General features: G+C 45.9%; 1 protein-coding gene and 1 long non-coding RNA gene across 2 annotated transcripts; both read right to left on the bottom strand.

The window, feature by feature from the left end:
- Positions 1–44208: 44208 nt before the first annotated feature.
- On the bottom strand, positions 44209–45644 carry LOC140722101 (uncharacterized). Its single transcript, XR_012097529.1, has 3 exons — positions 45514–45644; positions 45193–45360; positions 44209–45030 (listed from the first exon to the last, which is right to left on the bottom strand). It is a non-coding gene; the product is annotated as an uncharacterized lncRNA (long non-coding RNA).
- A 212-nt stretch (positions 45645–45856) lies between these two features.
- LOC140722094 (NACHT, LRR and PYD domains-containing protein 3-like) lies at positions 45857–71878 on the bottom strand. Its single transcript, XM_073036886.1, has 8 exons — positions 71856–71878; positions 67576–67667; positions 64327–64493; positions 59207–59378; positions 59043–59108; positions 47319–49086; positions 46157–46243; positions 45857–46010 (listed from the first exon to the last, which is right to left on the bottom strand). The coding sequence occupies exons 2-8, from the start codon at positions 67583–67585 to the stop codon at positions 45857–45859; spliced, it is 2424 nt and encodes an 807-aa protein (XP_072892987.1). The 5' UTR covers positions 67586–67667; positions 71856–71878.
- Between the last annotated feature and the right edge of the window lie 211 nt (positions 71879–72089).

Below are 72089 nucleotides of genomic sequence, written 5' to 3'. Positions count from 1 at the left end.
CGTTCTACGTTCAGAGCTCAACACAACACTCCAAGTTTGGTGTAAAAACATTTTGCAGACCTGTAACATTACGTCACGGAAAATATACTGGCGTTGGGGATGGTGAGGAGGAATTGATTGTGGAGAGGACGGGGTTAAGCCTATGAATCTCCTGGGAGTAAACTGACTGTGCTTCAGAAGAGAAGGGGTCATGGAAACAGATCAAACAATGATAGAGAGATGGGTGAAACAGGGGCAGGAAAATCATTACTGGGAGGTGAGACTAGACTTTGGGAACATAGCCTCAAGATTTGGGAAACAGCTTTAAGACAGAGATGAGGAGGACGTGCTTTACTCATAAGAAATCCTCTGCCCAGGGAAGCTGCAAAGGGTCCGTCAGTAAATAGACCCTCAGTGTCACTTCATTAGGTATATGACTGAGACCTGGTGTGGTCCTCTGCTACTGCAGACCTTCTGCTACAAGTTTCGAAGTCTCAAAGAGGCGGGACGAAATTAAGCTAGCGTTAAACAGCAAGCACCGTGACACGACCTGACTTTCAACCATCACCTTTCACTTCCATGCGGGGCAGAAATCTGCCCGTGTCTCAAATACACGCAGCCGCCGCCTGTACACTTGCTCGCTAATACAAATATAGAATACAGCGCGATATGGATCAGGGGCAGATTTGGGCAGAGAAATGGCAGTTGTAGTTTAACCCAGATAAGTGTGAGGTGCTGCACCTGTATGGGGTAAATCCAAGCAGACTGTATACTTTTAAAGGCAAGGTCCGCGTTGCCGGGAAGAGGGAACTTGAAATCCAATTTCTTAGCTCCCAGAAAGTGGGTGCAGATGTCGATAAATAAATTAAGAAGGCTTATTTAATGGTTGTTTATATTAGTCGGGGCATTCAGTTCAATAGTCAGGAGGCTATGTTGCAACTTTATAAAATCCTGCTCAGCCCAATCCCTCAGACTGCTGAGTTTGCTGGCCAGGCATTAGGTTTAGTGGTGGGTCCTGAAGGAGTCTCCAGGGATTCTGACTGTGAGGGACTCAGAAGACAGTCATCCCTACAATTGCCAAGATCCTTTCCCATAGAAGACTGAGTAGGCCTAGAGGTGGCAGCAGTGTCTCCAGTCCGGGCCCCTGGTCCTCAAATTCACCGCCTGATCCCTCATGTGTTATTTCTATGAGGATTGTCAGGAGAATCCCAAGGCTTTTCATTGGTACATCAAGACCAAGAGGATAACTCGGGAGAGGGTGGGTTCACTCAGGGTTAAAGGGGTAACATTTGTTTGTCTGCGGAGAATGTGCGTCAGGCACTTCATGAGTACTTTGCTTCAGTATTTACCAAGGAAAAGGACATGGAGGCCCAGGAGATCAGTGCTGAGTGTATAAACACGTTACGGTGCTTAGAGATCAAGCAGGAGGAAGTGTTGGGCCTCCTACTGAGTATTAAGGTGGAGGAATCCAGGGCCTCATGGGATGTACCCCAGGTTTTTAAAGGAGGCAAGGGACAAGACTGCTGCGGTTTTGACCAGCATGTTCGTGCCCTCTCGGCACAGGTGAGGTCCCGGATGAATGGCCAGTATCTCTATTTAAGAAAATAAAAAGGGAAAAATCTGGGAACTACAGACGGGAGAGTTTCTCGTCAGTTGTAGGGAAATTGCTGGCGAAAATTCTGAGGGCCATTATACATGAGCATTTGAAATCCCATGGAGTAATTAGAGAGAGCCAGCATGGCTTTGTGCGGGGCTGGTCTTGTCTAATAATTATTTGGACGACGTGACGAGAGGGATTGACGAGGGAAGGACAGATGATGCTGTCTACATGGAGTTTGTTATGGCAAAATCATTGATGAGAGGCTAGTCCAGACGATTAAGCTGAATGGGGTCCATGGAGAATTGTTTTTCTTTTCTGTTTCGGAGCTGGCGTGTCGATAGTACACAGGGTCCAGTGTCTGCAGGGTCTTAATAGAGCTGGAAGACTGTAATTCGTCAATTTACACAGAGGTCTGTGCTGAGGTCCGCTGACCCGGATGAAAATGTAGTTTGCTGATGATACATAGTTTGGTGGAGTTGTGGATAGCGTAGAAGACTGGCAAAGAATAGAGCGCGAAATAGATCGGAGGCAGATTTGGGCAGAGAAATGGCCGTTGGAGTTTAACCCAGATAAATGTGAGGTGTTGCACCTGTATGGGGTAAGTCTAGGGAGACAGTATACTGTTAATGGCATGATCCCTGTTGCGAGTAGAGAGAAAGTGAGATGCCGATAAAGAAGTTCAGACGGCTAATTGAATGGTTGCTTAGATTAGTCGGGACATTCAGTTCAAAAGTCAACTGCTTTGTTGCCATCCCTCAGACTGCTGAGTTTGGTGGTCATGCATTAGGTTCAGGATTGGGTCCTGAAGGAGTTCCCAAATATTCTGACTGTGAGCGAGTCACACTGAAGACACTTGACAGCTTGGTGGATATGAAAGTGTTTATTCATCACCACAAAAAGACATTTTCTTGGACCCAGTCTCGGCAGAGACTCGCAAACTCAAATTACGTCAAGAGGTTTTTATCCTGGTGATAATGGTAACAATAGGTGATTCAATACAGTAACTCAAGCTACAATGTCACAATTAAAGATGTTGTGTCTGACAAACGGTTCCTCTGAAGTACAGATTTGCAGTGGAAGCACTTTGCAGCTGATGAAACAACTTTGAAGGTTCAGTCACTTTTGGTGGTTCCAACAAATCCACACAGATGGTCAAAAAGCTTCTGAGAACTGGTGAACGTAGACAGGTTTACGACCCAGGACAAAGTTTGATACACTTCATCCAAACAAGCTGAGGATGGTTTCCTGTATCGGGAGTAGGAGATGAGTTTACAGTGAGATGAGCTGTGATTACAATTAGTGGAGAATCAGAGTGGAGAGGCCGCTTTACTCTCAGTTGATCTGCTCAGCCGATGGACAGGAGTCGCACTGACGCGAGGTAAGGTGGAGAGTTGGATCTGATGGTGTTTGAAACAATATTCTATCCCCTTTGCTGGAGGAATGACACTCGGAATTTACAAACCCTTAGTCACATCACAATCTCCATTTTGTCAGTTTCACAATTAATTCACTGAGGTAATCACAGTGTTGCAACCAGGGACTGCACATGGCTGACGTAATGAGACTGTAAATAAATTATTAAAAATATTTGTTTTTATATCAGTTGAAACCTGTCCCCGAGGAGTCGCGAAATATCATTAAAACCCCTGGTATGTGCAGCCTCGACATTTTATTCCGAGAGATCTTCTGTAGCACACGGGGCCAGATCACTCGCCGGAGGAAATGCCCGCATTGTTGGATAGGTTCCAGCCTGTGTACAGAATATTGAACGTGTTCATTGTCGCTATTGGAGTTCCTGGTGAGCGAGCACATCTATTCATGTTTGGCGCTTCTGTCTGTAAACCGGTGTGAGCTGTTTGGTGTCATTTTACAAGCTTTCCCCTTGATGCGTGGCAGTAATATCCGTCAGTGATATCGATCCTGACTCTCCAATATTCTGATTTATCAGATTTCATGACAAACGGAACTAAACCCCTGTCTCTCCTCTAACTCACAGGATCGACTCGAACGTTGATCTTGCATTTGATGGAATTTTGTTCAGAGTGGTACCAATGCTGGGTACAGGCAACTCTTCGGGAATGTGAGACTAGGAATGTTATACATCGTGGTGTCAACTGTTTATAAGTTATTGACCGGAGTGAATACTTGGTCCTTTAACGACCATATTGTCCCAGTGTAGGGAGATGGGAATCCTCCGGGAAGTTGTGACTGGGAAGTTTCAATGGCACCCTGGCAATGTTGTCCCATTCTTGTGGACGAGCGGCACTCTGGGAGGGTGTGACTGGGAGCGATTTCCCGAGACTGAATTTCAGACATTGTGTTTCAGACTAGACCCTTGCTCCTGTTTCCCTGTGGAAAATGTTTCGGTCCTGTCAGGTGCTGAGTTTCTATAGGCGCGGACAGTCATTGGAAATCAATGACTAGAATCGCGTTAACTACCGATCGTTGTTGTTCATGGCGCTCGTGTTTAAGCCCGACAATTACCGACACATCGCTCATCGCAACACTGAAGAAGGCAGGTCAGAGACAGTGTGACCCAAGTTTGGTGTTGGATGAGCAGCCGTTCTCTGCATCTAGTCTCCTGACCTCTGACTGAATCCCGAACCTGTGTCCATTCCCGCAGAATGAGTTTAATAATGCCCGGCGTCTGTTCTCTTCTCTCTCTCTGCAGTGAATTTAGTGGCGATTGTGATCCTGTCCCGGGGAAAGTGCGGCCTCTCTACCTGCACCACTCGCTACCTGGTGGCCATGGCAGTAGGGGATCTGCTGACTGTAGTCATAGAGGTACTTGTGCGTCAAGTCTTAGAGTATTACTTTCCGTGGAGTATTCTGAGGATTACCCCTGCGTGCAAGGTTATCGAAGTACTGCGGCTCACAGCCACATACTGCTCTGTCTGGTTCACCGTCACATTCACTTTCGATCGGTTTGTCGCCATCTGCTGTCAGAAGCTGAAAACAAAATATTGCACCGGGAAAACTGCGGCTGTGGTTCTCACAACAACCGGCGTGCTGTCCTTTCTGAAAAACGTTCCCCGCTACTTTCTCTTTGAACCCAGAGAGATAGTCAACAATGTACGGTGGTTCTGTAAAGTCACGGCCAACAGTTCCACTGACCTCGGATGGGTAGTGAACCGTTGGCTCGACATGATTTTCAATCCGGTCATCCCTTTCGTGTTGATTCTGCTGCTCAACGCTCTGACGGTCAGGCACATTGTTGTTGCCAGTCGTGTCCGTAAGGGGCTGAGGGGTCAGAGCAAGGGGAAGAACAGCAGGGACCCGGAGATGGAGAGCCGGAGGAGGTCTGTGATTTTGCTCTTCACACTCTCCGGCAGCTTCATCCTCTTGTGGATGACGTGGTTTATAAATTTCTTGTATTATGAGCTCAAAGGAATACGATTTAATTTCAATGATTCTGAATGGATCTTTCACAATGTCGGAGGTTTGCTGAAGAATTTCAGCTGCTGCACGAACACATTTATTTACGCGGTCACTCAGTCGAAATTCAGGGAGCAGGTGATCAGCGCGGTGAAATATCCGTTCACCTCGGTGCTTCAGTTCATTACTCAGGCCGCGCACTGAGCGGAGACTGGCGGCGGCAGCAGTGTCTTCAGTCCGGGCCCCAGATACTCACATTCACCGCCTGATCGCTCATATGTTATTTCAGGGGGGAGTGTCCCATGGACCGTCAGCTCCTGGACGTTAGGAGCAGCAGCGGTGTGGACCAGAAGCGGATGAAGGAGCGTGCATCTTGATCGAGGGAGGGAGGGATGTAGTGGTCACTTTTTCCCTATACTCCTGTGGATTCCAATACCCTCCATCGCCTCTGTCTCTACCATCGCCCCTGTAATTCTTTCCAGACACTCACCACTATGAGTAAAAAACAAGACTTGCAACGCATATCTCCTGAATACATTATGGGTCAGGTTTAACATTACTGTGTTATATCGGTTGTTTTTTTTCCGCATCATTCTCGGGAAAAGATATAAAATGACACTAAACTAATTCTAAATAAATAAGATGTGAGAAAACAAGAGCCTGCGTTTGACCCATCTCTCTTGGGAAAGGAATTAGCTCGAATAGATCCCCGTCGCTTTGCACATGCGCTGAAGGGTTTTTTCCCCCGCCGTCGGTGTGTATGACCATACCTTCACTATCCTGCAAGCATACAAAACCATGCGGAGATACAAAACGCCTTTAAATTTGTATAAGCATGTGACCGTTGAGGAGGTCGCGTCTGGTCCTTAAAGAGCATTAACCGGGTTACGTTTCCAGCGCCTGACGGGATTTACTGCACATTATTTAGAGGGAGGAGATGGGTAAAGTGCGGATTTGACCAATGCATTTGGCTTCTTCCAACCCACAAGCAAGATTCTAGAAAGCCAATAATAAATGTTATTGTTCATTTAGAAGCGGGATGGGTTCTCTTAAAGAACATCGACCAACCTCACGTCAGGGGTAGATGAGTTACTCGGCAGGATGCTAAAGGAGAGTTTGTAGAGTTATCGAACAGCACGCACACAACCTGACCCCGGGGAATTATAGGCCGGTAAGTTTGACGTCAGGAGTAGGTAAATTGTTGGAAGGAGTACTAAGAGATAGGATCCACAAGTATTTATATAGGCAGGGACTTATTTGGAAGATTCAACACGGCTTTGTGCGTGGTAGGACATGTTTAACAGATCTATTAGAATTTTTCGAGGAGGTTACAAGGAAAGAGGATGAAGGGAGCAGTAGATGTTGTCTACATGGATTTCAGTAAGGCCTTTGACAAGGTCCCGCATGGGAGGTTAGTTAGGAAGATTCAATCGCTAGTTATACATGGTGAGGTAGGTAAATTGGATTAGACATCGGCTCAATGGGAGAAGTCAGAGAGTGGTTGTGGAGGATTGCTACTCTGAGTGGAGGCCTGTGACTAGTGGTGTGCCACAGGGATCAGTGCGGAGACCACTGTTATTGTCATCTATATCAATGATCTGGATGATAATGTTGTAAATTGTATCAGCAACCTTGCTGACGAAACAAAGATTGGAGGCGTATTGGACAATGAGGAAGGTTTTCAAAGCTTGCAGAGGGATTTGGACTAGCTGGAGAAATGGGCTGAAAAATGGCAGGTGGAGCTTAATGCAGACAAATGTGAGGTATTGCACTTTGGAAGGAAAACCCAAATTAGAACAAACAAGGTAAATGGTAAGACACTGAGGAGATCAGTAGAACAGAGCGATCTATGAATACAGATACAAAATTCCCTACAAGTGGCGTCCCAGGTAGATTGAGTAGTAAAAAGAGCTTATTGTACATTGGCCTTTATAAATCAATGTACTGAGTATAAGAGTTGTAATGTAATGCTGAGGTTGTATAAGGCATTGGTGTGGCCGAATTTGGAGTATTGTGAGCAGTGTTGGTCATCGAATTACAGGAAGAATATTAATAAGGTTGAAGGAGTGCAGACAAGGTTTACAGGGATGTTGCCGGGACTTGAGAAACTGGGTTTCAGAGAAAGGTTGAATAGGTTAGGACTTTATTCCCTGGAGCGTAGAAGAATGAGGGGAGACTTGATAGAGGTACATAAAATCATGATGTGTATAGATAGAGTGAATGCAAGCAGGCTATTTCCACTGAGGCTAGGGGAGAAATAAAACCAGAGAACATGGGTTAAGGGTGAAGGGGGAAAAGATTATAGGGATCATGGGGTGGCGGGGCGTCTTCTTCACGCAGAGAATTGTGCGTGTGTGTGGAATGAACTGCAAGATGAAGTTGTAAATCCGGGCTCAATTTTAACATTTAAGAAAAACTTGGTACATGAATTAAAGGCGAATGGAGGGATATGGTCCAGGTGCTGGTCAGTGGGACTAGGCAGAAAAATGGTTCTGCACAGCCCAGAAGATCCAAAAGGCCTGTTTCTGTGCTGAAATGTTCTATGGTTCTATTGTCATTCTCCCTTCCAATTCTGTGCCTACCTGCTTTCCAGCCTTGTCTCTCGGCGTGCACCGAGTCATTAGTCCTCCACACCCCTTCCCATCCGTGCACCTACCGAGACAGGATTAAGACGGTAAGAGAATGGAAAAGCCGTTCGGAGAGAAATATCAACCCCACACCGCACAGAAAGGAACAGCGTCCCGATCACCAAACCCCAAACCCCCTGCCCCGCCCAAAACCCCACTCCCCTCGTAAACCAAAATGGAAAGGAATGGGCGAAAAACACGGAACACAGAAACCATTAGTGTGAGATCGCAAAAACTCCATAAACCCCATTATGTCCAACTCAAAACGTAGAAACACGGAAACATCTTCCTTCGTCAGTGAAAAGTGAGACACCACACGAAAAGGGGAGAGAAAGAGGGAGGCTGGGAGAAACTGAGTAATAGATAGGGAGTGAGGCGAGAGATAGGAAGAGAGGCTGAGTGCTTCGGAGGAGATCGGAACAGAGGAAAAAGAGAAGGAGAATCAACCGATCGGATACCGGGACAGCAGAGAGGACTGGGCGGATTAACGACACTAATGCGCTCAACAGTAACCATACCCTCCACATGAGGTAATGAGGGAGTGGTGAGTTGGTGGGCAGAGTGGCCACTGCATTCTAACCCCACCTTCAGAACAGCGATGGGGAGTCGGTTGGTTAGTGGGCATTTGGCGATGCCCTGGAAGATCCAGTAAATACACATCACGGTGATATTGAACCACCTGAGTGAGTGATGTGTCTAGTCAATAGCCCGTCGTGCTCCCTTCCCTCACCCCCGTGTAACAGCCGACTGATTGTCGGTGTGGTGTGGTTGTTGTCTGCGAGCACGGCGCGTTAGTGCTGGTTGAGGATCCTGCTGGTGGGAGATCTGTGGAGTTGTAGGTCTGATATTGGTGGCTGAAGCAGAGCGAGGGGGAAGGGTTGGTGAGATTGCGTGGTCAGTCCCTCCGCCTCCCACGGAGGTGGGGAACCTGAGGCTCGTTCCTCCCGTAGTTTCCTTGACATCCAAAGAGGGGCGGCTCTTCACAACGCTGAGAAAGCGGTTTAAGCTGGAGATAGTTTAATGTCTGTCCGGTATCGAACTGTGGGTGCGAGACGGTGAGAGGTTGTCATTACATCGCCCCTCTCCTCATCATCCATCCACCTGTACTCCAATCCCCAACTCCATTGCCCCTCCCTTCCCAATGACTCACTCGGACTCTGAGAAGTCCTCCCTCCAGGAAAAAGTTCCGCGCCTCCGTCACCTCTCCACCTGCTCGGCGCCTCAGCGTGTCAGTCGCTCCTTCCCTACCCAGCACAGCTCCGCTGTGTCCCATACCATTCCAGCAACCGCTCCCTCACGGATACCACATCCCCCCCCCCATTTCCGCTCCCATCTCTGAACACTTTACCCCGCTCATCACTCCCTTAGATACCGACAGCCCTCTCTGTCTACCTCACCCTTCCCTCCCCTACAGCCTATCTCGCTTCCGTTACCCACTTCCTCCTCAATACCCCAACAGAACTTCGTCTCCCAGTCTCTTCCCGAGTTCTCTGCCCATTCCCTCCCTCCCCTACACACCTCCGGGGATCCATCACCGCGTCCTTCACCTACAACACTCCCTGTCTCCTGCAGTTCCTCCCTCGCCCGCACCTCTCACAAATTTGTGACTCTCCCTTGCTCAGACATTACCTTGATCAGTCTACCTGGAGCCAATCACTTCCCACTGACGAAGATTTACCGCGGTGAAGAAGGATAGTTTCGCATCGAAGTTCTGCTCCACTGTCCGCTTCATTTAATCCGGGCAGGAACAGCAAAAAGGCAAATGTCTGAGAGATCATCCGAACCGAGTGGAGTTTTTGAATCGTCTTTACGATCCGGCATGTTTGCGGTGTGAACTGAAGTATCGAGGGTGCAGACGGTTGCGGGCCAACTCGACGCGGCCGGACCCGGACCCGAGAGCGGGGAATGAGCCGATATTTGACCCTAGCCGGAGAGGACATGGAGGCGTTTCGTGAGTCAATGCGGCAGAACCGAGGCAAGCAGAGCCGAAATAGAGTGGAGGCGGCGGGGACCGGGCCTAGACCCGAGATCGAGAAGAGAACCGATATCGTGTCAACTGGCGGGGAAGAATTAGGAAGGACATTGACAGGCCGAATCGCGGGGCCGTGGACAGGCTGGAGAGCTGGAGGGTGTCGGAGATCGTGGAACGGCCCGAGGTTTGGATGGTCCAAGCGCCGAGCGCGATGGAAGTGGTCCGGATTTACCGGAGAGTGGAGAGGGAGCGGCCGGTTCAGCTCGCTACTCCGCGGGCTTAACCCGTCTCCGCGCTGAAGTCAGGCTTCAAACGCCACTGGAGAAGGACAACGATGAAGCGCACCACCAACTCCAATCGCCAGACCGTCTCTCCTCTTTCCCTATCTGCCCCATCAATCTTCCAGCCCACAACTCTTCCCTACCCAGAACCTCCTCCCTCCACAACTCTCTCCTCTGCTCTCCACCCGCCGAATTCCCCTCGATCTTCCTTCTCTCTCCACCTCTTCCCACCTCTCGCACTGTCTCTACACCTTCTCTACACCGGTCTTTCTCAAAACCTTTCCCCCTCCACCCCATGCACTCTCCCTATTCTCCATCTGCTACCGATCTCTCTCGTCCTGTTCCTCTTGTTTTGCTCTCCTCTTACTCTCTCTCTCTCTCTCTCTCTCTCTCTCTCTCTCTCTCTCTCTCTCTCTCTCTCTCTCTCTCTCTCTCTCTCTCTCTCTCTCTCTCTCTCTCTCTCTCTCTCTCTCTCTCCCTCTCTCTCTCTCTCTCGACGTCCCCGGATCGTTGGGATATTATCTAGGGAAGGTACGACCTGCACAGAAAGGACACTTTACACCTGGACCAAAAACGGCGGCTGTTCGGGAGGGTTTGAACTAATTTGTCGGAAGGAATTGAATCGGGAAGATCGGGCTGAGGACGGAGTATTTGGTTTAAAAACAGACGCCGTGAGTCGTGATCCTGTTAGCAAGAAGATTTCAAAAGGCAGGCAGTTTGCGACAAACAGTTTGGTGTTGTTTCTGAAGAGAGAGAACTTGTAGAATACCTGCGAGAAGGCATTTCAGAGCAGCTCGTGCTTGACCCACAGGGGACTCGGTTAATCCGGATCGGGTGCGCGTACTGAACCGGATTTGCTTCGGGAGCTTACAGTGGAGGAACTCTTCGCAGACAGTGATCAAAATACTAGGAATGGACAATAAATGCTGGCTTAGCTGGCGACGCTGACATCCCGTAAATGTATTTTAAAAATAATACCACAGAATACACCCCGCAATTTGAGAGGGAGAAGGGAAAGTCAGATCTCTCAGTACTACAGTGGAGTAAAAGGAATCACACGGGCATGAGAGAGAAGTAGGGCAAAGCTGATTGGAAGGGGACATTCGCAGGAACCAAATGTCTGGAGTTTCTGGGAGCAATTCCGAAAATTCACACATCCCGAATAAGAAGAAGGATTGATGACGAAACCATGGCTGACGGGGAAGTCAAAGCCAACATTAAATCAAATGAGAGGTCATATAACAGAACAAAAAATGGTGGGAACTTACAGGATTGTAAAACTTTAAGAAAATAATCACCAGAACGTGACTAAAAAGGCATAAGGGGAAATATGAAATAGGAAGGAAAGCTAGCGACCATATCAAAGATTTTCCAGATATATGTATTGCCGGAGTTAACATTTCCACTGCGAGCGCTGTAGAAGATTTCATTTTGTCGCTTTCTGTAGAAGCGGTGTGCTCCGTCGGTAGTGTTTAAGTTTCAGTTAAAGATAAGTGTCGATGATGATCAACCAATGTGTCATCCATTCAGGATGGTGGAATGGGAGAAGGTTCTAGAGAAAGCTGGGGGGAGAGCAATTTGTGAGGGACACTGCTGGGTTTCGGGGTCATTTGGCGGGAGCTGGGGAGAGGGGAAGATCAGGGGAGACGGCCATAGGTTTTGATCCGACAGGAAGGCCCGATCCGAACGAGGCCAAGATGGGAAGTTTTACCGGTGACGGTGATACGAGTCGGCGCCGTGAGCAATGGGCACACCAGGCTTTTGGAAGATATGAGCTCCATCGCTGTGTGCATTTATACTGGTTTAATTGTGAATGGATTTTCCTTCTTTTTCTCTTAATAACTGTTCACAGAAGCTGTAATTTTAAATATACAGACGTTACAATTGTATGCTGTGTATTATCTGCTATTCTTGCCGATGCACAACTGCATATGGGTAATACTTACAGCTCCAACGCTCCAGTCGGATTTCCGTTATTGGGAACATCCCAGATTTCTTGTTTGCTGGTACCGAAATTACACCGCCCCTAGACCAACATTGTGTGAGAAAGGTGACAGTCCGGTGGCTGTCAGCAGAGCCGACTAACCGCGAAGTTTCTATACAAGTGGGAGAGAAGCGAGAATAGATGTGAGATGATTACAGTGGAGAGGTTGTAATGGGGCACCGCTCCCCCTCCTGCCACTGACCATCCCTGCTCCCACTGACGCCGCCACCTCCTCTCTCTGGCTCCGTCTGTCACCGCACTGAAAGGAACAACATCACGACCGCCAACGCTCCAAATCCCCCGCAAAACAGAACAAAACTATCGACTCCAAACCCCACTCCCCTCGCAAATCAAACGGAAAACACATAACATTGAAATCATGGGTGTGTGGGCCTTTTGATGTTTTCTTCTTTTCCTTTTAATTACAATTCGCTAAAGCTGGAATTAGTAAATATACTCACGTTATATTTGTATGCGGTGTATAATGTGCTATTCCTTGCCGATGCACAACGGCATATGGGTAATATTTACACGGCCATCGCTCTGTTATTGGAAACCTCCCAGATTTCTGGTTTGCTGGGACAGAAGTCACACCGACCCTGGACAGTCCGGTGGCTGTCAGCAGAGCCGACTAACCGCGAAGTTTCTATACAAGTGGGAGAGAAGCGGGAATAAATGTTAGATGATTACACTGGAGCGGTTGTAATGGGGAACCGCTCCCCCTTCTACCCCTTCTCCCAATGACGCCGCCGCTTCCTCTCTCTGACTCGGTCTCTCATCCTACAAACCCCACTGTCTCAGCTATACTCCTCCCACATATGTCCCTCTGGTTGACCCTCCGTTTGCACCCAACATCGGATCCGTCAACACGCGATGAGCAGACAACATCAGCCAGGACACAGACCCGAATTGTAACTGTCGAGTTCGGCAGTGTCCAGTGGGTTTGTATCAGCTCAGTGATACGTTCACCAGCACAGGGGAATGACTCCTCAAGGTCCAATTATCATCTGCAGAAAGTCTATTTCTAAAGGTGGCTTGCATTACTTTGTGAGAAAGGCACCTTTCCTCCCCAATTCCCCAGCTGTTTGGGGGTTAGGGTGGGTAACAAAGACTTTTAATGACTCTGTAATGACTTCTAATGACTTCTCAATGACAACAAAGCCGTTCCGACAATTCGAGTCGTGTTTAGTATTGTGGTCTGTTGCTCAACACTACACAACTGTTCCATTATTTTTTTACAATTGTTCAAATTTCATTGGAAAACCGCAATGTCTACCCTGCCTCAAGGAAGGAATGTCATCTCACCTCCCGATTTCTGATAAATTTCCATCCGAGGAAACTACATGTTCAATCTCTTCGGCATTCACTCCAGTACAAATGCATGTCTATTAATATTTTTCTTTTTTTTTTGTCAGCTAAAACTCGTTTTTCAATTGCTGGGATCTTTCCTACTATTCTAGTAATGTTTATTATGGTAGCTTTCTGGAGATTCACATAAATATACCTGTGTAGGTATAATTATTGTTGTACAGCGACTTTGGGATGAAGCCACCAGCAGATATTACAATTGGGGCAATGTATACCCTGTTCATATACCATAGTCTTTCAATTTTCTTTTTTTCAAGTCACCATATTTCTATTGTTTTTCACGTACTGATTTCTGTATATCATGTGCTTTTGGAATGACACACACACACCTGCAGATTTATCTCTTATTTGTGATTGGTTGACTATTAAGTAAATTGTTTTTGCTGCTTTATCCTGTGATATTATATTTGGATGTGTATCATGTATTGCTCTATCTCTAGGTCATAATAAAATTCCTGTACTCTAACTCTAAAGCTCCCTCAGCATTCTATTTGTAGTACTGGAACGCCTCTTTCATGGGTTTGCAATTTAAAGCATGATTTTGGTGAATGATGCTTGCCAACAGATTGTGCCTGTGTTAAGCTTGAGTTAAACTGTTACAGGATTCTGTAATGTGTTGTATAATTTCTGGTTTCTCTTACTTTCTGCCTTCATCGTCTCGAATTTGTTTGTCTTTTGTTGTGTATTTTTGAAATTTTCGTGTTACTTACCTGGTCCTATATTGCCACAGAAGGAATGGGACTCCCCAACACCGTGTCCAAATGTGAGCAGCTCCCGGAGCATCTTCCTCCCTCCCTTCTCCACAGAGCAATCTACTACTTATCCCTCCTTTCTTCCTCGCCCTCACCATTCTCTCACCCCTCTCTAATCGTTCAGCACACCCCCTCTCCCTCAGCCTCTTTCCTCCATCCTCACCTTCTCCTTTCCCCTGTCTTATCCCACTTGCCTTCACTCTCACTCTTCTTCTATATATAGTGGCGTGCAAAACTTTGGACACCCCTAGTCAAAATTTATTTTACTGTGAATATCCAAGCGAGTAAAAGATGACATGATTTCGAAAAGTCATAATGTTAAAGATTACACATTTCTTTAATATTTTAAGAAAGATTACATTTTATTTTCATCTTTTACAGTTTCAAAATAACAAAAAAGGAAAAGGGGCCCGAAGCAAAAGATTGGGCACCCTGCACGGCAGTACTTAGTAACAGCCCCTTTGGCAAGTATCACGGCTTGTAGACGCTTTCTGCAGACAGCTAAGTCTTTCAATTCTCAGTTGATTGAATTTCCCCCATTCTTCCTTGGAAAATGCTTCTAGTTCTGTGAGATTCTTGGGCCGTGTTGCTCTTTTGAAGTCTAGCCACAGATGTTCGATGATGTTTAGGTCGGGGGACTGTGAGGACCATGGCAAAACCTGCAGCTTGCGCCTCTTGAGCTAGTCCATTGTGAATTCTGAGGTGTGCATAGGATCGTTATCCTTTTGTAGAAGCCATCCTCTTTGCATCTTCAGCTTTATTTACAGACGGTGTGATGATTGCTTCCAGAATTTGCTGGTATTTAATTGAATTCATTCTTCCCTCCACCAGGGAAATGTTTCCCGTGCCATTGGCTGCAACACAAGCCTAAAGCATGATCGATCCACCCTCGTGCTCATGAAATTCTGCACCCTTTTTTCACCAAACATACCTTTGCTCATTGAGGCCAAAAAAATCTACTTTAACGTCATCAGTCCACGGGACTTGTTTCCAAAATGCTTCAGGCTTGTTCAGATGTTCCTTTGCAAACTTCCGTCGCTGAATTTTGTGGTGAAACAGAGGAAAAGTTTTCTTCTGACGACTCTTCCATGAAGGTCATATTTGTGCAGTTGTCACTGCACAGTAGAACAGTGCACCAACACTCCAGAGTCTGCTAAATGCAGGAGGGGCGGGACACTCTCCCACTTCCAGTCCGCCGCAATCGTAGCTGGTGGGGTTTCGCTCCCCGGAGAGTGAGGTGCTGCTGCTCGCTTGCGAGGCGTTTCGAGTCGATAGGGTCTTCAGACCGAAGGGGCTGTGGAATGGTGGGTGAAAGTTGGAGACTTAACTCGCCTCCGTGGGTCTGACCCATGGGGGAGGTGCGACCCTGTAGGTGGAAGCGCCGTAGACCCGGCACTGGTGGGTTTGTTCGTGCTCCTAGACTCGGGGATTCCATGGTACTGAGGTCAAAGGAAGGGTGGGATGAGAACGCGGAAATACTGGGTTAGGCCGTTAGGGGGAGCTCTTCGATATTTTAAATTTACTGTAGTTCCGTACATCAATTTAACTATATATAATTAAAAGAAGCCTTTAGAAAATACATCAAAACTAATATTTCATCGTGCTTCACTCTGAAATGATTTGAAATTAATTAACTTGAATTCTTATATCCTTCACATACATGAGGAGTAAAAATCTTTATGTCACGTCTCTATCTAAATGTGTAATCATAGTAATTTATAATAATTTATAGTAAACAGAACAGTCAATGTAGTATAGAGTACAAACAAATCAGCGTGAGTTAATCAGCCTGATGTCCTGGTGGAAGCTGTCCCAGAGCCTGTTGGTCTTGGCTTTTATGCTGCGGTACCGCTTCCCGGATGGTAGCAGCTGGAATAGATTGTGGTTGTGCTGACCAGGGTCCACAATGAACCTTCGGGCCCTTTTTACACACCTGTCCTTGTAAATGTTCTGTTTCATTGGAAGTTCACATCTACAGATGTGCTGGCCTGTCCGCACAACTCACTGCAGAGTGCTGCGATTAAGGGAAGCACAGTTTTCATACTAGGCAGTGATGCCGCCAGTCATGATGCTCTTTATTGTGCATCTGCAGAAAATTCTTAGGATTTCTGGGCCATACCAAACTTCCACAACTGGCTGAAGTGAAAGAGGCGCTGTTGTGCCACGTGAGGTCCTCGATGATGTGGATGCCAGGAATTTAAAGCTGTTTACCCTCTCAACCGTAGATCCATTGATCTCAATAGGGGTTAGCCCATCTCCATTCCTCCTGAAATCCACAACCATCTCCTTCGCTTATGCGACATTGAAGGAGAGGTTGTTTACTTGACACCATTGTGTCAGACAGATAACTTCTTCCCTGTAGGACACTTCGTTATTTTTTGATACTAGGCCAATAAATGCAGTGTCGTCGACAAATTTAACAGATTGGAGCTGTGGGTGGCGATACAGTCATTGGTGTACAGAGAGTAAAGGAAGCAACTCAGTACATGGCCCTGAGGGGGCTCATATGTTGAAAGTCAGAGGGGTGAAGGTGAGGGAGCCCACTGTTACGTCATGCTGGCGATCTGAGAGGCAGGGTCAAGGACGAGATCTCTGAGCATCCTGTCGAGCGTGGAGGGAATTATGGTGTTGGATACTGAACTGTAGTCCAAAAACAGCATTCCTACATAAGCATGCCCTTTCTCCAGATGTGTAAGGATGGTGTGTAGAGCAGTGGCTATTGCGCCGCCTGTCGATCGGTGGTGTCGGAAGGCACATTATAAGGGGTTCGGCACCCTCCTTTCGAAAAAGGGTTACATAGACTAATCACACAGGCCCGCGTCAGTCACCAAGTAATCTCAATGCCTCGCTGTGTCTCTACAACCGCGTGTCATTCCCCATACCGATCACATTGCTCCACTCTCTGCCCACTGTCCCGTGTCATGGTCCAAATTAATCACTCTACCCGCTCTCGTCCCCCAGCCCTGTGTCAGTTCCCGATGTAATTAACTGTGTTAGTGGAATTATGATGATATTAAGCTGGAGCATCGAAGCATGAATCGGGAACGGATCAGACATGACTGTAGATTTACAAAGTAGCCGGGGACAAACTGAAGAATGGAATTAGGATCACTAGAAACGTCTACAGAAGGTCCGCAGTAACGTTAAGGAAAGCACCAATCCATTCTAGATGTATGTGAAGAAAAAGATGACTGGAATCAGTGTAGGACCGGTCGGGGATAGAACATGAAACAAGTCCCTGAGGTTAGGGGAAGAAGGGTAGGTCCTGAATGAAGACTTCAGTTCAGTATTCACCAGTCACAGGAACATTTGTGAGGAGAGCGTTAAACAGATCGATGTGCGACAACATATCGAGGTTAAGAGAGAGGATGTACTGAAACTTAAGAAAACAAATACATAGGATAGATAAGTCCTCTTGTGTGGTCGGGAGAATCCCTGGGTGACTGCCGGAAGCGGTAAGCCCTGCTTCAGTGAGGCGCAAATTATTGGAGAACGTTCTTAGAAACAGGATTTAGGAGAATCCTGGGGGCAGATCATGTTTCACGAGCCTGCTTCAATTCTGTGAGGATGTGACGGTTATCCTTCGGTTAACTAGGTAAGACCTTTCAGAACGTTAGAAGACTTGGTATCCTGGAAAAGCTGGCTGGTGTATTCAGGACTGACGCTCAAGAAGGCAGAAGATAGTTGTGGATGGAGCGTTTCCTCCCTGGATGTTGGTGCCAGTGGTGTCCTGTGAGATCTGTTCTGAGTCCCCCGGATTTTTGTGCTTTAAAATGATGTGAATAAGGAAGTGGAAGAGCGGTTTATTGTATTTGCAATGATGTGGAAGTTGGTGGAATTCCGGAGAGTATAGAAGGTTGTCACAGATTACAAGAGGACAGTGACAGGACGCAGAGCAGCGCTGAGAAGTTACAGATGGAGTTCAACCCGGAAGGTTACGGAGTGATTCACGTTGGAAGGGTGAATCTGAAGGCAGAGGTGATACTTTCTTGAGTCAACCGAGGGTCGCACATTAGTACGAGTTTCACAATGGAATCAGAGTGGTGAGACTTTCTCCAATAAGCCGAGGGCCGCTCATCGGTACGAGAACCACAATAGGCACGAAGCGGTGCACTGCAGGAGCAGAAGGAAGTGTGATTCACAGGTTAGCTTGACCACATCCGCTGTTCTGCACATACTCATAGTGACGCTCGAAAGACAATATACCTGACAGTAAATCAGGAGGAAATAAGACAACTTCGTGGCAAATAATAGAACAGCCTGGGAACCTGCGGATTGTTCACAGATTTCACTTGCTACTTTTGTTCAAAGACCGAATGGATGGAAAAATAGGGATAGAATTGTGGCAGTTTTGAGAATATCTTTAAAGTTAAACAAACTGTATCGCACATTACGGGTATGAGGTGGTCAGGTTATTCACTGACAGAGGCCAAGATTGTGCCAAACGGCCATTGTCTGCGCTGGAAAACATTGTTCTTCAAACGGTCCGCAGCCATCGCTAATTCCCCGAGGACACGTTCCCTTTTTGACCACAGGTCTCTGGAATATGGTTGTGGATCTTTTAATGTGTTTGCAGGAATATGTGCAGTGTATTTTATTGTAACACATGTCAGGTGTCACTGTGAATTCATCACTCAAAGCGCCTGGATTGACTGGAACAAACGAAATAAAAATATGTTTCCGCAATGGGGAGCGGTGGGGGTGGGGGGAGGGGGTTCAGGCATCTGATTGCTTTATTTTCATTTTCCGTACTTCGATAGAAATTATTTTTGACAACTTTTCATAATTTCACCTCGCTAGAGTTTCTGAAGTGATGCTGGTTTCTGCTTTTCTAGGTCCGAGTCTCTATCAGTGCAGACGGTTCGACCTTATAACAATGTGGCATCTTATTTAAAGGACGGTGCAGTCTATTTTTCACACGTAGGTCTGTTCTGCGGTAAGTCAGTAAATGAGAAATCGTGTTTTATATCTCCTTGACTCCATTTTGTAAGACATTTGGTACGGTTAACCATGGTAGGACAGTTCATAACGTCAGAAGTCAGGGAGAGTTGGCTGGTGTATTCAGGACAGACGCCCACAGAAGGCAGACTGTAGTTGTGGGTGGAACGTTTTCTCCCTGGATGTTGGTGACCAGTGGTGTCTTGCACTGATCAGTTTGAGACCCACTGCTTTTGTGTTTTTATGAATGATTTGGATGAGGAGGTGGAAGGGGCGATTATTGTATTTGCAATGATGTGGAGTCTGGTGGAATTATGGATAGTATAGAAGGGAGTCACAGATTACAACAGGACAGTGACAGGACGCAGAGCAGCGCTGAGAAGTTACAGATGGAGTTCAACTTGAAAGGTACTAAGTTATTCTCTTTTGGAGAATGGACTTGAAGGCAGAGATGATACTTTCTAGAGTAAACCGAGGGCCGCACATTAGTACGAGTTCCACAATGGAAACAGAATGATGATACTTTCTCCAATAAGCCGATGGTCACGCATCGGTACCAGTACTAGCAGGAGCAGAAAGAAGTGTGACTGACAGGTGAGCTTGAACACATCCGCTGTTCTGCACCGACAGATAGTGACCATTGCCTTATGAAAACAGGTTGAGTGATCTCGGCCTTTCCTCCTTGGAGCGACGGAGGTCGAGAGACAATAGACAATACACATAGACAGTAGGTGCAGGAGTAGGCCATTCGGCACTTCTAGACATCACCGCCATTCACTGTCATCATGGTTCCTCCCTTCTCCCCATATCCCTTAACCCCGCTATCTATAAGAGCTCTATCTAACTCTCTCTTGAATGCATCCAGAGACTTGGCCTCCACTGCCTACTGGGGCAGAGCATTCCACATATCCACCACACTCTGGGTGAAAAAGTTTTACCGCATCTCTGTTCTAAATGGCCTACCCCTTATTCTTAAACTGTGGCCTCTAGTACTGGACTCACCCATCAGCGGGAACATGGTTCCTGACTACAGTGTGTCCAATCCCTTAATAATCTTATATGTCTCAATCAGATCCCCTCTCATCCTTCTAAATTCCAGTGTATACAAGCCCAGTCGTTCCAATCTTTCAACATATGACAGTCCCGCCATTCCTGGAATTAACCTTGTGAACCTACGCTGCACTCCCTCAATAGCAAGAATGTCCTTCCTCAAATTTGGAGACCAAAACTGCACGCAATACACCAGGTTGGGTCTCACCAGGGCCCTGTACAGCTGCAGAAGGACCTCTTTACTCCTATACTCAAATCCTCTTGTTATAAAAGCCAGCATGCCATTAGCTTCCTTCACTGCCTGCTGTACCTGCATGCTTGCTTTCATTGACTGATGTACAAGAACACCTAGATCTCGTTGTACTTCCCCTTTTCCTAACTTAACTCCATTTAGATAGTAATCTGCCTTCCTGTTCTTGCGACCAAAGAGGATAACTTCACATTTATCCACATTAAACTGCATCTGCCATACATTTGCCCACTCACCCAACCTGTCCAAGTCACCCTGCATTCTCATAACATCCTCCTGACATTTCACACTGCCACCCAGCTTTGCGTCATCAGCAAATTTGTTAATGTTACTTTTAATCCCTTCATCTAAATCATTAATGTATATTGTAAACAGCTGCGGTCCCAGCACAGAACCTTGCGGTACCGCACTGGTCACAGCCTGCCATTCTGAAAGGGACCTGTTAATCACTACTCTTTGTTTCCTCTCAGCCAGCCAGTTTTCAATCCATGTCAGTACTCTGCCCCCAATACCATGTCCCCTAACTTTGCCTACTAATCTCCTATGTGGGACTTTATCAAAAGCTTTCTGTAAGTCCAGGTACACTACATCCACTGACTCTCCCTTGACCATTTTCATAGTTGCATCCTCAAAAAACTCCATAAGATTAGTCAAGCATGATTTTCTCTTCATAAATCCATGCTGACTCGCACTGATCCTTCTACGGCTATCCAAATGTGTCGTAATTTCCTCTTTTATAATTGACTCCAGCATCTTTCCCACCACTGACGTCAGGCTAACCGGTCTACAACTCCCTCTTTTCTTTCTCCCGACCTTTCTTGAAAAGTGGGAGAACATTAGCCACCCTCCAATCAGCAGGAACTGCTCATGAATCTATAGAACATTGGAAAATGATTACCAATGCGTCCACGATTTCTAGAGCCACCTCTTTAAGTACACTGGGATGCAGTCCATCAGGTCCCGGGTACTTATCAGCCTTCAGACTCAACAGTCTATCCAACACCGTTTCTTGCCTAATATAAATTTCCTTCAGTTCAAGCTTTACCCCGGTTCCTTTGGCCACTATTACATCTGGGAGGTTGTTTGTGTCTTCTGTAGTGAAGACAGATCCAAATTTACCTGCTCAACTCGTCTGCCACTTCCTTGTTAACCATAATAAATTCACCCGTTTCTGTCTTCAATGGTCCAATTTTGGTCTTAACTATTTTTTTGCTATTCACATACCTAAAGAAGCTTTTACTTCCTCGTTTATATTCTTAGTTTGTTTACTTTCGTAACTCATTTTTTCTTGACGTATTGCCTTTTTTGTTATCTTCTGTTCCTCTTTAAAACCTTCCAAGTCCTCCGGTTTCTAGCTCATCTTTGCTATGTTATACTTCTTCTCTTTTATTTCTATACTGCCCTTTACTTCCCTCGTCAGCCACGTCCGCCCCGTACTCCCCTTAGGATCTTTCTTCCTCTTTGGAATGAACCGATCCTGCACCTTCTGCATTATTCACAGAAATACCTGTCATTGTTGTTCCACTGTCTTCCCTGCTAGGGTATTGTTCCATTGAACTTTGGCCAGCTCCTGCCTCAAAGCTCCATAGTTCCCTTTGTTCAACTGTAATACTGACACATCCGATTTTTCCTCTCAAATTGTACGTTAAAATATATCATATTATGGTCACTACCTCCTAATGGTTCCCTTACCTCGAGGTCCCTGATCAAATCCGGTTCATTGCACAACACTAAATCTAGAATTGCTTTCTCCCTGGTAGGCTCCAGTACAAGCAGTTCTAAGAATCCATCTCGGAGGCACTCCACAAACTCCCTTTCTTGGGGTTCAGTACCATTCTGATTCTCCTAGTCTACCTGCATGTTAAAATCCCCCATGACAACTGTAGCATTACATTTGCGACATGCCAATTTTAACTCTTCATTCAATTTACACCCTACATCCAGACTGCTGTTTGGGGGCCTGTAGATAATTCCCATTAGGGTCTTTCTACCCTTAGAATTTCTCAGCTCTATCCATACTGACTCTGCATCCCCAGATTCTATGCCCCCCTCGCAAGGGACTGAATATCATTCCTCACCAACAAAGCCACCCCACACCCTCTTCCAGTCAGTCTGTCCTTTCGATAAGATGTATATCCTTGAGTATTTATTTGCCAGGCCCTGTCCACTTGAAGCCATGTCTCAGTTATTCCCACAACATCGTACTTGCCAATTTCCAACTGAGCCTCAAGCTCATCTACTTTATTCCTTATACTTCGTGCATTCATATATAATACTTTTAATTCGGTACTCCCCTCTCCTTTCATATCAATTCCTATTTCACTTGGTCATACTGTATGATCCCTTCTTGAGCCTTCTACTCTATTGATTCTGTTGTCCTTTTTAACTTTTCTTATTTTCACTTTCTCTTTAACCATCCTTTTTTTTCCAGTTCATCCCTTTTCCCCCCACTACTTAGTTCAAACACATTCGTGTTGCAGAGGCAAACCTGCCTGCCAGAATGCTGGTCCCCCGCCTATTAAGGTGCAACCCGTCCATTTTGTACAATTCATCCCTACCCCAAAACAGATCCCAGTGGTCCAAGAATGTAAATCCTTGCTTCCTGCTCCAGTTTGTCAGCCACACATTCAGATCCATTATCTCCCTGTTCCTGCCCTCTCCAGCACGAGGAACTGGAAGCAAACCAGAGATAACCACTCTGGAAGTTCTGCTTTTCAGTCTTCTTCCGAGTTCTGTGAAGTCCCGCTGCAGAATGTCCTTCCTCCTCTTCCCAATGTCATTTGTGCCGACATGCACTACCACTTCCGGCTGTTCACCTTCACCCTTGAGGATTCCCTGCAATCGGTCCGTGATGTCCTGGATACTAGCACCAGGGAGGCAACACACCATCCTTAAATCTCGCCTGTTGCAGCAGAAACACCTTTCCGTACCTCTTACTATGGAGTCCCCTACTACTACGGCTCTTCCTGATGTCTGACTTCTCGGCTCTGCTTCTGCACCAATGTTCGGCTCGCAGACCTGTCCGCCTCTCAGACTGTCAGTATCTTCTGTCCTGACAGCTTCCAAGAAGGTGAACCTGTTTACGAGAGTTACATCCCCTGGGGTCTCCTGTACTTCAAGCATCCTTTCCTTCCTCATCGTCACCCCCCTTTCTCTCTTCCGGTATCCTCGGTGTAACGACCTCACTGCAGGTCCTGTCCAGAAAACCCTCGTTTTCGCGGATAAACCTGAGATCATCCAGTTCTTTCTTCAGTGCTGCAACATGCTCCTTCAGAAACTGAATCTGGACACCCTTTCCACAGCTGTAGCAGCCGGGAGCACCATCAGTGTCCCTGACCTCCCACATCATGCACGTAGTACACTGAATCAGCTTTGCGGTCATGTCTTCACCCTCTGCAATTGTGCCTGGCGTAGTCTTCTCGCCGAAGACTCTTGAGCCAAAGACTAGCACTTTTCACACCGGGCACTTGCCTCGACCAGGCCAATTTCCGACCTGAGAGGTAACCTGATAGAGGTGTACAGGGTGATGAGAGGAATTGATCATATGGATAGTCAGAGGCTTTTCCCCCGGGCGGCAATGGTTGCCACAAGAAAATACAGGATTAAGGTGCTTGGGATTAGGTACTGATGAGATGTCAGGGGTAAATTTCCTACGCAGAGTGCGGTGAGTGCGTGGAATGGGCTGCCAGCAACGGTAGTGGACGCGGATACGATAGGGTCTTTTCAGAGACTTTTGGAGAGGTACATGGAGCTAGAAAAATAGATGGCTATGGGTAATCCTAGTAATTTCTAACGTAGGGACATGTTCGGCACAGTTTTGTGGGCCGAAGGGCCTGTATTGTGCTGTAAGTTTTCTATGATTCTATGTTTGTATGAAAGACAATATACCCGAAAGCAGATCAGGAGAGAAACAGACAACTTCGTGGCAAATAATAGAACAGCCTGAAAACCTGCGGAATGGATGGCGAAATGATTTTAGCATTATGGCTGGTTTGAGGATATCTTTAAAGTTAAGTCGGCACCATCGCAGTTCACGGGTATGGGGCGGTCAAGTCATTCACTGGAAGAGGTCAGGTTCCTTTCAAACGGCCCACGTGTGCGCTGGAAAACATTGTTCTTCAAACTGTCCAAAACCCTCGCCAATTTCCCGAAGACACGTTCCCTTTTTGATCACAGGTCTCCGGAATAACGCTGTGGATCTTTAGAATTGTTTGTAGGAATAAAAGTGCAGTGTTATTGTAATACATGTCAGCTGTCATTGTTTATTCCATCACTCACACCCCTGGAATGACTGGAACAAACGAAAGAAAAGAATGAACGAATGTTCCCCTTTAATAAAGAAGTGTTCTCCATTTCACCCGCCAGAACAAACTCCTTCCCTCAATTTCAGAAGCGAATGTGCTCCGTTAAATGTTACAAAATAAATCAACTTCAATATGCATGCCTACTTTAAAGGCAACACAGATACAAAAAAGTCCTATTTAAATAGCTCAAGCCAGATATCATGGAAAATAACATGGAAAATACACATCATATTTTATTTAAAGTAAATAAAGCAATATCCCTTGAGGAGTCAAAATAATGACACTCGAACAGTGAGTAAAAATAGTTTAACGTAAGTGTTTGTGCAGTTGGTTGTCACTAATGTCCCTGACGTGATAGCCACGCTAATTGCCTCAGTGGAATTGCTCTCACCTCAATAAAAGTCTGCTAAACCGATCACCAGTCCATCTGAGCAGCTGAAACGCTCCGTACAACTGAACGCTGCTTCTGGCGGAATATGGGATATCCGGCGATTTACTACATCGCAGCCATTTTCTATCCCACACTTGTAGCGGTTGGTGTCCCCGGTAAGATGCCGGAGCTGGTTACTTTATGTATGGTGCCGCCGTTACTCTGCTGCGGTATCCGCATTGTTACTGAGCACAAATGCTATCGTCGGCTAAAACGTGTTTCCGGAATGGAGAATTCAGGCATCTAAAAGTTTTATTTCCATTTTCCATACTTTGATCGCAGTGTTTTCTTCTTTTGTTAATTAAGTTGGTGTCGATATTGTCGTTGCTTCATAATTTCACCTCGCTCGGTTTTCTGAAGTGATTCTTGTCTCTGCATTTTCTAGGCACGAGTCTCGATCAGTGCAGACACTTCGACCTTATAACAACGTTGCAGCTTATTTAAATAACGGTCCAGTCTATTTTCGACACGTAGGTCTTTTTTTCTGTAAGTCAGTAAATGAGAACCCGTGCTTTATATTTCATTGACTCCACTTTGTCACCGCTACAAACAATCCCCTCAGCTCTTTCACCTCTAATAATGGAAATGGTGTTGTTTACAGGAGCGATCGACTGCTCACCGGTACGTGAGTCGTGGAACTCGGATGCCTCGCTCTAAACTGTGGCAATGTCGCCAATCCACAGACACTCACATCCGACATTGTCCTCCAGCCGGAGTGCAGCGACGGAGACCGCACACACTGGATTCCCGCTTTCCACTTCCAAACAGACCATACCCTGCATAGCATCGGTAGAATGGGGGCATTCAGGGAGCTGACTGTATTTCTGTTTTCTTTCCTAATTTCTTGCAGTTAACTTAACGGCGATTGTGATCCTATCTCGGGGAAAATGCGGACTCTCCAAATGCATCACCCGTTACCTGGTTGGAATGGCAACAGCGGATCTGATGGTGGTTATCGTTGTTGCTTTAGTGGAACAGACCAACAATATCTACCTTTATTCCAGATCCCTACTCATCACTCCTGTATGCGCTCTGACACTGGTATTGCGGACTGTAACGACGGACTATTCTGTTTGGTTCACGGTCAGTTTTACCTTCGATCGCTTCATCGCAATATGTTGCCGAAAGCTGCGGGAGCGATACTGCACCGAGAGAACAGCAATGGTGGTTATCGTGACCGTAGTTATAGTGAGCTGCGGGAGATGTGTCCCGGTTTACTTTGCCATTGAACCTTACGTCATCATTGACAACACGCCGTGGCGGTGTGCCATCACATATGAATACGCTACTTCACCCGTGTGGAGAGGATACGAATTACTGGACTGTATTTTAACACCTTTGCTACCAATTGCCTTAATCCTGGTGTTTAACGGGTTAACCGTAAGGCATATCGTTGTGGCAAATGGAGTCCGCAGAAGGCTTCGGCACAGCAGCGACAATCAGAAAGATGCCGAGGTGGAAAAACGCAGAAAATCGATGATTTTGTTGTTTTCTATATCAGCTAATTTCATATTACTTTGGATGCCCAATGTAGCCCATACCCTAAAATGGCAAACGGAAAACTATTTTTATCAGGACAAATATTTGAGTTCCCCGGTATATATCTTACAACAATTTGGGTTCATGTTGCAAATTCTCAGCGTGTGCACCAATACTTGTATTTATACACTGACACAGAGGAAATTCAGAGAAGAGCTGAGGAATGGAATGAAGTATGTGTTTACATTAAATGGCCATCTGTCTGGATAACGCCCTCCTCTAATGGCAATTCAGCGGAATTTTCAAATAAAGCCGTTTTACAATGAACAGGATTGGCAAATATGTCATTAATTCAGACAATCTTATGCCTGGTCATCCGGGAATTTCAGAATTTGCGGAAGACTGCTGACTTCATACAGTTCAGGTAGGTAGCGATAGAAACGCTCAATGCTGCTGGCGTGATTGTTCCATTGGTTGAAGTATGTTCCGAACTATCACAGGCACTCGACTGTCACAAGGGCAAGAATGGCTTCAGAACATTACGGGTTTTATATGTTTTTAAATGGACAGCGTCGGGTAAAAGAGTGTAAAGCGAGCGCGATGCCAAACAGGTGTAGCCCCCTGGTAAGACTCAGGCTTGCTCAGATCGCTTCCGTCTCGGGGGAGCAGCCTTAGGCCCCGCCAGTCTGGCTAATCAGAGTGTGTAGATGTGTGTAGATCAGCTGTGTGATGTCCCCACCACGCCAAATAACAGACAGTACACCATATGCGATTAAATGATTGCACTTTATTGATCTTACTGGAACTATGTACTTAATAGAGAAAAGTAAAAGGAAAAGTAAAAGGCGCCAAACTTACCAAGTCCAACCACTTCTTGCACCACCGTTGGAGCTCAGATAACGACGTCTTCTTGCCAACATTCGATCCCCTCCGACCTCCTCGACTCGCCGCCTGGGACCAACAACGGTGCTCGAGCAGAAGCTCCACACGAATCTGTCCTCATCTCCTCTCCTCGACGAAAACCTGGGCCTCGGACCCCCGCTCGGGGTCCGTCCCGTCGCCCAGCTTACAGCATCGCGTCTTCTCTCTCTAACCCCCTCGCTCCGACTCCCCGAAAGCCCGTCAACACTAGCCTACAGCTCCACAAGAAAGAATAACACCTATCCCAATTGGTTAACAAATGAATCCAATTCTCGTTATCAGTAATTATAATCCAAACAATCTGCGAGAGAACGCGCTCTGTCACCAGTTAACATAACAAAGAAGTGTTTTTACTTTTAACATAAATAAGAAGCCATTTTTTAGCCTCAGCTGTAACATAAAAGAAGAAACCACTTCCACTAGGGGTTGTGGAATCGCCGCTGCAGAAAGGGAGGGGAACGTGGAGCGTGGGTTTGCTAATTGACTGTGAGACTAACACAGAGACATGAAGAGCGCGATCACCTCATTTGGAGTTTTCTATAGAGTCGCACATTCCCTCCTAATTCATAGCGTCTATACTCACATCTGTACCCGATACTCTGGCGGCATTGGCATTTTTGGAGGAAACAAAGATGATAATTCAGAGTAAGAAGTTTAGGGGAGACAAAAGGAAGCGTTACAAGATTGTAAGTTATTCGTGAAAGAGGGAGAGTGGGAGAGATGAAATAAAAACAATCTCCGAAGCCAGGATGCCGCACTCCATGCTGGAATATGTAAAACTAATAAGAAGTACACACCACTAAACTTAAATGAAAACACAACCCAGAAATGTGAAGAAATAGTCACTATAGAAGATAAAGTTAACTACTCATTTCCCTCTGTAGAAGACATCCCTGCGATTTGAGCAGAAAAGTTCTTAGCAAACTGAAAAATGAGTGCGCTTCGCGATACCCGTACCCGAATTTCTACCAGCTGGAGCTGAGAAACGACAAAATAATATTATTATATTTTGAGAAACTCTCTATAGGCGGACGATCGCTCCTTCATCAAAGGCAGAACAATTAATTTAAATAGCAGGACTATTTTCGAGATCTAAACATGAACTTTGGACGGGATAAGTCCAGAGCAAAAAAAGAAAACATGGAAGCTGCAATAGAGCTGGTAGAATATGAAACAGATCAGCCAGATACAATACAACAGAGATATAAATATGAAACATAAGACCAAAAGACGTAGGGGCAGAATTAGTTTATTTGGCCCATTGAGACTGCTCCGCCATTTCATCATGGCTGATCCAATTTCCTTCGTAGCCCCAGTCTCCTGCTTCTCCCCATATTCCTTCATGTCTTGACCAATCAAGAATCTACCAACCTCTGTCTTAAATACTTATAAAGATTAGGCCCCCACATCTGCCACAGAATTGCACAGAATCACCACTCTCTGGTTAACCTCATCTTCGTTCCAAAAGGACGCCCCTCTATTCAGAAAGTGTCTCCTCTGTTCCTAGTCTCTCCCCCCTATATGACACATCCCCTCCACGTCCAACCCATCGAGGACATTAGATATACTTCAATTATATCACCCGTCAAATTATCTTCATATGACAAGATATTCAATCCTGAAATCATTTTCGTAAACCTCCATTAAACTTACTCCAGTGTTAGTCTATCCTTTCTAAGACCAGGGGCACAAAACTGCTTACAATATTCTAAATGAGCCCTCAAAATAAAGCCACAAAATTAAGTTATTGCTTTATATTCTAGTCCTCTTGAAATGAGTGCTAAAGTCGTATTTGTCTTCCTCACCGCCGACTCAAGCTGCAAATTCTCCTGCAGAGAATCCTGCACATGGACTCCCAGGTCCTTTTGCACATCGATTTTTTTGAAATTTTCTCCCTATTTAGAAAATAGTCTACTCTTTTATTTTTTTTTCCAAAGTGCATGACTATACACTTCCCCACACTGTATTCCATCTGCAAGACTTTGCCCATTTCTCCAGACGTCGAGATGCTTTTGCAGCCTCGCTACTTCCTCAAAACTGCCTGTCCCTGCAATTACCTTGGGATCATCCGCAAACTTTGCTATAAAGTCATCAATTCTGGCGTCAAGCAGTTGTCATACAACATAAAAAGAATCGTTTCAACACAGATCCCTGTGGAATTCCACTGGTCACCGGTAGGTACCCCTTATTACTATTCTTTGCCTCCAGCAAAACAGCTACTGTTTTATGCATGCAAAAATGTTTCCTGTAAAATTATGGCCTCATGTGTGGCACCTTGTCAACAACCTTTTGAAACTACAGGTGCACATCATCAACCAGATCTCTTTTCTCTATCTTGCTTGTTAGTTCTGCAATGCATTCAAAAGATTTCAACATACTTGTGAGACAAGAATTTCCCTTCAGGAAAACATACTGAAAATGGCCGATTTTACCATGAGCCTGAAATACACTGAAAACACATCCTCAACATCCGACTCCAATATCTTCCCAACCAGTGAGGTCAGACTAATTGGCCTATAATTTCGGTTCTTCTACCTCTCTACCTACTTGAAGGGTGAAGTGATATTTCCAACATTCCTGTCTTCCAGAACCATAACAGAATCCTTTAATTCTTGAAAAACTATCACTTTATCTCCACACTGATCTGATCTCCACTCGGATCTGGGACTTATTACTTACCTTCCAAATATCCGGACCTGGCTTGCATTACCTTACTTTCCCTTTTCTATTTTCTAATTATGATTTATAATGTAATTTTTAAAATTATATTTACTTCGATTTGTACTTCAGGGAGCGCGAAGCACAGAGTCAGATATCGCTATGATGATTGTACGCTCTAGTATGAATTGTTTGGTGACAATAAAGTAAAGGAAGTAAAGTAACTGCACTCTCTTCAGCCACCTCTTTCGGAACTCTGAGATGTGCATCATTTGGTCCAGAAACTTCAATTCACCGGACCAAATAACCACAGCAGAAAAAAGATCATTATTTATCTTTTCACCAGTTTATTTCTTCGAGCTCCGCCGGCGAGGGAACTTTGTCCCGACATCAGGGGGAGAAGCGTCTCATCCCTCTGACGGTTCAAATAGGTTCACAATAATAAACGGTACATTACCCAATAGTCAGCCGGTTGGGCAGAATATATGCAAGGATAAACTTTCATACTGTAGCACTTCCAGAACTTTCATCAAGGATGTGTGTGCCGGATTTAGTTTTTAGACCAGGCATCAGTGTCGCTGATGGACCCCAGTGACTCTCGTTTATTTCTGTGCTAAGTCGAGGTGAGGAGGGAGATGCAAATAGATAGAGAAGGGACAGAGAGGGACAGAGTGATTGAGAGAGAGAGGGTTTGCGTGAGAGAAAGAGCGGGGTGATAGAGAATAGAGAGAGAGAGCGAGGCAGCCAGACGGACACACGCAGGTCAGAGACAGAACACGCAAAGGAGCGGAGAGAGGGTGTCGAGGCGGACAAACTGACAGAACACAAGGATTTTCTGAAATGCGCCTCACAGGAATTGTGCGTTCCACGCAGGCGGAAGATGAATTGAAACTACTCAATCTCGCAGGAACCACGGAGTAACGGTTTGCGATGAGGATGCGGATTGAACAATAGATGCAAGTGGAAACTGGCAGTTAAACTGATCACGTCGAGTTGTTTTGTGTTTTCTGGGAAGAGGTCTCCACCTGTGAGCGACGAGCGCAGTAAGCATTTAACTATTAACACTGCTGGCATTTCTTTTCCCCTTAGGCCTCGAGCCACTATCAATATTAGAGACCCCTAATCTGATCTTCAGAAATGACCAAACTACTTCCGAACTCCCTTTGCCCGAGTCATGACCTCCCTAATCACATTGTAATTGGATTCGCTTATTTGCTCAAATTTCATTCCAGCGCTTGTCTTTGTACAGACGGTGCCTGACTTCCTGAGCGCCGATGACATTCACTGTACTTGTTTTAAATTCTCAGTGGCTTTCTCAAGATGCGCGGACAATCCAAATCCCTCTGTGGACATACAACTTCCTAAATATGTGTCTTAAATTCACTTCGCAGTAAATAGCAAAATAACAATTTTCCTGATTTATTAATTGATTTGGAGACGCAGGGCCGAACGGACCGTTCCGGCAGCCCTCCTATTTACCTATTTTACAGTGACCAGTAGTGTGTCAATACAACTTTGATCCGCAGCAGGAAATCGGAGCACCCAGGGAAAGCCACGTGCTCTGGGGAAGGACATTCTTACGGAGGACGCCGGAATGGAACTCCGAACCCTGACACCCCAAGCTGCAATGGGGTCGCACTTCCCGCTAAGCTGCTGTGGCGCCTAATTATAGTTCTACCCAGGTTACAGAATTTTTATTGTAGGCTCTGTTCCGAATTCGTACAGTTTGACGTCTGAAATACAGCTGCACAGTCAATTTACAGTGGGTAAAACATGCTTCCATCTACGCAGCCGCCGGGAAAAAAAATCTGTCTGTTTCTGAAGCGCTCGTTTACGTCCCCGTGCTGTATCTTAAAGGATCTTTCCTATCATCGGCGGACACGGCTTGCTACAATTAATTCCCAACTATCTGAGAGTTCTGAAATCTCATTCTGTACACACAATTACAAACAAGAGCAAAGCTGCCGATGCTGTTGCTATGCAGACAATTCACTTCTTTACCTGTGTAACCCTCAGGCTCGCCCAGCTTTAACTGTGTAACCCTCGGGCTCGCCCAGCTTTACCTGTGTAACCCTCAGGCTCGCCCAGCTCGTGTTCGTCTCGGGAAGCAGCCTTCGGCCCCGTCAAACTGGGAAATCACGTTTGTGTGGCTGCTGTGTAATGTACCCCCAGTTACAAACCCACAACGCAAAATATCAGACAGTCCACCATATGTAATTAAATGATTGAACTTTATGAATCTTAATATGAATATAGGGTCAACAATGAAAATAAAAAAGGGGCCCAAGTCAAGTCAGAGTCACGTTGGAGCTCGCCCAATAGTCCTTCTTCCACCAACGGTCTCCTCTGAGCGTCGCCGACATCCGGACCCTCAGAACCCAGACCACAAGTACCAAGTGGGAGATCTGTGGGGACGGACGTGTGGACCAGGCCGTCACCACAACGGGGTCTCTGTTCCCCTTGTCCTCACCTACCACCTAATCAGCTTCCGGATCCAGCAAGTTATCCTCTGCAGCTGCCGCCACCTTCACCAGGACGCCACCACTAAGCACATCTTTCCCTCTCTACCCCTCTCTGCTTTTCGCAGGGATCGTTCCCTCTGCCTGGTCCACAAGTGCCTCCCCACAGATCTCCCACCTGGTACTTATTCCTGCAAGCGTAAGTGCTACACCTGTCCCTACGCCTCCTCTCTTACCACCATTCAGGGCTCCAAACAGTCCTTCCAGGTGAGGCAACACTTCACATGTGAGTCTGTTGGGGTCATCGATGGCATCCGGTGCTCCCAGTGTGGCCTGCTCTACATCGGCGAGACCTGACGCAGACTGCTGGAGCGCTTCGTCGAGCATCTCCGCTCCGTCTGCCACAACAGACAGGATCTCCCGGTTGCCAACCGCTTCAGCTCTGCTTCACATTCTCATTTGGATATGTCCATACATGGCCTCCTCTACTGCCATGATGAGGCTAAACTCAGGTTGGACGAGCAACACCTCATATACCGTCTGGGTAGCCTCCAGCCCCTTGGTATGAACATCGAATTCTCCAACTTCCGGTAATTCCCTCCCTCTCCCTTCCCCCATCCCACTTTCACTCTGCTGCCTATCACCTCTCTCATGATTCTGCCTTCTTCTACTTCCCATAGTGCTTTTCCCTTACATTACTTCTTCCACTCCACTGCCTGTCCCCTCCCTGCTTCCCCTCCCCCATCTCTTGATCTTTCCTCTGATTGGTTTTCCACCCTCCCCCCCACCTTCTTTATAGGACCTCTGCCCCCTCCTTCTTCAATCCTGACGAAGGGTCTCGGCCCGAAACGTTGACTGCTCGTTTCAGCGGATGATGCCCGACCTGCTGAGTTCATCCAGCGTGTTTGTACGGGCTCAAAGATAATACCTGTCCCTGAACCGGGAAGTATGGGAATGAAGGCTCCTGTAGCTACTTCCTGATGGTGGGAGTCCTGGGTAAAGGTAGCTGCTTTCTCGTGGCGGCACTTTTTCCAGAAGTGTTCAAAAGTGAGGATAGCTTTTCTCTGAGGAACTCTGTTTTATCCACCAGTTTTTATGAACTTTCCGTTTCCTGAGTCTGATGTTTCCATTCCAGGCTACGGTACAATCAGACATAATACTCTGCACTCTGCATCTATAGAAGTTGATCAAAAGTTTTAGATGCCATGTTGAATCTTTGACAAATTTTAATAATTTGGAGGCTCGGCCTTTCCTTCCCTAAGATGAATTTATCTGTCGGTCCCAACACAGGTCCGGTCTAACACAAAGGAATTTGAAGTTACTCACGGCTGCCAAACCACTAATGAGCCGTGGGATATTACCTCCGATTTTTTCCTCCTGCAGCCAACAATTAGCTCTCTGTTTTTGCTGACGTTCAGTGAGTATTGCTAGAGTGGCACCATTCAACTAGATTTTTAATTCCCTTCTTATATACCGATTCATCACTACCGATTCGGCCAACAGCAATGATGTCATCAGCAAACTTAAATATTTCACTGAAACTGTACTTAGCCTCACAGTCACCGGCAGAAATGAGGTAGAGCAGGAGGATAAGCAGATAGCCTTGTGGTGCACTTGTGTTGATAGTGATTATGCAGGTCATTTTCCCAAACATCAGAGAAAATGAAAATATCCGTTAAAATGAAAATATGAAAGTAAATTTATTATCGAAGTACCTATATAACCCTAAGATTTGTTTCTTATCGGAATACACGGAAATCCAGAAGCACAATAGAATCATTGAAAGGCCACATCTAAAAGGACAAACAAACAACAAATGTACAAAAGACAACAAACTGTGCAAATACAGAAAATTAATAATAATTATCATAATAAATAGTTCAGAAATGTATATCGAGAATTTGAGCGTGTCCATAGTTTGAGGAAACATTTCAATTATGGAGCAAGTGAAGTTGAGTGATATTATCCTCTTTGGTTCAAGAGCCTGATGTTTCAGAGTATTGACTGTTCCTGAACCTGGGGTGCGTCCTGCTGTTGCTCTCCCTTCTTCCTGATGGCAGCAGCAACAAGTGAGCATGACCTGGATGGTAAGATCCATGATGATGGAGACTGCTTTCCTGCAAAAACGTTTTGTGTAGACGTATTCAATTGTGGAGAGGGCCTTACCCATGATGAGCTGGACCATATTAACCATATTACGTGTGCATTTCGGTGCAAGGGCATTGGTCCATCCGTACCAGGATCTGACGCAGCCAGTCAATACACTCTTCACTACACATCTGTAGAAGCTTCTCAACATTTCAGATGTCTTGCTCAATTTTTGCAAACTCCGAAGGAAGTAGAGGTGCTGCCTTGCTTTCTTTGGAATTGCACTTACTTGCTAGGCCCAGAACAGGTTCTCCAAAATGTTAACACCGAGGAGTTTAAAGTTGCTGACTGTTTCGACCTCTGTTCCGCCAATGTAACTGGTTTATGAGCCTCTGGATTCCTCCTCCTGAAGTCAATAATCATCTTCTCAGCATTCCTGAAATGGAGTAAGAGATTGTTATTTTGGCATCACAATCAGATTTTCAATCTACTTCCCATATGCTGATTCGTCACCATCTCTGGTTAGGGCAATGAAAGAGATGTCATCTTCAAATGTGAATATGCCATTGCAACTGTGCTTAGTCACTTTTGGATAATTGCAAAGTGAGTGGCTGAGGAAGGTGAACACACATCATTGTGGTGCACCTGTGCCGATGGAGATTATGGTTATGTTGTTGGCAACAGATTGACCTCTGCAAAAGGGGATATAGCGGATCGAATTGTATAAGGAGGGATTGAGGCCAGGGTCTTCAAGCTTATTGAGGGGAAGTTAGTATTCTATATTTACTAGAATGTTAACTGGGTTTCAGCACCTAAGTTACAGAGAAAGGTTGAACAAGTTAGGTCTTTATTCTTTCGAGCGTAGAAGGTTGAGGGGGGCTTGATAGAGGTACTTAAAATTACGAGGGGGATAGACAGAGTTGAGATTGATAGGCTTTTTCCACTGAGAGTAGGGGAGATTCAAACAAGGGGACATGATTTGAGAGTTGGGGGCAAAAGTTTAAGGGTAACACGAGGGGGAACTTCTTTACTCAGAGAGTGGTAGCTGTGTGGAACGAGCTTCCAGTAGAAGTGGTGGTGGCAGGTTCGATTTTGTCATTGAAAGAAAAATTGGATAGGTATATGGGCAGCAAAGGAATGGAGGGTTGTGGGCTGAGTGCAGGTCGGTGGGACTAGGCTGTGGACCTGTTGCTCCGGTAGGCAAATTTGAGTGGATCCAAGTTGCTTTTCAGGTAGGAGTTGATATGTTTCATTTCTGACCTTTCAGAACACCTGGTCACTGTGGATGTAACTGCTACTAGATAGCGATTGAGATAGGTTACCACACTTTTCTAAGGCACTAGTATAAGTAAAGTACCTCAGACTGATGAAGTGGGAGGTCAAAGACCTCCGTTATCACCCCAGTCAACTGATCAGTATAGATCTTCAGTACTTGGCTAGTTACACCAACTGGTCTAGAAGTTTATTTTCATGGGCCCACCCTCCTGAAGGATGCTCGCATTGGAGACTCAAAGACTGAGAATTCACAATTATCGGGGCACATGCAGATCTTCTGAAATAATAACTTTGAGGAATTTTAAGTTGCTGCCCTTCATCTTCATTCTTTCTCTCATCTCTAGGCTGAGGGATGACGGTTTTACAGATTCTTGCATCGCGGATCTTGTCTCTGCTCTCATGACTAATCTCTCTTTGAACGATCTGGACCTGGGTTCGAATTCCTTCACAGACAGATCTGTCCCCGTTCTTAAGAGATTAATACTTAAGCACCCAAGTTTGCAGCAGTTCGGGTGAGGGTTTATACAACATGATCCATGGGCTTTACTTATTATGGTTTCGTACGTGTTATTAATACTTTAACCCCAGATGTCTGTTACAGACATTTTTTTTATGATGTCAGTTATTTAATCTTTATTCCTTCATCTTCTTCAGGCTGAGGGACAATCCATTCAGTTCAGATGGAAAGAATGAGTTGCAATCACTGCAGGGGAGCAGACCCGGACTGCATCTGGAGCTACAAACACATCAGTGTGTGAAATGATGGAATATTCTGTCCAATTTCCCACCTTCCGTTTTAAACAGATGATGTAGAAAGATATGGTTAGGACATCTGCTGCTTGCAAGATGTGTTAATAATTTTGAAGAAGAATGCTGGTTTTCTAATTAGTATATTTGCAGATAGCACGGAGTAAGTCAAGTTTCGGAAAATGTGGTAGATTCTCAAAGGCCAAAGCAGGATGTACATTATTTGGAAATTTGAGGGGGGGAACTGTATAGATGTCAACTTTAGTGACACTCGGGGGCAGACCCCAGCGTACACTCAGATTGTGTTGGTCACTGATGCTAGTCACTGAAGATTTGCACATGACTTATACAGCAAATGCATAACAATAAAATGTGTGGTTTTGCACTTTGTCCCTACTTCACTTTAACCACTTTCTTTCGCAGTATCCATTCCTCTCAGTTTCTCAGCTTGCTCATTCTCAACATGTCCTTAGTCATTTCTATGTTGTAAAGTGGAAATATGCAACACATAAATGTTGTTGTTGTTGTTGGTGTGTGTGTGTGGGGGGGGGAGGGGAGAGAGAGAGAGAGAGAGAGAGAGAGAGAGAGAGAGAGAGAGAGAGAGAGAGAGAGAGAGAGAGAGAGAGAGGGAGAGAGAGAGAGAGAGAGAGAGAGAGAGAGAGAGAGAGAGAGAGAGAGAGAGAGAGAGGGAGAGAGAGAGAGAGAGAGAGAGAGAGAGAGAAAGAGTGCCTGTATCCGTTACGCACGCCACACTGCCACACAGATAAACGCAGCAGCCAGACATTCACAGATGCTACAGCATTCACGTCACATGACAGGCATTCGTGTGCACACATCCACACATGCACACGCACCCGTCACCACCGACTGAAACGTTTGCCTGGAATGCCAGAACAGAGCAATATTGCCTGTTCCTGACTCCCTATTGCTTTTGCTTCTGCATGTCTCCCCTTTCTCACTGTCACAGCGACAGTGACCAAAGTGGTGAGGAAGTTCCTTCCTTCAGCGGAAGATGCATAGGAGACAGGCGGAAAAATTTATCTTCAAATTGTCCAAATGTGAGCATCACAGACCATGGTCTCTGCTACGGTATGCTTGTTTCATCCTCGTCAATGGACTGCTGTTTGACAATCCATTGTGTGTCACCATCAAAGTTGCTCTTGGCTCTCCTTCACACATCTCCTCTGCTCTGCTCTCATCCAGCTGCAGATTGCCTTGTTTACCAGGGCTGTGAATTTCCTGCTGTCAAACCGTGATCCCAGGCAAGATACAGTTACAGTCCTAATTGAAGGGTCTCGGCCCGAAACGTTGGCTACTCTTTTCTCATGGATGCTGCCTGCCCTGCTGAGTTCTGCCAGCGTTGTGCACGTATTCTACAGTCCAAATTGAGTGCCTATGTAACTTCAGGTTCAGACCTGTTTACCAAGCTATATCCCACCCATCTGCCGTGTGATGTCCCAGTTTCACATTCTAATATCCCTCCTCATACAGTTTCTTAGCTACCGCATACACACATTGCTAACCATGTCCCATAATGGATCCCACACTCGTACAACATCTCATCTGTGATAACTTTGACAATATTTTTGTCAGAATAGACAAAAGGAAAACATTGTAGAGGGAATGACCTCAATGTTTATTTTTCCCTCACCTGTTTCCGGTTGTCTGTATTTATTTCTCTAACACGGCATGGTGTCTCCTTCTCCTTCTGAGTCCTTTCTTTCCAATTGTTCAATGTTCTCTACAGTTCCTTGTTCCCTGTGTTTCTCCTGTCTTTTCTCCCACTCCTCCTCGTCTTTATTCTGTCTCCTCCTTTTCGCCAAATCTATTGATCCTTTCAGACACTTTCAGGAGGTTTATAAACATTCCCGGCATCAATCCGTTATGCAGCATCTTGTGCGCCCTCTAGCACGGGCTGATCCCTGACAGACGCAAAGGGAGGTTTAAGCAGTTAGATAGAACACTAGGTAAAGAGACTCGCCTACTCTCTGCCACAGTGATATCTGGGACTGTGATGCTCACATTTGGACAATTTGAAGTCCAGTTGTTTCGCCTGTCTTCTAAGCCACGGCTCGCATCCTCTGATGTCCAAGGTCTCGGCTCCGGTATCCCTGTTTCATCCTAGTCAATGGACTATTGCATGACAATCCATTGTGTGCCAGCATCAAAGCTGATACTTTCCTTATACACATGTGTAATCCAGGGTTCCAGAGAAATGGGTTATGAGTGGTTTAAATAATGCACACAAACTCGGTCAATTGCAATTCCTCGTATATCGACCTGACCCAGAGGGCGACAGATTTTGTTGTGTCATCAAAGAGGAAGATGTGTCACTACATGGGTAACACAGAAATGCACTGGATCCTCATTCCCGATACAGGGTTTCGATTCGAAACGCCGTCAATTCCTTTTCCCTCTACAGATGCTGCTCGACCGATTCTTACGTGAGACTGTGTGGTGCTGTGGAAATCTTGACTGTGGCCTGGTTATTATTGCGTCCAATATCGGGCCGAGAACTTTGGGAAGTACAAGTAAAGTAACGAACGGTAACCTTTGTGGATACTTGAGAAACGGTGTTTACCCTTAGTGCAGAGACAGTTCGTGATAGATTGTACAAACAAGACAAGAAACAGTTGAACTCAGTAAACGAGACGATAAACTGGTGGGGAGCTGGTGGTCGGCGAAGTAGAGATTGATGTTGAATGGAACGGCACGATGTACCTTCTCAAACAATAACTTTATGATTTGGATGGCGCTGCTTGATACTATGATGCAGGAGGGTTCCGCCGGAGGCTTTAAAGGCAACTGCAAATACAGCTGACGGTTGATTTATTTGTAGATATCAAAACGAGACTGGAGCACAGTTATGAAGACCGCTTGTTGAATTGTCAGCACAAAAACGGTTGGATCAGGGATCTCCTTCTACATCGTTCACTGGGTGAATTCAATAGACAATAGACAATAGGTGCAGGAGTAGACCATTCGGCCCTTCGAGCCTGCACCGCCATTCTGAGATCATGGCTGAACATCTACGATCAATACCCGGTTCCTGCCTTGTCTCCATATCCCTTGATTCCCCTATCCATAAAATACCTATCTAGCTCCTTCTTGAAAGCATCCAGAGAATTGGCCTCCACTGCCTTCTGAGGCAGTGTATTCCACACCTCGACAACTCTCTGGGAGAAGACGTTTTTCCTCTACTCTGTCCTAAATGACCTACCCTTAATCTTAAACCATGCCCTCTGGTACTGGACTCTCCCAGCATCTGGAACATATTTCCTGCCTCTATCTTGTCCAATCCCTTAATAATCTAATATGTTGCAATCAGATCCCCTCTCAATCTCCTTAATTACAGCGTGTACAAGCCCAGTCTCTCTAACCACTCGGCGGAAGACAGTCCGGACATCCCAGGAATTAAACTTGTGAATCTACGCTGCACTTCCTCGACAGCCAGGATGTCCTTCCTTAACCCTGGAGACCAAAACTGTACACAATACTCCAGGTGTGGTCTCACCAGGGCCCTGTACAAATGCAAAAGGATTTCCTTGCTCTTATACTCAATTCCCTTTGTAATAAAGGCCAACATTCCATCAGCCTTCTTCACTGCCTGCTGCACTTGCTCATTCACCTTCAGTGACTGATGAACAAGGACTCCTAGATCTCTTTGTATTTCTCCCTTACCTAACTCTACACCGTTCAGATAATAATCTGACTTCCTGTTCTTGCTCCCAAAGTGGATAACCTCACACTTATTCACATTAAATGTCATCTGCCAAGTATCTGCCCACTCAGCCAGCCTATCCAAGTCTCCCTGCATTCTCCTAACATCATCAGCACATGTCACACTGCCACTCAGCTTAGTATCATCAGCAAACTTGCTGATGTTATTCTCAATGCCTTCATCTAAATCGTTGATGTAATTCGTAAACAGCTGTCGTGCCAATACCGAGCCCTGTGGCACCACACTAGTCACCACCTGCCATTCCGAGAAACACCCATTCACCGATAGCCTTTTCTTTCTATCCGCCAACCAGTTTTCTATCCATGTCAATATCTTCCCCCCAATGCCACGAACTCTGATTTTACCCACCAATCTCCTATGTGGGACCTTAGCAAATGCCTTCTGAAAATCGAGGTACACTACATCCACCGGATCTCCCTTGTCTAACTTCCTGATTACGGCCTCGAAGAATTCAGTGGCGGTCAGTGATACTCAACTCCCAAAAAATGACTCTCACACTTGTCCCCGTTCTGAAGCAGATGATTGTACATTTCACCGCCTTTGTTACCCCGGCTTCTCCAACTTTTACTGCCAATGGGAAACTTGCAGAGTGTCGTGCGAAGCAGCATCAGCTCAAAAAGACCGAAAGGCCTACTCCCAAAGATTCACAGACATCTGATCCGGAGGCTGCAATGTTAGATGAGTGAATGTTGCTGTTGGGATTCTGTGGTTGTTGAGTTGTGCACGTCTACTGAGTGCGAGGAGTAAGGTCGTGGCGGGGGAACGCATGATGTGGATTCATGGGGCATAGGATTGTTAGGAACTGGGTCTAGTGTCGCTGGCAAGACCAGTGTGGGGTCGGAGATACAGGTATGCTGTTGGTGGGGAAACATGTGACCCGTTTCAGGGTGTGGACTGAATGGATGTTGGATCAGTATCAGAGGACTGGCCGTGTGTGGTTCGCTGGGGCGGTTATGTCGCAGTGTGAGCTGATGGGGACGAATGGAGTAAGGGAGAATATGGAACGTGAGGTCTTTGGAGTCGTTGGGAAGTGGTGGTCAGAGGAAATTAATGGAGGGGGGAGTGACCATTGTGGCAATGTAGGCGGTTTATGGTCAGTGGGAGCAGCTGGAGAGTTGTGTGGTCACGGGGGACGTGGAAATGTTTGACGTCAGTGGGAACTGGGAGACGAGTTGTGGTATTAGTTGTAACGTGGAGGAAATACTGCGTCAATGGGAGCTAGCGGAAGTGTCGAGGTCTTCTGGGCATGGACAGTAGGAACTGCTTGGGATGTGTGGAGACACTGGGGATGCAGACAATGTGGAGTAATTGGGAGATTATAGAGGAGTTGTGGCATTAATTGGAACATGGCTGAAGTGCAATGGCAGTGGGAAATGTTGGGGCTTTTGGGTCGTTGGGGACGTGGAGAGATAAGAGTTCATTGGGAACTGCTGGCGAGATGAGGGTTCATTGGGACTTGGACTTTTGTGCGGCCAGGGAAGTGGGGAAAAGGGAAGCGATGTGGCATTCTTTGGAAGCCGGACGAACTATGTTGTCAGAGAGAAGCTAAGGGGCGGTGTATGACCAGTCGAGGTGCGTGGAGTGGTGTGGGGTCATTGTCAATAATCGGTATGAGTGTGTTTAGTGATCCATCTGGTGCAGCGGTAGGGCTGTTGCAAGTGTATTGGGTCAGAGGAAGCTGGTGGGGAGGTGCAGTCTGGTGTGAACGTGAGGCCAGTGGGATTCGGTTGCCGCGGTTTAAGGTTAGTGGGAAATGTATCGAGATAACACACAGAGTATGCAGGAGGAACTCAGCAAGTCAGGGAGCATCCGTGAAAAAAGCACAGCCGATGTTTCGGACTGAAATGCTTCGACTGCTCTGGAGAGGAATAAAGCTGAGGAATAGATGTGAAAGGTAAGGGGAGGTCAGAGAGATACCCAAGACGATAGATGAAACTTAGAAGGGGACGCATGAAGCAAAGAGTTAGGAAGTTGATAGGTGAAAGAGACAGAAGGCCATGGAATAAAAAGAAAAGAGGAGATGGGCGGACAAGGAGATAAGATGAGAGAGGGAAACGCGAAGGGAAGTGGTGAAAGGTGGGTGGGGTGCAATTACAGACCCAACCTATGTGTCGCCTTATCACGAAGTGGAAGATGCCACGTTTGGACATATCGAAATGCGAATGTGAAGTGGAATCAAACTGGAAGATCCCGCCTGTTCGAAGCGGTTTCTCTATCTACGTCGAGTCTCACCGATATACAGGAGGCCGCAACAGGAGCACCGAACACAGTATATGACCCCAACAGACTCAGAGGTGATGTGCGTCTCACCTGGAATTAGTGTTTATGCCGCTGAGTCGTAGTGACGGAGGAGGTTTAGAGGCAGGTGGAGCCCTTGTTACTCTCAGAAGGATAAGTGCCACGAGGAAGATCAGTGGGGTGGGACGAATGGACAAGGGAGGCACGTAGAGAATGATCCCTGCCATAAGCAGAAAGAGGGATAGATAGAGGGGGGTAGTCGTGTTTGGTAGTAGGGTCCAGTTGGAGGTGGTGGAAATTTCAGAAAATTGTTTGCGGGATGCGAAGGCCGATGGGGTGGTACGTGAGGACAAAATGACCTCTATCCCCGGTGGGAAGGCTAGAGGATGGGGTGAGAGCAGATGTGCGTGAAATGGGAGATGTGTTTGAGGGCAGAGTTGATTGTGGAGGAAGGGAAGCCCCTTTATTTGCAAAAGGAGGACATCTCCTTCGTTCTGGACTGAAAAGTCTCATCCTGAGGGAAGATATGGTGGAGACGGAGGATTTGAGAGAAGGGGGATGGCGTTTTTACTAGCAGAAACGTGGGACGAGGTATATTCCAGGTAGCTGTGAGAGTCCGTTGGTTTATAATACACATTGGTGGATAAGCTGTCTCCGGAGATGGAGCCAAGGAAGGGAAATATCAGAAATGGACTAGTTGAATTTGTGCGCAGATTGGAAGTTGCAGGCAAAGTGGATGAAATTGACGAATTCAGCACAGGTGCAAGAAGCAGCACCAATACAGTCGTCAATGTTGAGGAGAAAAAGTGAGGGACAGTAATCGGGATGTGTGTGAGCGGTTAGCGATGATGTCGCTGAGAGAATTGGTCCATGTAGGGGCTGCTGAGGGTTAGCGGAGTCGGGGATTAATAGGGCAGCGGGCTACAGCGGTGCATCCTGCTGGGATCTGATGAGATCACTGGAAAAAGTTCGTGGGAAGGATTAAAGCCATTGCCATATATCGATCGTGAAGAGGCAGGTGCAGAAGGAGGGATCAATGACGCCATGTGAGGTCTTTGGGTGTCTGTAAAACATCACGGGTGTCCATGATTTCAATGCGAAACCACTGTGGTGATGGGATGGACAGTGGGTTTTGGTGTGGGAGGTTTTGGGCTCAGTAGGAGGCGCTGTTGGGGAGACATGTGCCACGTTCGCGTTATTTCTGTAGAATAGCAGTTCCTGTTATTCCACGATATTAAATCTTGTGGGGAACCCAGGGCTTTTAGAAGTCTGTAACCGTCCCATTTCATTTGCTTGCTTATCGTCTGCTTCACTGAAGGATTCTACCGTGTTAGGAAGAACCATTTTGGATTTAACAAACCTGTGCAACGGTTTTTCTACCAATCCAACAATTGTCCAAGTGAATGCACATGTCATCCATTCTCTGCATTTCTATTCGCTGTATAGAATGTGCTTTCAACCTTTGTTAGAACTTTCGAGGCACATTCATTCAATTCTTCCGGTTCCGGCGGTCCACAATGAGATCAGAATCGCTTCATCTCCTTTGCTTCACTTGTATATCACCGCGGCAGATTCCGTCACTTTCCCCATATTCCAAGGATAATCGATCCCTCCCTCCAAACCATCCACAGAACTGAAAGTCAATAGTTCTTAGCATTCACATTAGAAGTTTCTTGTTTAATTGGCTAGAAAAGTAAACTTAACATAAATAATAATGCTTAATACTGTGATTTATCTTTCTGAAGCAAAATTGACAGGCAGACGTTAGTTCTGACAAAGATAATGTAAAATACAAAAAAAAGACATCGTCGTAGCAATAACTGACGTATCACTGCCGCTGTCTAGAATAGCTAGAGTCAGACTTTTTCCATTCGTCCAATGAGATCACAGGTGATAGGCGCGTCTTACATAGAAAGATAGAAACGTAGAAAACCTACAGCACAACGAGTGACCGGTTGAACAATCAGTCCCGTTTCTCACCGTCGTGGAACCGATGATTATAAAATCACACCAGTGCTGCGTCCGAGATCGCTGCAGACCCAGGGTTGCTACCAAAGTATTTGTTAATTTAACATCATTATGGAGGCAAGTCTGCCGAATGTACCGTCCTCAGCCCAAAGTGACAAAAACGATCCCCTTCCCGGTTAGTCCAAACCGGGACAGTGGTGTTCCAGAGTGACAATCCCTGTCTGTGTAATTCCCGGGTTCCCCTGGCGAAGCCTGCACCAAGACATCCGCCGGAAGCAGGGTCTCTGCACTGCAGACGGAAACTCACAGCTACGGGACTGTTTCTGACGTCAGGGCACGCTCGGCTGAACCCGGAGTATGTTGGAAATGATTCTGGAGCGCGGACATTAAAGGTAAAACCGGGAAATCTGCCTGAATGTCCCCATCCCGCGGGCGAAAATGTTCACATATTCCGACGGTCAAATATCACTCTCAGTCCGGTTGTGGGTTCCTGGAGAGACTTCAATTCCTGCTCCCCGGTTTGACTGAACCGATTCCTCACCAGCCTGAAACAGATGGAAGAATAAAGATGAAATAAACAGATTACACAACAGTGTCAGTAACAGAGAACTGGGGTTAATGTTTCAACAACACTCACAGACAAATTTCACCAGAAAACCCGCGGATCCGTTGTTTTTTTTTTTATCACATTGAACATTAACACTTACACGATTCGCTCCAGTGTCGGGACTTCTACTATAAGGCGACGAAGAGCGGGGATAGATCGGTCTGTGAGCCAGTTTGATTCCAGGTTCAGCCGCGTTAGTAATCGGTTTGTAATGATAGCTGAGACGAGATCCTCGACACCAGAATCTGATAGACAAACACGACTCAGCCTGGAGATGAGAGCGAGTGAGGGTGAAGGACACACACAGACAGGAATCGCTACAAATCCCCAGTGTTTATCAGTAACACAATTACTGATCACATTAAAGTTCAGTGTCAGACACCCAGTGACTGTAAACACTCTCCCACAGTCTAGTACTTACCACAGTTTCTGTATTTTACATTCCGGGTTCCTCAGAGCCGCAGACACCAGTTTCACTCCTGAATCTCCCAGTTTATTATCACTCAGGTCCAGATCCGTGAGAGATCGGTTTGTAATGAGATCGGTGGCAAAATCCTCGGCATCAGAATCTGTGAGACCGACGCCACTCAGCCTGGAGATGAGAGAGTGTGAGGGTGAAGGACACATAGGGACAGGAGACGGTACAAATCCCCAGTGTTCATCAGTAACACAATTACTGATCACATTAATGTTCAGTGTCAGAAGCCCAGTGACTGTAAACACAATCTCCCACAGTTTGGTACTTACCGCAGTCTCTGAATTTTTCACTCCGGGTTCCTCAGAGCCGCAAACACAAGACTCACTCCTGAATCTCCCAGTTTATTACCACTCAGGTTCAGCCCCGTCAGTGATGGGTTTGTACTGAGAGCGGAGACGAGATCCTCGGCACCAGAATCTGTGAGACCGACACCCCTCAGCCTGGAGATGAGAGAGAGTGAGGGTGAAGGACACAGAGAGACAGGAGACGGTACAAATCCCCAGTGTACACAATCGCTGATGACATTAATGTTCAGTGTCAGACACCCAGTGACTGTAAACACAATCTCCCACAGTCTGGTACTTACCCAAGTATCTGTATTTTACACTCCGGGTTCCTCAGAGCCGCAGACACCAGTTTCACTCCAGAATCTCCCAGTTCATTCGTCCCAAGTCTGAACACAAACAGACAGATTGATGAACAAAGTGATTCAAACCGTGGGTCTGAGGGAATTTCTCTCACTCGGATATTTCAGGAAACATTAAACCTTTCAGTAAATCACTGATCTAAATGCACATCACTGTCAATGTCCCTCACTGTCCAGCTCCAGGGTATTCACCGAATGTCAGTAATCTAGTCTGTCGGTGTGACACAGCAAACTCCACATATTCTGTCTCTTTTCCCGATGGTTAGAAAAGTCTTCTTGATGTGAGATGGTCGGGAGAGACAGGGATGAAGGTTGGGAGAAAGTTCCACATTGAAAAATATTTGTGAATAGGGAAAAGTCGATGGGAGACGGTGGAAGAGACCCCACCTGAGGAAAAGGGATAAGAAGACAGAATCTGCAGGAGAAAGTTGATGGGGAAGAGAGATCTCTTAGGAGGAAGGGGATAGGAATGAGAGATCCCACAGGATTAAGGGGATAGGGAGAGTGTTCTCACAGGAGGAAGGGGTATGGGGATGAGAAGTCACGCAGCAGTATACCGATAGGAGAAGATAATCCAATAAGATAAGATGATCCAGAAATATATTGCAAGGAAGGGGTGAGTCCGAACTGAGGCCCGCAATCGGCGGAGGAGATGCGCCCATGGGTTCTGGGTATCTGGTAGTGAGCACAGACACACAGGTGGACTGATGGTGATAGTCACACACGCGGGAAGGGCAGAGGAGGACAATCTCACAATGGTATTTATTTCCTTCTCACTGGGACCATCTGCTGACGGTCTCTTGTCCCTCACCGGGAAGGGGGTGTGAATCTCTGACCCACCTGCTGCAGTCAGTGTCGGTCTGGATGTCAGTAACAGTGAGAAGGAACATTGTCAATGGACGTGTCACAGGCAGCGAGAAACATGGCCATTCCTGTGGTTTACTACCATTAAAACAATGGTCGTTTTTCACTGAAGTCACCGACATCCAACAAAACCTTCATATTCCTGTAGTTATTTGTCACATTATCTGATTTGCTACAATTTTACCCATTTGAAACAACGCAGTTTCACAGGTCAAGAGTGAGAGATAAATCAAGTTACCTCAACTCCTGGCACTTGTGCAGCCCGGGTCCCAGCCGCTGGATTCCTTCACACTGAATGTGGCAGTTCCCCAGGTCGAGGTGTTTTATTGTATCACAGAGTCCGATGACATGACACAGGACCGCGCAGTCAATCGGAGTCAGTGTCATTCCACTGAATGAAAGTGTTTCCACAGATCCCAGTGAGGCCTGAGCCAGTTCACGATTCTGAGACTCAAACAGGTAGTGCAATGTGTTCAGGAGACTCCTTTTACCAGCTTCACTCCTCGTGTTTCCACTCCGGCGTTTAACCTCCTCCTTCACCCAGTCAATCACCCGGCAGGTTGTTTCATTGGGAAATGGACCCAGAAACTCCTCAAGACCCCGAGATGACATTGGGGAGGAGAGACCAGCAACAAAACGGATAAATACCTCAAATCGCCCATCTGTCGTGTTGTGGGCTTTAGTGAGGAACTTCAGGATGTCCCCGGGATGTGGATTCAGGAATTGTGCGACTGCAGCTACAAACTCTTGGATGGTGGGGTGTGGAAATGTGTACACAACGCTCCAGGCAGAATCCTCTCTCTCCAAAAGCTCCATCAGGAACCCGGACAGGAACTGGGAAGGCTGCAGATTGTAGTTGATCAAATCTCCATTTGTAAACACAATCTTCTTCTCGGACACTCCTCTGAAGGCCATCTGACCAACCCTGAGTAACACATCACGGGGATTCTCAATCTCACGGCCGTGGTTTCTCAGGATGTTAGAAATATAGTAGGAGTACAGTTGGGTGATGGTCTTGGGAACTCGCTGTGGGTCCCTGACTCCTTGTGTGAAGAAGGGGCCCAGTGCCAGAGCGAGGATCCAGCAGTAGGAAGGGTTGTATCTCATAGTGTACAGGATCTCGTTCTCCTCAACGTGTTTGTAAACAGCTTCTGCCACCGTCTGATCTTCAAAATGTCTGATGAAATATTCCTTCCGTTCCTCACCAACAAATCCCAGGATTTCAGCACAGACACTGATATCAGCCTTTTCCAATAAATGTAACGCAGTGGGGCGGGTCGTCACCAGCACTGAACACCCTGGGAGCAGCTTGCCCTGGATTAAACTGTACACAATGTCAGACACTTCACACCACCACTCGGGATCTGGGCACTGGTGCTTGGGGTCGGTATCTCTCCAACTGTCAGCAAAATCCATTCTGTGCTTGAATTCATCCAAACCATCGAATATAAACAGCAATCCCTCTGGGTTCTTCCAGACCTTTCTCAGTAACTTCCTAAAGTAAGGATACTGATCCAGAATCAGTTCCCTCAGGTTTATTCTACAGTTAATGGAGTTTAAATCCCGGAATTTGAAACAGAAGACAAACTGGAACTGTTGGTATATTTTCCCTGTTGCCCAGTCATAAACAATCTTTTGTACCATTGTTGTTTTCCCGATCCCCGAGACTCCAGACACTGCTGCCGAACATCCAGAAGTTGATCTTGTGAAGAATCTTTTCATTTTGCCCCGAAAACTATGTGAATACCTATTCTGAAATAGATGAGCAATGTGGATTTTCTCCCGCTTTTTGCGGAGATGTTTTTCTCTCCACTCCTCGTGGTCTCTGCCTCTTGCCAGCAGCTCATGTTCCACCAATGTCCGATCTCGATCAATAGAAATGACCGTGAGCTCAGCGTATCGATCAACCAGCTGGAAAACCTTCACCTTCTCCCTCATCAGGATCGTGTTCACTCTCAGTTTTTCAGTTTGTGTCCGCAGAGTCTCCTTGTGTTTCTGTTGAACATCTGTGGACAGACAGAAATCGGTTGTCAAAGCCTGATCTGATGAACACGGAACACCCACTGATTTCCCCTAATTAAAATAATTGTTAAGGACATTGTTTGGGTGAAATCGGGAGATCAGAAGTAAGCATGTCTGAAAATGAACGACGGCCCAGAAACATTTCAACTCTGATTCAGATTCGCTGTTAAAGGCTCCACTCTCCCCTCTGTTGGTAGTTTGCAGATTCCCCGGTGTTCCAGCGAGCACCAAGTGCACACGTGATTCTGGAGAGGAGAGTGTTGTGTGGAGCGGGTGGTTTCACTGCTTTCACTGCTCAGCTTCTGCTGAACTGTACAACCCTGCAGAGGGTAACAGTGGGGGCTGGTGGGCAATGGGCAATTTACATCATTTTTCTTTTCTCATAACAGACCTGATGTTCTTGATCGTCCTTCAGGTGTATGCTGTCCGTATTGAACCCAGAGTTTCCCTTTCCAGGTTGGTCCAGTCATGGTGTAAAACAACCTGCACTATTCCACTGTCTCTTATTCTCTGAGGAACTAGTACATGACACATGCAATACACCCCCACCACACATCTACAGTCTTCTCTGCTCAGAGGAGCTGGTACGTGAACGCAGGCAATAAGACCCCACCACACATCTACAGTCTTCTCTGCTCAGAGGAGCTGGTACGTGAACGCAGGCAATAAGACCCCACCACACATCTGCAGTCCCCTCTGCTCCAAGGGGCTAGTACAGGAACTCAGGCAATATGTCCCAAGAACAGCCCTACAGTCCCCTCGGCTCCGAGGAGCTGGTACGTGATCTCAGACAACACACCACTACCACCCCTCTACAATGTCCTCTACACGGAGGAGCTGGTAAGTGATCTGAGACAATACACCCCTACCACCCCTCTACAATCTCCTCTACACGGAGGAGCTGGTACGTGATCTCAGACAACACACCCTTACCACCCCTCTACAATCTCCTCTACACGGAGGAGCTGGTACGTGATCTCAGACAATACACCCCTACCACCCCTCTACAATCTCCTCTACACGGAGGAGCTGGTACGTGATCTCAGACAACACACCCCTACCACCCCTCTACAATCTCCTCTACACGGAGGAGCTGGTACGTGATCTCAGACAATACACCCCTACCACCCCTCTACAATCTCCTCTACACGGAGGAGCTGGTACGTGATCTCAGACAACACACCCTTACCACCCCTCTACAATCTCCTCTACACGGAGGAGCTGGTACGTGATCTGAGACAACACACCCCTACCACCCCTCTACAATCTCCTCTACACGGAGGAGCTGGAACGTGATCTCAGACAACACACCCCTACCACCCCTCTACAATCTCCTCTACACGGAGGAGCTGGTACGTGATCTGAGACAACACACCCCTACCACCCCTCTACAATCTCCTCTACACGGAGCAGCTGGTACGTGATGTCAGACAACACACCCCTACCACCCCTCTACAATCTCCTCTACACGGAGGAGCTGGTACGTGATCTGAGACAACACACCCCTACCACCCCTCTACAATCTCCTCTACACGGAGGAGCTGGTACGTGATGTCAGACAACACACCCCTACCACCCCTCTACAATCTCCTCTACACGGAGGAGCTGGTACGTGATCTGAGACAACACACCCCTACCACCCCTCTACAATCTCCTCTACACGGAGGAGCTGGTACGTGATCTCAGACAATACACCCCTACCACCCCTCTACAATCTCCTCTACACGGAGGTGCTGGTACGTGATGTCAGACAATACACCCCTACCACCCCTCTACAGTCTCCTCCTCACGGAGGAGCGGGTACATGAACTGAGAAGATCCACCCCTACCACACCTCTACAGTCTCCGCTGCTGCAGAGAACTTGGACATGAATTCATGCAATTCACTGATATTGTCCGGAAGAGTAGGAAGCTGAAGATGATGTCAGCAGTAACAGGAGATTCTATAGTCAGGGGGACAGGTGGGCGATTCTATGGACACAAAATGGAGACACCGATGTTACTTTGTCTCTCAGGTGCCAGTGTCCAAAATGTGTCTGGACACGTCCAGAATATCCTGAAAAGGGAAGGTGAACAGCCAGAAGTCGTGGAACATATTGGTACCAATGACATAGGAAGTAAAAAGAGAGGATTTCTGGAAAACAGAACATAGGGAGGTAGGAGTGAAGCTGAGAAGCTGGATCTCAAACATAGTAATCTCGGGATTGCTGTCTGTTCCACACGACAGTGAGAATGGGGTGGCAGATAAATGCGTGGCTGAAGAATTGCAGCGGGTGTAGGGGTTCAGGGTTTTGGATAATTGGGACAACCTGTGGGACAGGCGTGCTCTGTACAAAATTGACGTGTTGCACGAATTCGAGGGGGACACATATTCCTGTGGGTAGATCTACTGGAGTTGTTGGGACTATTTTACACTAATATGGCAGGGGATTGGAAACCAGGATGATAGAGCTTAGAATGAGCCTACAAGCTTACCTTAGATGATAGGTGTAACATGAATATCAGAAAGGACAAGCTCATGATTGGGTTCAAATGCAGACGGATCGAAATGTTGAATTGCACCACAGAGGCAAAATTCAAAAGGGCGCAGATGCAGAACTGATGGTATTCTATTTGATTGCGCGTAGCATTCGGAACAAGGTGACGAGCTCTCGGTGCAATTATATTTAGAACAGTATGATGTTGTGGGCGTCACTGAGTCGTGGCTGAATGAAGGCCATAGCTGGGAACTTAAAATCAAAGGATATAATTTGTATCCAAAGGACAGGCAGGACCAAATAGGTGTTGTGTTTCTATTGATTTGAGATGGAAATACATGTTTAGAAAGAGATCTAGATAGGATCAGAGAATGTTGAATCTTTGTGGGTGAAGATAAGAAATTGCAAGGGTAAAAAAAAACATAAAGAAAATCATATATAGGCCTCCAAATAGTAGCCGAGAGGAGGGGTTGATACAGAAAAGGGAGCCGGAAAAGCACGTAATAAGGGTAATGACATAATTGTAATGGGGGAATTCAAGGGAAATAGGAGAATCAAACATACGTAAGGTGTCGAATCGCAAGAGAGGCAATTTACTGAATGCCCACGAGATAGCTTTGTAGAGCAGCTTGTGCTTCAGACTACGCGGGGAGAGGCTACTTTAAATTGGGTCTTGTGTAATAACCCAGATCTTAATAGGGAGCTTAAGGCAAAGGAATCTTAGGAGGCAGTGATCATGAAATGATGGAATTCAAGCTGCAAATTGAGAGGGAGAAGCATAACTTACATGTACTTGTATCGCAATGGAATAAAGGTAATTACAGAGTCATGAGAGAGGAGCTTTACCAGGTGGGTTAGAGAGGGTAATAATGGGAATAACGGCAGAACATAGATGGCTGACGATTCTGGATATATTTCACAAGGTGCAGGATAGATATGGCCCACAGAAGAAGTTGCTCTCAAACGGAAGAGGCAGGCAACAGTGATTGACAACGGAAGTTAAGGACTACATAAAAGCCATGGAAAGGGCATATAATGTAGCAAAGGTGGGTGGAAAATTTGATGAATGGAAAGGTTTTAAAATCCAACACAAGGCAACTAAAAAAGCTATGAGAAGTGAAAAGATGAAATATGGGGGCAGTCATGCCAATAATATAAAGCACGATAATAAACACTTTTTTCAGTTATATGAAGAGTAAAAGGGAGATGAGAGTTGATATTGGAACACTGAAAAGTGATGTTGGTGAGATAGCAATAGGGACAAAGAAATGGCCGATAAACTTGATGGGTACTTTGCATATGTCTTCACGGTGGAAGACGCTTGCAGTAGAACACAGGCAGCCCAAGTGAGTGCTATTGATATATCACAACAAAAAGTGCTCGGCATACTGAAAGGTCTTAAGATGGATAAGTCACCAGGGCCAGATGGACTACATCCCAGAGACCTGAGAGAGGTTGCTGGAGAGATAACGGATACATTGGTCATGGTCCTTCAAAAATCAGTTGGTTCTGGCATGATCCCGGAGGACTGGAGGATTGCAAATATCACTTAACTCTTTAAGAAAGGACGAAGATAATATATAAAAAAAGAAAATTATAGGCCAGAAGCCAAACCTCAGTGGTTAGGAAAGTGTTGGAGTCTCCTATGAAAGTTGAGGTTTCGAGGTACTTGGAGACTAATGACAAACTACGTCAAAGTCAGCATGGTTTCTGTAAAGGGAAATCATGCCTGACCAATCTGTTCTCCGAGGAAGTAAGACGCAGTGTCAACAAAGGAGAGGCAGTGGATGTGATTTACTAAGATTTTCAGAAGGCATTTGATTAGGTGCCACATATGAGACTGCTGAACAAGATAAAATTCTGTGGCGTTACAGGAAAGATATTAGCGTGGGTAGCGGAATGGCAGGAGGCAGCGAGTGGGAATGAAAGGGGCCTTTTCTGGTTGGCTGCCTGTGGCTAGTGCTGCTCCGCAGTGGACAGTATTGGAACTGCTGCATTTGACGTTTTTTGGCAATGATTTGGATCATGGAGCTGATGCCTCTGTGGCAAAGTCTGCGGATGATACACAGATAGGTGGGGAGTAGGTACCAGAATGTGGACAAATTGGAAGAATGGGTTAAAAAGTGGCAGATGGAATACAGTGTTGGGAAATGTATGATAATCTGTTTTGGGACAAGGAACAATAGTGCGGATCATTATCTAAATGGGAAGAAGGTTCAGACATCACAGGTACAGAGGAACCTAGGAGTCCTCCAGCAAGATTCCCAGAACTTTAATGTACAGGTTGAGTCTCTGGTAAAGAAGGCAAATGCAATGCTGGCATTTATTTCAAGTGGAATGGAACATAAAAGCAAGGAGATAATGCTGAGCCCTTATAAGTATGTAGTCAGGCAGCACGTGAAGTTTTGCCAAACGTTTTGGGGATATACCTCAGAAAAGATGTGTTGTCATTGGAGAGAGTCCAGAGAGATTCAGCAGGATGATTCTGGGAATGAAGGGGTTAACATATGAGGAGCGTTTTGGCAACTTTGGGCCTGTACTCAACGGAATTTGGAAGAACGCGGGGAGATCTCTTTGGAACCTACCGAATGCTGAAAGGACCAGACAGGGTGGATGTGGAGAGGACGTTTTCTATGGTGGGAGTATCCAGAACTGGAGGACACAGCCTCCAAATTGAGGGGCGATCCTTCAGAAAAGGTAAGGAGGATTTTTTGAGCCAGAGAGTAGTGAATCGCTGGAGTGCTGTGCTACAGGCTGCAGTGGAGGCCGTGTCCATGTGTATATTTAAGGCAGAAGGTCCTGATTAGTCAGGGCATCAAAGGATATGGTGAGAAGGCAGTTGTATGGGATTGAGCAGACCTGGGATCAGCCATGATGTAATGGCGGAGTGGACTCAATGGGCTGGATAGCCTAATTCTGCTCCCATGTCTTGTGGTCTGATGGAGGAAGAACAGCAAATCTCGGCTCCACTTTGGATCTGAGGTGTAAGACATACCATGCTGGTGTTGGATGTTTCTACTGGAGAGGTTTGGCTACAGTTTTGACAGTTCGCGGGATATTTGGCGCTAAGAAAGGGGAATGCAGAAGCTTCTTCTGCAGTTTGAACGGGGCACGACTGCGCAAGCGCGTGACGGTTGACCTGCGAGAACAGCGAGAGAGTTTAAAAAGCCAGCAGATTTACGGAGCGGGCGACGTAGTAGCCGGTGACGGAGTAGAGGGAGACAGAGCAGGAAGGTTTTGGCTCGAGAGGCTTCGGCCAGAAGAGACTGAGGACAAACTTGCTCTCAGTGAGGTAAAGCCGGGTAAGCTCCTTTAATTAATCTAATTATCTTAGAATTGGGTAATGGAAACCGCCGTTAGGACAGCCGGGTGCTCCGTTTGCAGTCCGTGAGAAGTCAGAGCGAGCACAGCTGTCCCTGATAACTACACCTGCAAAAGGTGCATCCAGCTGCAGCTCCTGACAAACCGTGTTAGGGAACTGGAGCTGGAGCTGGAGGAACTTCAGATCATTCGGGAGGCAGAGACAAAAATAGACATGAGTTTCAGGGAGATAGACACTCCTAAAAGTCAGGAGACAGGTAGCTGGGTGACTGTCAGGAGAGGGAAGGGGAATAGACAGAATCAAAACACCCCTGTGTCCGTTCCCATCAATAATAAGTATACCACTTTGGACACTGTTGGTGTGGACGGCCTGCCAGGGATAATTTGAAGTGGTCGCGCCTCTGGCATCGAGACTGGACCCTCAGCTCAGAAGGGAAGGAGGGAAAAGAGGAGAGCAGTAGTGATAGGCGATTCGATAGTTAGGGGGATAGATAGGAGGTTCTATGGGAGAGATCGAGAATCCTGGATAGTCTGTTGCCTCTCTGGTGCTAGGGTCCGCGGTGTCTCAAATCGAGTTCTCTGTATTCCCAAGAGGGAGGGGTGAGTAGCCAGATGTCATGGTACATGTCAATGACATGGATAGGAAGAAGAAGGAGGTCCTGCAAAGGGAGTTTAGTGATTTAGGTGCAAAGTTGAAGATCAGGACCTCCAGGGTTGCAATCTCAGGATTGCTACCCGTGCCACGTGCTAGGGAGATAATGCAGCTAAATACATGGCTAAGGAGTTGGTGCAGGAGGGGGGGGGGGTCTTCATGTTTCTGGAAAATTGGACCTTGTTCCAGGGAAGCTGGTACCCGTTCCGACGGGATGGGTTGCACCTGAACTGGAGGGGGACTAACATCCTTGCGGCAAGCTTTGCTAGTGCTACTCCAGGGGGTTTAGACTAGCTTTGCGGGGGGGGGGGGGGGGACCAGAGTGTTAGAGCAGATAGTGAGGTGGAGGAGGATAATGATCATGCGAGAACTGCAAGTATTGTGCATGGAATAAAGCCAGGTCTGACATATAGAGGTTTAGAGGAAACAGAAGCAGATAAAGGGTGTAATGGTAGTAAGTAGATGGGCTAAAGTGCGTGTACTTCAATGCAAGAAGCATCAGGAGTAAAGGTGAATAACTGGAAGCTTGGATACATACATGGAATTATGATGTAGTGGCCATTACAGAGACTTGGCTGGCACCAGGGCAGGAATTGATTCACAATATTCCCAGATTTTAGTGCTTTAAAAGGGATAGAGAGGGGGGGGAAGGGGAGGAGGGGTGGAATTACTGGTCAGGGATACTATTACAAACTACAGAAAGGGTGGGCAATGTGGCAGGATCCTCGTTTGAGTCAGTATGGGTAGAAGTCAGCAAACAGGAAGGGAGCAGTTACTCTATTGGAAGTATTCTTTAGGCCCCTAGTAGCAGCAGAGATACCGAACAGCAGATTGGGAGGCAGATTTTGGAAAGGTTCAAAAATAACAGGGTTGTTATCATGGGTGACTTTAACTTCCCTAATATTGATTGACACCTGATTAGTTCCAAGGTTTTGGATGGGGCAGAGTTTGTTAAGTGTGTCCAGGACGGATTCCTGTCACAGTATGTCGACAGGCCGACTAGGGGAAATCCCATACAAGATCTAGTATTAGGTAACGAACCGGGTCAAGTCACAGATCTCTCAGTGAGTGAACATCTGGGGGACAGTTATCGCCGCTCCCTGGTATTTAGCATTATCATGGAAAAAGATAGAAATAGAGAGAACAAGAACATTTTTAATTGGGAAAGGGTAAGTTATGAGGCTATAAGGCTAGAACTTGCGGATGTGAATTGGGAGGATGTTTTTGCAGGGAAATGTACTATGGACATGTGGTCGATGTTCAAGGATCTCTTGCAGGATGTGAGGGATAAATTTGTCCCGGTGAGGAAGATGAAGAATGGTAGGATGAAGGAGCCATGGATGTCAAGTGAAGTGGGAAATCGAGTCAGATGCAAGAAGGCAGCATAAATGACGTTTAGGAAGTAAGGATCAGATGGGTCTGTTGAGGAATATAGGGTAGCAAGAAAGGAGCTTAAGAAAGGGCTAGAAGAGCAAGACGAGGTCATGAGAAGACCTTTGTGAGTAAGGTAAAGGAAAACCCCAAGGCATTCTACAAATATGTGAATAATAAAAGGATGACAAGAGTGAAGGAAGAACAGATTAGAGATAAAGGTGGAAAGATGTGCCTGGAGGCTGTGGAAGTGAGCGAGGTCCGCAATAAATATTTCTCTTCGTTATTCAGCAAGGAGAGGTACCGTGCTGCCGGTGAGGACAATATGAAAGAGGTTGATGTTCTGGAGCATGTTGATATTAAGGGAGAGGAGGTGTTGGAGTTGTTAAAATATATCAGAACGGATAAGTCCCCGTGGCCTGACGGATTATTCCCCAGGCTATTCCATGAGGCGAGCGAAGATATTGCTGAGCGTCTGGCTAGGATCTTTATGTCCTCGTTGTCCACGGGAATGGTACCGGAGGATTGGAGGGAAAGGAATGTTGTGAGTTTTATTAATAATCTGGACGTGGGGGTAGAAGCGTGGGTTGGCAAGTTTGCAGACGACACAATGGTTGAACTCTCCAACTTCCGTTAATTCCCTCCCTCTCCCTTCCTACATCCCACTTTCACACTGTTTCATCTTCTAGCTGCCTATCACCTCTTATGACTCTGCCTTCTTCTACTAAACATCGTGCTTTCCCCTTAGATTATTTCTTCACCCCTACTGCCTATCACCTCCCTGCTACCCCTCCCCCACCCCTTGACCTTTCCTCTGACTGGTTTTCCACCCTCCCCCCACCTTCTTTATAGGGCCCCTGCCCCCTCCTTCTTCAGTCCTGATGAAGGGTCTCGACCCGAAACGTTGACTGCTCATTTCAACGGATGCTGCCCGATCTGCTGAGTTCATCCAGCTTGTTTGTACGTGTTTATTTGACCACAACATCTGCAGTGTATTTTGTGTTCACAATGTTTGGTGGTGTTGTGGATAGTGTAGAGGATTGTTGAAGGTTTCAGAGAGACATTGATAGGATGCAGAAGTGGACTGAGAACTGGCAGATGGAGTTCAACTCGGGGAAGTGTGAGGAGGTACACCTTGGAAGGACAAACTCCAAGGCAGAGTACAAAGTAAATGGCAGGATACCTGGTAGTGTGGAGGAGCAGAGGGATCTGGGGGTACATGTCCACAGATTCCTGAAAGTTGCTTCACAGGTAAATAGGGTAGTTAAGAAAGCTTATGGAGTGCTAGCTTTTATAAGTCGAGGGATAGAGTTTAAGAGTCGCGATGTAATGATGGAGCTCTATAAAACTCTGGTTAGGCCACACTTGGAGTATTGTGTCCTGTTCTGGTCGCCTCACTATAGGAAGGATGTGGAAGCATTGGAAAGGAAGCAGAGGAGATTTACCAGGATGCTTCCTAGTTTACAGAGTATGCATCCGAGATTATGAGAGCTACGGCTTTACTCTTTGGAGAGAAGGAGGATGAACGGAGACGTGATAGATGTATACAAGATATTAAGAGGAATAGATGGAATGAACAGCCAGCGCCTCTTTCTCAGGGCACCACTGCTCAATACAAGAAGACATGGCTTTAAACTAAGGGCTGGGAAGTTCAAGGGGGATATTAGAGGAAGGTTTTTTACTCAGAGAGTGGTTGGTGTGTGGAATGCACTGCCTAAGTCACTGGCGCAGGCAGATACAATAGTGAAATTTAAGTGACTACTAGACAGATATATGGAGGAATTTAAGTTGGGATGTTAAAGTATGGGAAGCAGGGTCTTGAGAGTCGGCACAATATTGTGGGCCGAAGGGCCTGAATGTGGTATACTATTCTATGTCCTATGCTTCTTCTCTCACCGACGGGAATATGTGTTTAGGAAACTCATAGATTTCTCCAGGTGCACAGCCGAAGATCCGGACGGTAAAAAATGTTCCGAAAAATGCAATTGGTTACCCGTCCCCCAGCCACAGTAACAGAGTGTCTCCCAAACTCTGACAGTCTCGAAACATGCCTGTAAAGACAGGTATTCAGGCACTCCGAGTGAAATAAAGACATTGAGATTTCTGTTCCATCGCTTACCTTTCAGATGCTTGGGCACTTCAGATAAACCCCGCTTAGGGTCCATGTAGGCGAACTGGCCGTCACCTGTTCGAACAGATTAACCTGCATGAAGTCTGTTCTGTGTAATACTGTAAATTCATCAGCATTTACATCTGTAACACACAGTGTATTGTTCACCGTACCTCGTTCCCGTATTTCATTCAATATTCTGCTCAGCTTCGGTAAATGGTGATGTAGTTTCACAAAGGATTCCCACATCACCCTCCGGGCCCCGGAGCCCTTCTCCATCACCAGATCCAGGAGGAGTTTGGAAGCGCCCACTCGGTTTCCCTTCTCCGCGAGCTCAGTCACGCCCTGTAATGAACAATGGGGAACATATTGAGGAGCAGAGGGATGGGTCCAAATCTACCATGAATATGGACTGACACAGCACATTCTGCTCCCCGCAGATCACTAACAGCCATTGAAGTGTTCGTACTGGGGAACGATTTTAAAAGAAGCGAGCGGGGTCAGTGTGGAGTTACTGTACGTCACAGATGGCGGGGTAATAATCCGCTTGACGAGTTTTAAGAGGAGCACACAAGCGTCAGTGAGCCAGAAATTGAGTAGGGAGTTGAGGCTTTGTGTAAGAGATGGTTCAGTGTGGAGCGGCGGCGGGTTAGTTAGTTTTTGGGTAATATTTTACCTCTTTTTCATGATTAGAACGGTGGGCATGCTATGCAGAATAGTGGAATGCTTTTCCTACAGGGTCAGCAATACAGGGAGACCTCCATTCTCCCCAATAATTACACCGTCAGGAATTTGACCCAGCTGAGGCTTCTTACAGACTGTGCTGAGGAATGGGAGCTGGAGCTGACAGGTTGACTGACAGGCTCTACAGAGAGGGAGCTATACCCAAGGGGCAGGACACAGGCAACTGGGTCACCGGCAGCGGGGCGGAGGGGGGGGGAGGGAATAGGCAGCCACTGCAGGAAACTCCTCTATAACAGGTATACGGCTTTCAGTTCCGGGGTATGCCTAGCAGAGGAAAGCCACGGTGATTACGCCTTTGGCTCTGAGTTTGTCTTTGTGACTCGGAAGCGATAAAAAGTGCTGAGCTGCACTGACAGAGGGAATTCAATGGTCAGGATAACAGACTGGAGATACTATTTATGAGAACAAGGCATTTGGATACCGGCTTGCCAATGCCTGGGATATCTCCCGTCGAGTCTGACACATTATGAAGGGCAGGAGGAGCTGTCAAAGGTCGTGGTCCACGTCGTTACCAATGACAAGTGTAGGAAGTGTGATGAGGTCCTGCAAAATGATTTCATGGAATTAGATGCTACGTTAAAGGGCAGGAACCCTAGGGCTGTGTTCTAGGGATTGCTATCCGTACCACGTGCGAATGAGGCCTGAAATAGTACGATAATACATCTAACGTGTGGGTGATCAGATGCTACATTATGGAGGGCTTCAGATGTTTGGATGATTGGGCTCTCTTCCAAGGAAATGGGACATGGAGAGAGGTGATGGTTTTGCACCTGAACTGGAGGGGGACTGATAATCTTACGGGAAGGGTTGTTAGCGCTGCATTGAGTTGGGGGAGGTGTTAAACTTGAGTTACGGGGGATGAATAATCAGAGCGGATAATGGAGTGGCTGTGTGGGAAATGTGTTAGGACATCTTACAGAGTCAGGTCACTAAACATGGTGAAACTAATGTTCTGAGTTGCGTATTATTTCATTGCAATGAGTATTGTAAGAAAGGCAGATGAGCCTAGAGCATTCATCAGCACATTGAATTGCAGCATTGTAACTATTGATGTGATTTGCTAGGAAGAGGCTGTTCAGCATTCCAGTGTTCCATTGTGTAAGACATGATTCAATCGAGCGGGATGAATTATAGAAGGAGAGGTGGCATAACTAGACAGGAAAGATGTCCCTGCATTGCTCAGACAGGACAAACGGGAGGGCTCGTCTACTGACTGCATGGGTGAAACTGAACAATAACAAAGAGATAGTCATTGGGCTTTAGAGGATCAAATTTGTAGAGAGATCACGGACAGTCGCGATAAACACAAGGTTATGATGGTAGATGACAGACTCGTGTGCAGGTAAACACTTTGGATGTGGTGCCAATAGCTTAACATCATTATGAAATAGGGTATGTCTGGTCTTCGGGTTAAGAATCTAAATTGGAGAAAGGCCAATTTTAATGGAATCAGAAGGGATTTGAGGAAAGTGGATTGGGACCGGTTGTTTTCTGGTACAGACGTGCTTAGTAACTTTGAGGTTTCCAAAACTGAAATTTTGAGAGTACAGAGTTCGAATGCATAAAAGACCACAAGTACAGAGTTTGACTGTTCCTGACGGAATAAAAAGCAAGAGTAAGACGTTTAGGGAGCCTTAGCTTTTGAGAGATAGTCAGATCCTAAGCACATAACAAGTACTGTTTCGAAGGATCAAATGAGGTACTCGATGAGTACAAGAAATGCAAAAATCTGGAGAGCTGAAGAACGGCATGAGATTGCTCGAGCAGACAAAGGAAAATAGACTTCCAAATTCGTCATCAAATGTATTTCGAACAGAATTATGCCAATGGACAAAATTGGTCCTCTTGCAGTCAGAGTGGGCCCTTATGCATGAAGCTGAAAATGGTGGGGAGATTTAAATGGAATTTTTTTCATTTATATGTACTGTTGTATATTTCACTGCTGTCTTGCCTCACTATAAAGACTCTGGAGATATGCAGAGTCTTTGGAGTGAGGCAAAGAAGCAGTGGAATCATAAACATTACACAGATTATAGAGGAGGAGATATTTGTTGTCTTGAAGCAGATTAGCGTGGATAAATCCCTAGTGCATTCCTTCTTACCTCTTTTTAGGCTAGTTCAGAGATTACAGGTGCTCCCGGCAAAGGTACTTAAAATGTCAGATGTGGAAGTATTGGAGGGTAAGTAATGTTGTTCTGCTGTTTAAAAAGGCTGTAAGAATAAGCCAGGGAATTACAGACTGGTGATCCTGACACCAGTGCTGGTAAAGCTATTGGCAGAATGGCAGGTATTGTAAGGGACTGAATATTAGTATTTGGATGGACAAGGATTGATTAGGGATAGTCAACACTGATCTGTGCCTAGTAGATCCCGTCTAACCAATCTTATAGTTTCTCGAGGAACTCACCAAGCAAATAATGTAAACCATTCAGTGGATGATATCCACATGAACCTCAGCAAGACCATTGAGAAGATCCGTCATGAATGCTTGATCAATAAGATTAAGTCGCTTGCCATTCATGACATGGCAGTAAGTTAGTTTAGATATTGGATTCGCGAGAGAAGCTGAGAGTGGCAGTAGAGGTTTGCTAATCCGACTGAGTGTCTATGACTAGTGGTGTGCGGCAGGGATCTGTACTGGGTCTGATGTTGTCTCTCATATATATCAACGCTCCGGATGACAATCTGGTAAAATGGGTCAGCAAATCTGTGGATGACACCAAGGTAGTGACAGCGAGGAAGGTTATCAGAGCTTGCAGCGGGACATGGAACAACTAGAAAAAGGTGGAATGGAGATTCGGAGATAGAATTCAATGAAAACACATGTGAGGTGTTGCACTTTTTGAGGAGAAACCACGATAACACTAAGACATTGAGTGGTAGAACATTGAGCAGTGCAGTAAAACTAAGATATCTGGGAATACATGATCCATGGGCTTTCATAAATCAAAATATTGAATGTAGAAGTCGGGATATTCTGTCGAAATTGATGCTGCAGAGGCTAATTTGAAACAATGTGTGCGCGTACCTCTCGGAAGGATATCAATAAGATTGAACGAATGCAGAAAAAATATTACAGATTGTTGCCAGGACTTGAGGACCTGAGTTATAGGGAGAGTGTGAATAGGTTAGGACATTACTCCATAGAATGTAGGAGTACCAGGAGAGGTGTGCTAGAGGAATACACGTCTATAAAAGGTATAGAGAGAGTTAGTGCGAAAATGCTTTTACTACTGAGGTTGGGTGGGACTGGAATTAGAGGTCATGGGGTAACGATGACAGGTGAAAGGCAAGATGAGGCGGAACTTGTTCACTCCGAGGTTGCGGAGAGCGTGGAATGTGATGCCATCGGAATTAGTCGATGTACATTCGATTTGAACGTTTCAGATCGATTTGGATAAGTTCATTCAATGGGGGAGTTATGGACGTCTCCAGTCCGGGTTCAGATCAATGGGACTAAGCATATAATAGGTCAGTGTGGACTAAAAAGGCAGAAGAGCCTGTTGCTGTACTGTAGGGTTTGATGACTATGGCTAGGTCAATCAATGGCAGGCTCACTGTTGATTTTCCCTGGGGTAATTGCTGGTGAACCACAGCAGGATTACACTTCACTGCCAGGCTCCATGGGGGGTCCAGATACAGCCTGCAGCTGGGAATTGGCAGTGAGGAGCAGTCAGCAAACTCAGGACTATTGTGCATGTGTGACAGAGCAAAGCCAACTGGTGGTAATGTTGAGTAAGAAGTTTGGAATGAAATTGTCAGCTGCCTCACGTGGAATATAGTGTTCGGTTATAGTGTGTAGCTCTTCACTAAAATTCAGTCTGGGTGGCAATAGGTGAATGCACTCCAGTAGCACACGGACCATTGGAAAGCTGCTTCTTTGTAATTATGTGTTAGCTGTAGATCATTCGAATATTTTCAGTGATAGTAATATTGCACTTCCCGGTGTTAACAGCATATGCCGTGTTAACTACAAACTCAAATTGGAACAGTCACAAGGAACAAAAGATAACAGAACCATGAGGCATGTTGTGATATTGATCAAAAAAGGGTCAGCAGTTCAAGTGACAGATAATAGTCAGTGTTGCCTGGTCAGTTGAAAATGGGATTGAAGATAGCCTCGAGAAATGAGCTGAGAAATAAGTCACAATATATCTGATTTGTGGGAAACCTGTGGGTCATCAGCAGAACACAGTCTGGTGAATGGCCATTAAGGTCGAGCATTGGAAACATGATGTGATGTCAGACTGAGTGGTGTAAAGTGGTTCTCTGTCCACCTGCAATGTCCGTCAAGTGTCACATCACTAAAGTCACCTGTCAATCAGTGCCTGTATCCTAACCTGTCTAAAAATGAACGTGGTCAGATAACTGGAAAGGGGATTATATTGGTGAATAAAGGTTCAGGGTTTCCGCAGATGAAAACTCTTTTCTTGATGTTCACCACAAGCATTGCAGGATTTTCATAGCCCGGAGACGCCGTTACACCGGTTCTGTCGGTCTGTGATTGATTCAGTAGAATCTACACTCAGTATATGTCACTTCCACTTACGTGATACTCTCGCCCGGTGAAGTGATCCTCGCCCATTAACATGGAGCCGACTCCCTCCACACCCTCCTCAATCGCCTGCTCCAGTCGCTCCATGTAGAATCTCGTCAACCGGAACAGGTGGTGATCCTCACATTTTGCCAGGAAGGCGAAGATTGCGGAGTTCAGATCTGTAGTCAATCATCGAACATAAAATAGTAGAGTGTACCATGCGTATGCGGACACAATGCCAATTTAAACCAATCACATCTTCAGGAACACGGTCAATGTCCCTCCGTTCCCGGCCTACTCATGAGTTCAAACGCCTCTCAGATGCTGCTGAGTATCTGTTTCCAGTCCCTCTCTCGGCAGCTCATTCCAGACACCGATCACTCTCTGTGGAAAACATGCATCCAAAATCCCCTTTAAACTTTGCCCTCTGACCTTAAACCTATTCCCTCTGGTATTTGTGGTGAAACTCGTCTGCACTCTCTCCAGACCCTTCACATCATTCTCGTGATGTGGTTGCCAGATTTCTGTACAATATTGAAATTGTCTCTTAACCAAAGTTCATCCAGTTATAGCCCAACTTTAACAAATATCTCAACTCATCCTTAGCACGCTACCAACCGTGAGAGCTATGCATATCCAAGACCCGTCTGTACAACAAACTTATTAAGGGTCCCAGCATTCAGTGTGCACATCGCTTGCGAACTTGACCTCCCAAAGTGCAACTTCTTATATTTCCCAGAATTAACTGTGCCTGGTGACTCTCTGTTCATATTTCTAATTGGATGCTGAGCACTTCGATAACAGTCCCAAATTTACTCAACTCTGCCAACTGTGTAAATCGACTAATGAGTGCACCCACGTGGTTTTACAAAGTATATCATTTTGAGTAATGCATAGTTTATTATTAATTTATTTAAATCACACACGACGCATGGCGAACCAGTGATCTTTGAGGACACTACTGGTCACAGATCTTCAGCCAGAATAACGCTCCTCCTGTCCTGATTCTTGAAGCATTTCCAGGAGATCTTGGTGTCTGACAGTGTCAAAAGCTTTTGTATAGTCGATTAAACATAGGTAGATGGCTTTTTTTTAACTGGATGGCTCGTTCACAGATCATCCGTAGCATGAAAATTGCATTTCTGGTTCCAGTGTTTTCCACAAAGCCGCATTGTTCTTTAATGGATTCTGGTTTTAAAAGCGTCTTGCTCTCATTATGATTACTCTGAGAATAATTGTTCCCACCTGGTTCATCAGGCTTATTGTACGATGTAACTCACATTCTGTTGCTCCCTCTTTCTTTGGAAGTGCGATGAACACTGATTTACTTAAATCATCAGGTATCTCCCGATGATCATAGATTTGATTTGCTATTTCTGTTATTTTCTCTATTCCAAAATCTTCTAAGGCCGGTATCATTTCAACAGCGATGTTGACTGGACGAGTTGCTTTGTTATGTTTTGTTTTATTTCTGGCTGCTCGAATCTCTGATTTTAGAATGTTAGGTCCTTCAAGATTCTTCTTTATGTTCGGCTATACTCGGACCAGACAGCATCCATCAGAATAGAAGGAGAAGTGAGTGAGTATGTGAATATCATGAGAGGCAAGGTTATGTCTTTTCACCTGACTTCTTCAACCTGTATCGTAAAAATATCTTGAGAAGTATCAAAGACATCAAAGGACTCACAAATTGGAGGCCAGAATATAAATAACATCCGATATGCTGGTGACATCTTACCAGTAGCTGACTCGGAAACAAAACTTAAAGAACTACTCACGATAGTGGCAGCATAAAGTAATTGCAGAGGCCTCTCAATCAACACTAAGAGGACAGAAAGCATGGTCATCTCCAGAAAGACAAACATCCCACAATGTGTGATCAAGATCGGAAATACAAACATCAAACAAGTCAACAAATTCAGATATCTTGGCAGCCAAATAGCAAGTGATGGCAGGTGCGACACGGATATCAAATACAGATTAGCGATGGCGAAATAGGCTTTCCAGAAAATGAAGACCATATTAACAGACAGAAAGATGAGCATGTACACTAAAAACAGAATACTGCAGTGCTACATTTATTCTATCCTGATTTATGGAAGTGAATGCTGGACCATTTGCCCAGCAGTGGAAAAGAGAATAGAAGCAGCTGAATTATGATTCTACAAGAGAATGTTAGAATGTTAAAATATCATGGACTGCACACACGTCAACTGAAGAAGTTCTCAGAAGAGCACAAGAAGTTAGATCACTCATACCAACAGTAAAAGAAAGATAACTCAGATTCCTAGGACACATCATGCGGAAAGATGAACTAGAAGAAATTATACTGTCTGGAAACCCAGGTGGCTGCATATCGGGGAAATGAAGTCATCCAAAGAGCGAGGGATAAGTTTGTATGGAAAGCCATGGTCACCCACATCCGCATCGGACATGGTACCTAGACAGACAATCCTATTCTATTTTATATGCCCAAAACAACTTTCAAATCAATGTACAAATTCTCTAATTAAGATTCCTTAATTCCTTAAGATTCCTTAACCTGAAACGTTGATACTTAATTTCTCTCTATAGATGTTAGCTGACCTGTTGAGTTCCTCCAGCATTTTGTGCGTTGCCTTCTCTACTTATCATTTTGTTTTACTTTAATCCTATTCGCCAAGGACATTTCAATACTTCGGTAGCCCCCCTCCCCCCAGATTTCCTATTTAAAATTTCTCCTGTTCACTGTCTCCCGCATCCAGCCGGTTCTCCCTCAATATAACGTTCTTTAGCTCGGCCACAAAAGACAGACACCGGGAAACTCCGCTCAACTCCATTGTGCAACAACCCGGAAATCCGGGGAGAATTCACCATTGCCCTTCCAAACGAGAAAACATCTGTTTTTTCTCACTGGCTGTTGGAGGCATTTTCCACATCAGGTTGTACCAAATATTCTGTCTGTTCCCTGGACTGTTGCATTGCCCGCTGCTGTATTCCTGAGTTTCAGCCACTTATTCAGAAGCTCCTTCTCCTTTCACTCAGGTGAAGATTTGCCTGGTGACCGGAGCGATTCGACCATTCCCCTTGTTAAGTCCTTGCGCTGGAGCTGCTGAATTGTTCCAGTGCTCAAGGTCGCTTTACCAGTAGGATCAATGACCCCGTTTAATGGTACTTTCTCTCTGCCCCTTTATCGCCCAAGTTTATTCCTCTGAACTATTGATGATTTGACTACACGTCTACCATAAGGACAGGGTTTTAATAAGAGACCAGTGAGCATACCTGTGTCCATTCTGACTCTGACTGAGTTTGGTTGATTGTCGTCTTCTTGACTGCCATCCGGGTGGAAGAAAGCCCCACCTGCTGGCAGTGACCTGAATTACACAAATAAAAAAGTATGATTCAGTTACTCCGTCCTTCAAATTTAAAACACTTTTGTAGGTTACTGCTCACTCTCCTACATTCCAGGGAGTAAATGCAGATTGGAGCAAAGACCTCCAACTGAACACAAATTTCAAGAAGATAACGAGGAAATATAAGGAAACGTTTTTAAAGGAGTGATGCATTGAAGCTGAAGAAGCCAACAGGTTTGGACAGCAAAACAAGAGATCTGTTGCAGAAGATTAGAGAAATCAAAGGAATATTTCATATAAAATGAGCGTAGGAAAAGACAAAGAAGGGAAGGACCTTACTGAAGCAGAGCAGATCAAAACTTTTTGCCAGGAACACACAGAAGAACACAACAGCGAAGACACCTGCAATGACTCCTTCATCGATCTAGAACCGGACATTCTGGAAAGCGAAGTCGAATGGGCGATAGAAAACACCCAATAATAAGGATGCAGGGTGTGACAAGATTCCAGTTGAATTGTTTAAAACTCTAATAGGTGATGTTCTACTGAAAAAAAAAAGAACAACAACAATGACTTTTAGGCTGGATATAGATCCGTTTTTATCCTAATACCCAAGAAAGGAAACGTAAAGGAATGTTGAAATTACCGAACAATTTCACATGGTAGCAAGTTAATGCCAAAGATCATTCAAGCAAGACTCCAGCAATGTATGGATCGAGAACTGTGAGGTACAAGTTGGTCTTAGAAGAGGCAGAGGCACCAGAGACCAAATTGCTAACCTGCGTTGGATAATGGAGAAATCGAGGGAATTCCAATCAGGTAATTATCTATGTTTTATTGACGGCTCTAAAGCCTTCGATAGTGTGGACCATAATAAACTATGGCAAATCCTTAAAGAAGTGGACATCTAATCTGCCTTGTGAGAAACTTGTACGACGATCAAGAAGCAACAGTCAGAACTGAACACGGAACAACAAACTGATTCAACATTGGGAAAGGAGTGCGATAAGGCTGCTTACTGTCACCCTACTTAAGTAATCTATGTGCTGAACACATCATGGGGAACGTTGGTCTCGCGGACTCAAAGTTGCCTAATGAATAATTACTGCTGTAATGGCTGAAAGCGAGGAGGATCTGAGGAGGCTTCTGATGAAAGTGAAAGAGGAAAGTGGAAAGCTGCCCTTTCGATCAATATTAAGAATACCGGCTAGTCCTATCATCTCCGTTCTAATAAATGGAAAGGAAGTGGAAATAAGAACAGATTTTGTCGGTTCAACGTCTTCTATAGATGGCAAATGTAGCCACGAAATTAAATAGCTCTTATTTCTGGGGAGGGCAGCAATAGGAAATTTAGATAAAATACTGAAATGCCGAGACGTAACATTGTCTACGAAGGACCGTAGAGTCAAGTCTATGGTATTTCCAGTTGTGATGTCTTGCTCTGACAGCTGGACTATACTATAAATACAAAAGAATCAACGCCTTTGAACTTTAATACTGGAAGAAAGTGTTAAAAGTTCGTTGAACAGCAAGAAGATCCAACAAGTCAATAATTGGTGAAATACAGCCACACTGCTAACTAGGAAGCTTGAAAAGCTCAAAAGTTTTGGATACATCATGAGAAGACAGAATTCCTTTAAGAAGAATCCAAGGTAAAGCAGAAAGCAAAAGAAGGTGAGGATGACAGTGTCTACGATGGATAGATAATATTACTCAGAAAATGGGTTTGACCTTGGGGGATTTTAGAGCGACAGTTTCTTACAAGAAGGCTTGGTGTGCAGAAACACTGTTTTATTTGGCAGGATTCTTTTGTTTTTCATTTATGTTTGAATGACTATTGAATTTGAGCATGTTGGACAATGATTGTATCATAAGCAAAATACAGAATTCATATAAATGTTTTCAGTCAATAACAGACTTCTAATTGTTGCAATTTGTTCTTCAGATAAGTTGATAATGCAAACAGGAAACAACTAGGCTACAAGTATCTGACCCACAGCATCTAGTAGCAGAGTCTGCTGGCCCAATGTGGCTCTGTTTACTCTGTTCTTTAAATCCAGTCACCTCAAACAATGACCAACCACAGGGTGCCTCTAGCCCATGGTGTCATACAGTAAGATCATTCCTTGCCCTCAAAATCACCCCAACACCGCACTTGCAGGTCAACACTTTACCAGTGTCCGTTACAATATACTGAAGCTTTTTTCCTCCTCGTTAGTTCAGAGGATATTACCCCCTGTTTTCCCACTTCAATCCGTCGCCTTTACAGCTCCGCAAACTCCTTGTCGAGGAAGAGTGACATTTAAAAGAAAAGAGCTTATTGGATTTTTCTCAGGAGTCAGGGTACTAAACACGTGGTGGGGTCTACGGGAAGGGACTCCTTAATGGCGAAGCCCATTGGCTGCAGTGCTAAAGTGGCATTTGCTGCCACTAATAGGAGATAAGATAAATCCCGGCACTTCACGGCAGTTATCTGAGAAACGCCAGGCACGCGCAGCGTGAATAAATCATCTCAACGTCAGCCCCGGAGCGCGAGGGTGACGAGAGGGCGCGCGTGGGCAGTGGGCGGGGCGGTGAGCTGGTGCGTACAGAAGATGGGGAGACTGTTGAGTCATGGACAAGGAACGGGTAGCGCAGCCCTCGGTCCCATACCGTGCTGGCCAGCTCACCGAATGAGTCAAAAGTTATACCCCCTAATGCAGTTGAGGCACACATTTAACGCACAAAGCTGAACGCAAATCATTAAATCAAGCAAACGGCTTGTGTTCAGCTCAACTATTATAAGTAAAATCATATCTCCCTTCACATACCAGTGAGCTTACATCAATTAAATTGTCGGAGTTTTGCCAGTCAACACAACAAAACACAGAACTGGACCACCCGGCCCCTCGAAACTGCTGTGCAGATAATGAGATCACGACCGAACTGATCTAAAATTTGATTAAATATTCCCCCATGTCCATCCCTGTAACACTTCAATCCCGCTGTTTATCAAAAATATCGACCTTCAACAGAATCACAGTCTTTGCCTCCACTGGCCATTGAGCAGAGGAGATCAAAACACCCACAATCGACACAGGACCAGTAGATGCACTCGTCTGAAATTGGAAATTCTGGAAAAGGAACAGGTGTTCGCTGTACATCTATCAGACCCTTGCTTTGAATCAGGTGGCTGTCGTTCTTAATCTTTACCTAACCTGTGGAAAATGTCAATCAGGCAAACAGGAAACAGTAGGAACACACAAATCACTGCCGCCAGAAGTGGCTTTAAAAAACCCAAATATCTTCTCGATCGCTGATCCAATGCAGACAGAACTGGTTTTTTGGAAATAAAGATCGGAAATATATATCAGAAGTTGAATTATTCTCACCTCAATTCCCCAACAATATTCTGACAGGGTGGATACTGTATATCGTTACTTACAAATAACCCCGCCCACTGCCCCACACGGATCTCACGTAACCATGGCAACACACACAAAGATGGAGGATCTCAGTAGGTCAGGCAGTATCTATAGGTGAGTGTAAGCAGTAGACGTTGCGGACCGAGTTCCTTCATCAGGACTGGAATCGAAAGGGGAGAAGGGCAGATGATTGACAGATTTGGAAGATGCGGGTTGTTGTTCTGTGAGACTCGGTGCTCAGGGTCTGCGAGCAAGCAGCTGCCTGTCCGTCACATTCCTCAGAACAGGGAGCGGCCGTTCCGCTGAAATCAAATCCAAACTTGTTCGACTAGACACTGTTGTTCAAATGTAAAGGCAGTTTAATATTGTATTTAACCCTTTCAGCTACATGGCGCGACGTAAAGAACATGACCTATAGCCTCCAAGGTAACAGTATTTTTTCCATAGATGCTGCCTGGCCTGCAGATTTCCTCCAGCATTTTGTGTGTGTTGCTCCGATTTCCCGCATCTACTGTTTTCTTTTGTTTGAGAGAGATCTGTGATGGGTCACTGCCCCGTGGCATCTTCATAAGTCACTACCGGGTGAAAGATGCCTTCTGCTCGCACTCAGTAGAAACCACCCTGCAGAGTATTTCTGGTTGAAGGCAAAGTCGTCGTTTCTCTTAATCGATTTGGACAATAATTGACTCGTTACCAAGAACATATCAAGACTCCCCTCTCCCACAAAATTCACTCGCGATCCCGACCAAACCCGAGCCTCGCTGTAAACGCTGAATAGTTGTGCAGAATCATAGACAACACTTACCTCTGATGTTGTAACCGGACGGCGTTCAGTGTGGTCCGAGTCTGACTGCCCGGGTGATCGATAATGTTCCTGCACCAGTGTGCTCACCCTGTACGGAGAGTTGACTCTGAGCTGCTGCATTAACCTTTCTGTCCAGATTTCCGTGTAGATCTCTCATTTCTCTTTCACCGCAAGCAGTGGGGCGGAGTTTCTCTGTTTAACTCAGCGAGTCCCAGGCTGCAAAATTGATCCAGT

The sequence above is a fragment of the Hemitrygon akajei genome, unplaced genomic scaffold, assembly GCF_048418815.1.
Source record: "Hemitrygon akajei unplaced genomic scaffold, sHemAka1.3 Scf000069, whole genome shotgun sequence".
Classification (NCBI taxonomy): domain Eukaryota; kingdom Metazoa; phylum Chordata; class Chondrichthyes; order Myliobatiformes; family Dasyatidae; genus Hemitrygon; species Hemitrygon akajei.
The sequence above is the reverse complement of the archived record's forward strand: the minus strand, read 5'-3'. Positions and strand labels throughout refer to the sequence as shown.

Bases quoted from the DNA above. Each gene is read 5' to 3' on its own strand.
- LOC140722094 (XM_073036886.1), bottom strand. The intron at 49,087-59,042 runs GTAAGCGATGGA...GTCTGTCCACAG, and splicing joins AGTGCCCAAGCATCTGAAAG to ATGTTCAACAGAAACACAAG. The intron at 46,011-46,156 runs GTAAGTACCAGA...TCTCATCTCCAG, and splicing joins TGTAAAATACAGATACTTGG to GCTGAGGGGTGTCGGTCTCA.